The sequence below is a fragment of the Nyctibius grandis genome, chromosome 1 (genome assembly GCF_013368605.1).
Source record: "Nyctibius grandis isolate bNycGra1 chromosome 1, bNycGra1.pri, whole genome shotgun sequence".
NCBI lineage: Eukaryota > Metazoa > Chordata > Aves > Nyctibiiformes > Nyctibiidae > Nyctibius > Nyctibius grandis.
In genome coordinates, this window is record NC_090658.1 from 116,686,272 (window position 1) to 116,757,510 (window position 71,239).

Below are 71,239 nucleotides of genomic sequence, written 5' to 3' on the forward strand. Positions count from 1 at the left end.
TGAGACTGCAGCAGGGATCCAGTGAAAACTGTGCTTGGTTTGAGATGCGAAAGAACTGCCTTATCTAGGTGATGAGGTTTACTATACCTTTCAGACCACCAGTCTGTGGGTAGAAATATATGATGTACATACTCAAACATCAGCAAATTCTGTTTTCATTATTAAAATGAATTTTCTAAATAAACAAAAAAAATATGGAAGATTGGAGAATAATCACTATTTCTATGAATGCCATCACACGCATCTCTATGTTAGGTTTTTTGCATAACTTCTGGAAAGTCCTTTGTTGTGCCCTAGGGGACCCTATGATTGAAAAGAACTAGAGTCATCGCAGTTATGAGCACTGAATTCTTAATTAGCCCAGAAAGGGAAAAGAATAAATCAAAACAAGCAAGCAAAAAAGCCCCTTTGAGTGCTTATTTCAGCTGCAAATCTTCTAGTGTCTTTTTCTGGAGAGCTGTCAGTACAGACTCTCCTCCTCCACACGTGTTGCTTTTTTACGTATCACTAAAAATGTTAAAGAGAAACAAAGGAACATGAATCCTTGGCTAATCTAAGGAGCCTATAAATTTAGAGTCTAAGATGTTGACCCGTACATTAGCTACCTAAAGCATGATTTAGATGGAACAGTCCAAGTCCGAGACTATGATTCAGGATGTCTTCCATCAGCTGCTTCTACCTAGTGCTGGAGATACTTAAACCCATTAGGGGTCTTCATTTAGGGTTCTTGGAGGTGTCAAGAGCTCTGCTTTTGTGCATGAACAGACCTGCCTGGCCCCAGCAACTCAAACCCTCTCAGTTTAGGACAGATCATGTGGAAAACCAAGACAACCTTCTGTTTAATTTCTTTGTGGGGCTTCATTTACATTTGATACACAGAAACATGAGCAAAAAATGCACTGCCTTTTGAAGAAAATAAAACACCAGTAAAAGGAGAGATTGAATCATAGAATCGTTTTGTTTGGAAAGGACCTTTAAGTTCATCAAGTCCAACCATTAACCCAGCACTGCCAAGTCCACCACTAAACCATGTCCCTTAGCACCACATCTACTCATCTTTTAAATACCTCCAGGGATGGTGACTCCACCACTTCCCTGGGCAGCCCGTTCTAATGCTTGATAAGTCTTTCCATGAAGAAATTTTTCCTGATATCTAATCTAAACCTCCCCTGCTGCAACTTGAGGCCATTTCCTCTCATCCTATCACTTGTTATCTGGGAGAAGAGACTGACACCCACCTCACTACAACCTCCTTTCAGGTAGTTGTAGAGAGCAATAAGGTCTCCTCTCAGCCTCCTTGTCTCCAGGCTAAACAATCCCAGCTCCCTCAGCCGCTCCTCATAAGACTTGTTCTCCAGACCCTTCACCAGCTTCATTGCCCTTCTTTGGACTTGCTCCAGCAACTCAGTGTTTTTCTTGTAGTGAGGGGCCCAAAACTGAACACAGTATTCTAGGTGTGGCCTCACCAGTGCTGAGTACAGGGGAATGATCACTTTCCTAGTCCTGCTGGCCACACTATTTCTGATACAAGCCAGGATGCTATTGGCCTTCTTGGCCACCTGGGCACACTGCTGGCTCATGTTCAGCTGGCCATCGATCAACACCCCCAGGAAATTGCCTAAGTGCTGTATGACAGTATAGTAATTAGACTATGAAAATGAGAACTGGGTGCACCATGTACTCTCTCTGAGGGGGTTAAATTCCTGCTCAAAGGCAGGTACTGGAAGTGTTTAGACACTTGTCTCCTTTAGAGCATGTCTGGTTTAGAAGGCTCTGCAGAACCTTCCTCCACACGAGCTATGAAACACTCCCAATATCTTAAGCAAACTTAAGGCGATCTCAAGACTTCCTAAGAACTAAAAGCCACAACTATATTTTGCCAAGAAAGAAGCATCACCAAGGGAGGAAGCATCGCTACCTTGCAGACTCCTGCACCACGTGAGTATTTGTTAAATAGAGCACCCAGGGAAGCCCCAGAAACAGAAGTTTCCTGAAAGTTTCTTTATTCTGAAACCTTCAGACTTGCTAAAGGCAGTCAGTGTTTAATGAAAACAAATGGCCTCTGCATTATTTTTGCGAATTTAAAACTAAAAGACAGCAAAAAGATGAAAAGCTGCAAGAGCTAGAGCTGGTACCGGCTTTCAAGGGCTTGTCTCTCTAAACGCAACAGCCCTCCCCGCTCCGAGAGGGACCCTCTGCCCCTCCGCCCCCGCCGGCCCGCCGCTGCCCCGCTCCGCCCCGAGCATGTCCGCGCCCGCCCCGCCGGGAGCCGCCGCCGCCGGGCTGGCAGCAGCGGGCGGCGCGGGCAGAGGCAGGCGGCTCGCACGGGTAAGGCAGCGGGCAGGGGCCCCGCAGCATCCCCGCCCCCCGCAGCATCCCCCCCCGCAGCATCCCCCCGCCCCCGGCAGCATCCCCCCCGCTCCGCTCCCTGCGGAGCCCTGCGCGTACCGGGGAGCGGAGCAGCCCCCCCACCTCCGCCCGCCCCGGCGGTGCTCTGGCCCCAGGGGGTGGGTGAGAGGCAAGTGTCGAATCGTCCCTGTCCCACGCACCTGGGAGCAGAGGCGTGCCGGGCGGGGGAGGCTGCGGCGGGGAGAGGAGTGGGAGATGGCTGTGTGGTTTCTGCTTCTCGCTGTCCTGCCCTGATCTGGTCGGTTGGTACCAGTGTAGTTGTCCCCCGTGGATTCTCATCTACGTTGTTCTGCTGATACCGTCTGTGTAAGCCGCGACTTGCCTTCTTCCAGCTCCTTCCTATCCAACCTGGGAAGAAAAACGCAGGGGAAAGCAATATTCCATCTCACCAGTGGCATCTTTTGCAGCCCATATGTTCAGCAGAGGTCTTTTTACACCTTGCTTTCACTTTTGGCTACAAGTGTCCAAAAATTTGAGAGATTATATTTATCAAACAGAAATTCTTAATTATGTTTGGATGGGTCAGTGAGGTCCCCAAACTCCCCAATGGAGACTGGACTTACAGTGCAAGGGGAATGGAGCAGGCTGGGAGGGAAAAGGGGAGGAGGAAGCTTCATTTCTTCATTCAGAAACTGGATGGAACAACCCTGAGAAAGGAGGAACGGCCACATTCTTTCCGTGACATTCTGGAGAAGGTCATGTTCCATTTCAGCCTGAGACACAGGACTGACTCACTGTCCTTGTGTTTCTGAAAAAATCATTAATCTTTTCTAACTTGTTTTGTGCGGTGCTGTTTTAGCCACGTACCTGCTTTGTGTTTCTACAGTGACCAGAAGTGAAGGGAAAATATTTCATCATGTCGGAGTTCTGGCTAATTTCTGCCCCAGGAGATAAAACAAATCTGCAGGCATGGGAGAGAATGAACACAGTGACATCTAAATCCAACCTGTCCAGCAACAGCAAATTCCATATTCCAGACTTAAAGGTAAACAAGGGAAGGGTTTGGGTATGGGTGATAGAGCAGCATTAGCCAGGACTAAAGACTTTTGGGATAAATGTGGGATTTATCTTTTGGGATAATATGAGGAGAGCAGAAGAAGATTGCAGTCAGAGAACGAATTGTGTTCAGTCAACTGAAAATTGATCAGAGAGTAAAAAAGTCATTGTGCTTGAAGCTGACCTTCACATTGGAAGGATATACGCAGAAGGAGTGAAGATGACCAGTTAAATAACTAATTTGTTGCATTTGATGTACTGTTTGCTCCTAGTCACGAAAGTCACACAGCATTGTACATCTTGGATCACTAAAGCGAAGGGAGTAGCTAAGTATCTTGAACCGTGCCAGTAAGGCTGCTGACAGAGAAAACAGTGCTATAATGCACATGACTCCTTGGGAAATGGATGTATGTATATATTCAGCTACATTAACCAGCTCCATATCACCATATAAATAGGAAGAGTATTAATCCATGGTTTTTTAAATACCTTTGCATTATTTAATCCTTATTTTATAAGATCTACACCTTATTTTTGTTTCGCTTGTGGCTATGAAAAATCCAAATATTCTGCATTAAAGTCCATGGAGCTACCACAGACGTAGAACTTGGTTCCTTGGGGAGTTGCCATCACTCATCACTTAACAAAGCTACACTTAGTGCATCCAGGATGTGTCTTTAATCCAAAAAGATTGTTAACAGTTATAACTTGAGCTATCCCAGTTACATAAGGATGCAAGTAAAAGGGGAGTGTGGCTTATTCTCAAGTAATAACCTACTGAATTTTCACATGAATGTTTCAGACTGGGAATATTGCTTTTTGCATGTGCACCTGAGATTGCTGGATTTTACCATCTATGGACCTTACCCAGCCGTATTGGTGTGAGTCCATTAATGTCAAAAGAAATAAAGCGTTTGCAGTTCCTGAAGATGCAACCAGTCTATTCGTATTCTGCTAATTGTTCTACATAAAATTTGTTTCTTCTTCTTCAGCTTGACCCTTCATTATGTTGAGCTGGCAACATTACAAGAAAAAGTTCGGCAATACATTGCAATACCATAAACATGAGATTATGACTGTGACAGAGAGTCATACAAAAACAGATGTTGGTCTTGGAGGAAATGACTCTGTGAGAGGCTCAGTCTTTGGTAATAGCAAAGAACTCAGAGAGAGACCCCCTTTTGAATAAGTGCTGCTTCCCTTGGTTCTCTCAATACATCAGATTTGTTTGTATGTATACTGTGTGGAGTTCTAGTCACTGTTTTATCATGTGAAAGACCAGTCTATGCTACTTGATGATACAGGAATGAAAACAGGGAGGAAGACACTGTAATCTTGAGACTACACATACGTTTTTTCCTTTGTTGGAAAAGGCTTTTTGTGCTCTAGATCTTGGGGAAAGGAATTGCTATATTTTCTACTAAGTAAATAAAGTTCTGCCAACAGAAGCCTTAGACAGACTTGTGCCTCTTTCACCTACTTCTCTTCTTTTGCGCAGGTGGGGACACTGGATGCTCTTGTTGGTCTGTCAGATGAGTTGGGAAAACTTGATAGCTTTGCTGAAAGGTAAAATAGATCTTATTTACTACCTACAAATGAGATACACAGACATTGTTTTTATGGGATGGTATGTCCTTGTGTTCACCTCGGTCTGACTCAGTTCAGCCCGGACTACAACTGGACTAAAGTGGACAGGCTTTGTTTAACCCTTGTGTTGATTGTCATGCAGTCATCACAAAGAAAGGACCATTCCTTTAAATTTGGATAAATTAAGTCAGTGATAGTTTTGTCCACACAGCAATCTGTCTGAGTGGCAGTGCTAGGGAAGCTGTTTCTCAAAGGGAAACTGCTAAAATATGTTCCTTTTTTTTTAAAGAACATCATCCTGTCCCATCCAGAAACTTAAATTAATAAAACAGCATTTGGAGAATATGAAGCCTTCCCTGATCTTATTTTCCCAGAATATTTCTCTTGAGCCTTCTGCCCCTTTTCAACCAGATATAGGTGTCCTAAGGAATAAGTTCTTCTGAATGAAATCCAGAGCTCTCACTCTCAGACTTTTAAACTCCTTGAAAATCAGAATATTGACTCACATTGTATCAAACCTACTTCTGCAAAAACTCACATGATCTCCTTGCTGATCATTGCCCAGTTTGTCTTTTGGGCCAAACTGACCTGGGTGTACAAAGTATAACATAATACAGCAAGCTGAGAAAATGCCAGGTTGCAAGATACTTCATGCAGACTTTGTTGTTGAGGCAATGAAAGTACAAGCTGCCAGGGTTGTTTTGTTTGTTGTTTTGTTTCTTTCCTTGGAAGCATACCTCACATATAGTTGTGGTCTTGGTCACAGAGGCACGTGTCAGCTCTGGAGCTTTTTGCTGTTTTTTCCCCAGCCAGGACTGATAAGGATATTCTTGTCTAAATATGCTTGATGCTTTCATGGATTTTGTCTGGTCGCCGCAAATGCATGCGGAAACACTGATATAAGCTGTTTACATCTATGCTAGGCAGGTTGAATAAAAGTCAGTCTGCTAGAATACCTTTCTCCATAGGATTTCTTTTTATTTTTACTTTACTGGTACTACAGCAGGGCTGTATTGGGGTGATTACATTTGATCAACCTGGGTTGCACACAATGTTATCTTTTTAGAACCACTTTTTCAGGATTTTTAGCAAGACAGAGCAATTTAATACTTAATTCATCAAGAAAACCTCCACTGTGACCCTCTCCATCTGGTGGGGAAAACTGCTCTGTGTTCTTTGTAAACATGCTCAGGCCTCTGGTTCATGCTACAGAGATCTTTCATGCTGGAATAAGGTGGGAATGGGGGCAAATTTGGGGAAAGAGAGTGCAAATACCTGCTATCTGTTTTAATGGAAGGTGTCTCTACTCAAGGCAGCAGGTAGCCAAGCAGCTGTGTGATCTGACTTTGAGGGCTGCCAAAAATCATGCAGAACTGATTTTCAGAACAGCTTTACTAATTCCCAGGTTTGTGAAGAACGAGCGCTTCTGAAAAGCCATCTGTAGGATCCATGTGAGATCACGGAGGGTAATTTTAAGTGAAATGCCAGTACAGACTCCCTAGGCTCACTGTCTCCTTCTGTTACCTTTGTCTTCTTTACCTTTGACAACATGGTACAGCTCCTTCTTCAAGCTGAATGCCACTTTACTCCACTAATTGTCCCTTTAATACCAGTAATGACTCTTACCGTATGACATGCTATAGGCACAAGCAAAGGGGTCAGTGAGGCCCTTCCACCGTAACCTGCTGAGGTAAGGACTCTTCCCGTTTGTCTTGTTTGCCTGTCCAGCTAGGTAATCAAGAAGGATCAACGAGATTTAGAAATAAGAAAAATGTGTAAAAAAATCAGAAAAATGCATTAGAGTAGAGTAATAGCAGAGAATAATAAACACAGATCAAGTCCCATGAGGATGTACAAAAGCATTTTACGTTAAATAAATGCCCAGAGTTTTGAGTCTAAATTGTGATTCAAGCGTTAAAATACCAAGCACTCACACTTTGTTGAAGTAAATGGCATTCAGAGGGTTACAAGCCTGTTCAAATGGCCTGAGCATTTAGTTCCTGCTCTTCTGAAACAGCTACCTGCTGAACTGTTGCTAGATAAACACAACTGCCCGTAAAGCCAGGCAGCACAAACCTGTCAGCACTGCCTCCTGCCAGGACAGCAGAGAAGGGACAAGACTGTGCAGGATCTATTGTTTCCACAAACTTTTATTATTTATTTACGCAGGGAGGCAGAGTGTTTTTCCATGTCACCGTGTGGTAACATGGAGCTTTCTCAAGCAGATGATCCCCTCGGTCACTCTTACCCTGGGGTTCTCTGAGTCCTTGGTCAGCAGAGCACTCTGCAGTGGCCTCAGATTGCAGGGCTTCTGCTCCCCGCAGTGTTTTGGAGGCCTAGCTGGTAGCACCCTTTAATAGACAGTATCATTTAAAGAGTGTTAGACTTCTTTTTTTTTTTTTGGAAAGTAATGACAATGCAGCAATTTCAGGAGCTAAATGGAGTTACTGTCTTCATAAGTTTTTATTATTGCTTCTCGAGGCAGTTTAGCTGAAACCCTCTCTTTTTATAACACATCATTTGAGCATATTTGCTCAAGGTGGGATTCACCTCACCTAAAGGCAGAGGTTTAAGGGTTGGATGTGAAAGCTGCTCGCTGTTGGGTGTCACTGTTGTCGATGGGGCTCCTCCGGGGGTCTGATTCCTCTCACTTGCCTCAGACATCAGTGGTACGCAGGGTGCGTGTTCTGGCTTTGCATGGGGAATGGATTGGATGAGTGAATCCCTGTTGCATTTCACAGCATGCAAGGCAAGGCACAGAGATTAATCCAGGGCTGGAGAACATTGCTCTGGCCCAGCATATACATCCTGCCTGCAGGGACCTTGGGGCATGTGGAGTGGAAGGGAGCCAAGGCTCCCCTGGGCAGCTTGGACTGTCGGGTGTACAAGAGCACATACCTATCCCACTGACTATACCTATGGAGAGAGACCAGAGCTAACTGTCTCCCAGCTATCAGGTTAGTCCTCAGCTGCACTCAACAGTAATGAGAGCAGCTCAAGCCCTTTGGAAAAGCTACTGGTTCGTACACGTTCCTGGTGGCTGCTTTCTCCAGCAACGCTCAGCTGGCACCGGGGCCCGAAGTGGCTGCAGCCAGATGGTAGAAAACTGCGCAGCCCTAAGAGGGCTGTGAACTAGAGCGCAATGGTGTAGACTTCTCCTACAGGCACTCTGAACTGCGCCTGTCCAGGGTCATAAGGAGAATGGTCTGGGTTGGAAAGGACCTTTAAAGATTGTCTAAGTTCCAACCCCCCTGCCATGGGCAGGGACACCTTCCACTAGACCAGGTTGCTCAAAGCCCCATCCAACCTGACCTCAAACACTTCCAATGATGGGGCATCCACAGCTTCTCTGGGCAACCTGTTCCAGTGTCTCACCACCCTCATCATAAAGAATTTCTTCCTTATGTCCAATTTAAATCTACCCTCTTTCAGTTTAAAACTATTGTCCCTTGTCCTGTCACTGTAGGCACTGGTAAAAAGTCTCTCTCCATCTTTCTTATAAGTCCTCTTTATATATTGAAAGGCTGCAATAAGGTCTTCTCTTCTCCAGGCTGAATGACCCCCAACAGCAGGAATTCTGACTACTGCATTCTTGGCAGCATCAGCAATCTCACATTTTTTCCTCCCCATCACAGGACTGGAAAACCTTGCCAAAGACTGTGAGTTTCTTCACAGAAATGGAGATAGAGGGAATCTTACCTCTATGAATTACTGGGTTTAAATGGCCCGTATATCTGCTTTGCAGCACATCAAAGAAAATCCTTTTCTGTGAGGCTCTCATGGTGTCTGTGTCTGGCCCGAAGTCCCTTTCCTGAACTCTCGAAAGCCACAGGATGTCACAAGACACGTTGCCCAAACACTGCATGTGCCCTTTCAGTCTCCAGCTCATCTGCAGCCATAGTAGTCTCCACTCAGTAAAGAAAGAAAGGGAGAAGCAGCCTGTCATTATGCTTCTCTCCATGTCACCACGCCAAGGATTAAGTCCACTTCCTGTCTCAGCCAATTCCATGATCAGGCAGTTACTTTTTAGTTGTTGCTTTCTTTTTACAAGCAAGCCTGGAACGGTTAGGGAACTGAAGGCCAAATTCTGTGAATACTTCTGAGTACAGAGAGATACTAGAACAACCAGAAAGGCTCTTGGCCTGTACCAGATAGGTACTTTGACTAGGGCCAGGGGGATCAGCTGCTGGAGGGACTCGATGAATCCATGTTTTAAAATAAGCAATAAATAAGTAACTGTGTGGAGACACCGTTCTCCAGGCGGGGCTCTGTTCACTTCACTGCTCTGAATCAGGCAGGAAGAGGATTTGAATGTAGTTCTCCCACACCTTAAAGGAGTGTCTTGTCCACCATGCTAAAGAAAAGAGAGAAAGAGTCCCCTAAAGAAGAGGAATAAGAAGGAAATTCTCCCTGTCAAACAAGGGAACATTGTCATTTTCCCCTGAGTACCTTCTAAGAACCTTATCTCAGCAAGCCCTAAGGGTTTATTTAGTGTCCTGTAGAACAGATTTTCAGCCAGTGTTAGTCTGTACATAGCCTCTTGTTCCTCCATTACCTTTAGAGTTTTAAACATGGGTTTCTTGCCTTCTGGTTTCTTCAATGAGTACCATGAGTGTACAGAATACTCAATCTTTATGTTCTGGAAGTCTAGAGCACTGGGGAGATGATATGACCTATGTGTTTGTGGAGATCAATGTATTTAGAAATAAGGCATTTAGTTCTGCAATATGCTATAGGTTGTTTGTCATCATTTGAATTGCAAATTAAACTGCCTTGCTTCAGAAATCTTTTGTTTGTGCATCTCCATGTTTGTCAGATAATTATGGCAACTGTTTTATATTGATTTTGTTTCTTCACTAACAAAGCCTTTCTTGTTACACCTAAGCGTAATAAAGAAAATAGCCCAGTACATAGGAGAAGTTATGGAGGACTCAAAAGATAAAGTCCAGGAAAATCTTCTGGCCAATGGAGGTAGGTGCTGTGAATGTGGGTATTGTAATGCATTGATGCTGCCTGTGTTTGCTTCAGAATATGAACATGTAGAATTGAGACACATTAGAAAGGACAACTATGAGCAACATTTTTTAAGAACAGATCTAGCCCGCTCCCATTTTTCTCAAAGTTAGCAGAAGCTTTATCTAGTGCCACCTTTGCTTCCAGGACAGTGTTGGCATCTAGTACTAAACAAGTTTCTAACACCAGAGCTGAGGAGTGAAGAGGAAAGCAGGAGACATCCTTCTTCACTCCTAAAATGACCTTGCAGCTTTCTGTGCCGTGTATGGGCTTGGTCTCTTACAGGCAGCTAAATCTCATTCTGTACGGCTGCATGACATCCGTCAGTGATCTGTTAGTGATTTGCCTTCCTTCCTACAGTGCTGGGATAGATCACGTTGTTAACTGTGGATTTCTGGCATCACAGGGGGATGTGTGAGAAAACATCTCCAAACCACAGCGCTGCACTCACAAGGTCGTGCCAGGGGCCGGCAGGACGTGCATGTGCTACTCGTGTTAGGAGGAAATGCTACTCCTGTTAGGAGAAAATGCCCTCCAGTGACGTTCTGCCCTGGCTGGCAGCAGTTGTGTAGCAGAGAAGAGCAGACAGCGATGGCAGGGGCACTTCTGACATGCCAGAGGGCCTTGGGAGTCCACTACCTTACTATATGCTCCCCTGCAGGATCTCTAAGTAATCAATATGGTGTTTTTATAACCTCCATGAATTTATTTCTCCCCTTTATTATCTAGTATGATACTCAAGGCCCTGAAGGGAGCCTGTGTCAAGGACAAAATTAACATTTACGAAGTTAGATCTCCTAGCTCTCTGCATGTTTTGTTAGACCCTGAGTGTGCTTCAGAGCAAATTTCTCCCTGGCTATTCTGGAAGAGTACAGCGAAGTTGGATGTGTTACACATGCTAGTTACAGGCTTGTAGAGTGACGCTATTAACTGTCATATAAATAAACTAACAGTGCACACTCCATCAGCCTTTGACTGTCTGCAGTGTTGTTCTTCAGATGTGTATGAGTAAAGGATGGGGAAGAAGTTCTTTTAGAAATTAAATGAAAAGACTGATTTTTGATGAGAGCAACTTCTTGACAAGTAAAATAATCCCACTTATGTTTCAGGGCTAAAGGATAAAATGAAATGTCTAAAAAGTACGTTGAGGATTGATGATTGCGGTGTTGTTACATGCATGCGTTTGTGTGTATTAGTGCTAGAGACAAGTCTTGGTCTGGTTGTAGAGATACAGTGATCAGGTTACGATGGATTTCTCAAGTAACCACCTCGTAGCTTGATCACAATATCCCTATGACTTGAGAAACAACAGGTTTCACTTATTTCCTTTGTTTCCTCTTTTTACACCGTTTTCCCTTCCTATCAGCTCTGCATGTGTTGTAACAGAAGGATGTGGAAATTACTTGTATGTGTTACTAATTTCTGTCCTCTGTCTGGATTTGGTCATCCAAAGAAATCATTGCCTTCATCTTAAAAAATCGAGTCAGCTTTAGCTTATGAGGATTCCCCTAATACATTCCAGTGTCATTCTTCATAAGCAGCAGCAACTTCGCTGTACAAATTCTTCCTCCTCCCCTTTCTGATTAGCAAAAGGACCCTAAAGTTGAAGATTTCCTTGAGGTCATGAAATCAGAAACGAAATTATAAGACACGACTTCTTTCTGCACGGTCCTGTTTCAGACTATTAGACTGTCCCAACTCAAATTTCGTTTTAAGTTACACTATACAAGTTTTCTGATTTTATCCCAGTTGTATACATTCCTGACAGCAGTTTGGTCCATGAACTGATGAAGATGGTGGCTGTGTGTATAACAATTGTTTGGTTAGATTTGTGTGAAGAAAAATGCAAAGTACTAGAAAATACAGTGCTTTTAGTTAAGTGAACACACACACTGCTTTCCAGCGGGCAACAGTCAGAGTTAGCCACGTGGAGGTGTCTCTCTTATAGAAGGAAAACATGTGTTTGTGTAAAAAAAGGGAATTTTAGTATATCACAACAGCAGGAAATGCTTTCTTGCTTATGACAGAATAAAAAATGTGAAATGGACGCAAAGCTTTTCTTCAAAGATTTGCACCAAATTCTTTTCCATTTATAGTCATGTTAAACCCAAATGAATTTTAAAATGTGGTAAATGGTGGAATAACTCCATTCTTTATAATGAGCTCAAATCAAAGCAAAATGGGAAGCATAACAATTTTGAAGAACTAAGTGCTTTGAAGGGGAAGTATTTAACATTGCCTCTTAGGGCTGGGTGAGTAAATCAGTTACGAGACATTCAGGCTGTGCAGTTTCTGGGCAGCTGTGAGCGTGCTGGGGTAGGTAGGAAGCATCTCTCCTGGCTGGGCATTGAATTTAGCAAAGTCTAAGCAAGAAAGCTTGGAAGAGAGGCAGCAGGATGAAATCCTTCTGTTGTGTACCCTGTGCTGAAAATGCGCCATGAATTTTATTGCTCGAGTATTTCTGACCTCCCTGCCTTCCCCCCAGAGACCATGAGCAAGCACTGCCGGAGGACTGCTGTGTGATAGCTGTCCCTGCCTTCTGTAGTTTTGTCCTCTTCCTGCCCTCTCCCTGTGCAGGAGAATTTGCTGATTCCTGATCAGACCTTAGCAGGAAGGGTTGGATCTTTGCCTCATGACTCCTGTGCATTGGATGTGTGGGAGGTCTACACAGCTGTGGTTTTAGAAAGAGGGGGAGAACGCTGTCATGCCAGTGCTCTCTGCCTCCGAGGCAGTTTATCCTTTGCTGAGAAGCCTGTTCCTCCTAAGATAAGACTTTCCATGCTTTGGAAATCTAATAGGGTAAACTGACTCTGTTGTGGGGTGAGAGAAGCCCATGGAAAGGATAACGCTCTCCTGCCAAGGGTATTCGGTATCACATGACACAGGGTAGTACCCTCAGCCTGGTAGTATGGCAATTATACAACTTTTCACATCCCTTCTCATGCATCTTGGTTCATAAAGTTTCCCCACACCCTGGGAGTCCAGCCTACAAGAAATTGTGCTCAAACCTCACTGTGGGACTGAATTAACTTTCTGGACAAGGCAGTGAAGAGCACTGAACGGCCCCAGCATGCTCCTCCTTTTACTTGGCACCTTGAGCTTGTTTTGTTCCCCATCTCCCCAGGTAAACTTCCCAGATTCTCTCCCAGTCTGAAAGAAAGCCCATGCTGCAGGTGACACTGCCTCTGGCTTCTTTGTCTCGACATTGAGACCCTGCCTGCTGCCTTTCTCCAGCCTCTGTAACCTGCAGGGAGTCAGTCCCACCTCCTCTGCTTGTTGTGAGTTTACCCCATCCCATAAAGTTGCCCAAGAACACCATGTAGGGGTGTGTTTGGCACCCTAAGGACGCTCAGTACTCAGCTTAGGCAAAGACCTGTTTGATTTCATGAACTGCCAGAGGAGAATTTTTATTTGTTACAATTACATACCAAGTCTTAATGTTTTCTGATGTTAAGGAGCCTTGGTCTTCAAACAAAGTGAAATAGCATGATCCTGTCCTAGGAGCTGGGTGTCACATGTGCCACCTCCCCACTATTCTGGAAAGAAGCCACGGCTCCCTGTGGTCCAAGGGTGCCTTGTTTTGGGGGGCTGCATGCATAGGGCCTTGCTGTGAATTTCTGTTGCTGGGTGCTGTGACTGGATTTATCCATTTAGGGAAACACCATATGGCTTTGTGTGAGATGCAGAGCTCTTGTGTGCAAAGTCAACGACAAACTCCCCATCGCACCTGAAATGGTTTGATTTCTAGTGAGCACTTGACTGAATCACAGAGAAGTAACATCAGCTACGCTCTTAGTATCTTTGATCAAACTCTCAACAACCCTGAGTATTACTGCTGGTCCTGCGCCAGTATTTTTCTGACAACTCTTGCCGGGATTAAATTCAGGCATATTGCAATAATCAAGATTGAGGTCGTGTGAAGCTGTTTCTGCTGTAAAGAAGAACGGCTGCACATTGCTGTGTCCTTCTGATACAGCTAATTTTACAGTAATGCTTGTTCTATACAGTTAGGTGTAATGCAGAAAAGAGTTCTGTTTCAAGTTCTAACTTTGGACATGTTTAGAAAGGTGATTAGATTGGGCATATGATTAGATTGTGCGGATTTGATTTAGATCAAATTTCTATGAGGATTTCTATGAGGTGGGCTTCTGGTTCACTCCCGTCTATAATGTTAATCAAAGTTATTGCCTAGGCTATAGCTGGGGACTACTACCCAAACTTTGACCTGCTATCTGGTAAGCTGTGTGCTTTAATGCATCTCTTTGCATTTGCAGTTGACCTAATTAGCTACCTGACACGGTTTGAGTGGGACATGGCCAAATATCCCATAAAGCAGCCACTGAAGAACATATCAGAAGCATTATCAAAGGTAAATTGTACTCCAAATTTTAAGGAGATGTCAGCATCGGGAAGCACCTCTTTTGGCAGTGTTTGGTCCCTCCTCTCACGGCAGTCGGTGAGAACTTTGCCTTTGCTTTGGGCAGGAACAGGCTCAGAAGCACACACTTTGTACTGAAGCAGTTGATATTATTTTAATTTCTACTGTAATAATAATGATACCTATATTTAAACCTACCCAGTCTGTAAGTATATGGCACTTTGTCGATTTACTAGAGTACATTGACATACTTTCTGCACTTTAGTCCCCTTCATTGTAATATTTTATTGTTTTTATATACAGCCATATTAATCTCCATTTTGGAGTTCTTTTGTGAAATTGTTGGCCTGACATTAAATCAAACCCATTGCAGGATGGATGGATTATTTATGCTCTCAGTCCATTCAGGAAGGCGTGATGTGTTGTTCAATATAGATAACACATGAAACCGTGAACTTGCTCCTTAGGTACAGCTGTAAGACACACAGCAACAGCTAACTGAATCCTGCTTTCTGCAGAAGCCTTTGCCACAGGGGAGCTCTGACATGGGGTCCCTCCTGGCCACAATCAGGTGGTTTTACGAGGGGCTGACAGCTGTGTCCTTCCGTTAAGGTGCAGAGGTAGCAGGAGGGGGGTGAGGACTCCACCTCAAGCACTGAGTTGACTCACTTTTTTCACTTTCTTTTAGCAAGTGACTCAAATAGAAACAGACCTAAAGACCCGATCAGCTGCCTACAACAACATTAAAGGAAATTTGCAAAGCCTGGAGAAAAAAACTGTGTAAGTATAGCCTGTGCCTGTTCACATCTGGAACACTGCATGGCTGAGCTGACGACAGGGCATGCCCACGCCCACTGCTGTTCTGTGGACCATGTGTTCTGGTGGGAACAAATTTTTCTGGTGTTGGGGCATGCTGAGCATCTACAGACCCAGCGAAAGCTGGAGCAGAGGGAGCTGGTGTGATCAGCATGTCTCAAAATCAGCTCGTGGAGACTGCAGTTCCTAATAGGATTTTATTGGCAGCATGAGCAGACAGTCTTGGGAAAGAGTCAAAACCAAATGCACTGTATTGTTCTGATGAGATTTCAGGGAGTCAGAAATTAGATCATCTGGGTCAAATGGTGGATTCCTTTGCAAGACAGAGCTGTTTCCTATGGGAGCTCTGCAAATGCTGTTCAGAAAGTCTGCTTTACAGTATTCCAGGCAAAGGCATCTCTTCTCCTTCCCTGCTGTGCCTACCTCACCAGCATATCCCACTTACATTTTTATTTTCTTTGTTTCATTCTGTTAGTCCAGGTGATGATCTGTCAGGGCTTCCCAAATGTTCTCTCTCCTCTCTTCAACTGCTGATGGTTTTTACCTATGTCAGTGCTGATACCTGGATTTTCTCTGTGGTGTCACTGGGGAGAAGAGTAAATTCCAGTAAGTAGTAAATTTAGAGCAACTTAGATGATGCTGTGCAAGCCCTTGCTCAATGCATGCCCATATGTGCCACTCTTTCCTACTTGCTCTGGGCACAGGACGCACGCAGGTCCTCGCCTTCCTGGCACTGCAGCCAGGCTGGCAGCCTGCCTAGAAACCAGCCTTTACCCAGGGAAGACATTCACAGGGGCCCCAACCAAACCCCAGGGTGGCTGGAATTTTGTTCTGAATGTGGAGCTAAAATGAGCATGCCTGGTACCAACTCCGCTGAACCCAACCAGAAACCACAGGAAAAATACTTTCAGGTGGTGGTTCAGAATGACTTTGTCAAAAAAATTGTATCCCTCATGGACACCTGCTCAACATGGGACTTCAGTGCCCACGGGGGTCAGCAGAGCCGTATGGCAGTTACAGCTCCCCCTCTCTCTGCTGAGTTCCTGTGTCTATGCCTCACCACTGCCAGCCAGCAGCCTGTGCTTCCAGCTTGCTATAGACAATGTTAAGACATATTTGTCTCAGGCCACATGCACATGGATAATTATGGGCGGGAGGGACAAGGGGACATTAGCTCCTATTTCCCTTTTCTTGGCACCGTTCATATTCCCAGACGACTCACTTCTGCAGCTTCCACGTCAGCTTTAAGCACCTCGAGAGAGGCAGAAGCTCTGTGTGGGGAACATGAGCAGTGCCAGGCCTCCAGCAAGGTGATGAGGGAGGAGAACGAAGACCTCATGGTCCGGGCCTATCTTCCTCTCACCATCCCGTCCACCTTTAAAAGCTGGCATTTTTGGTGTCTACCAGTGCCAGCTAGCTTTGGTTGAACAAACATCTATCACAGAATCACAGAATCACAGAATCAATCAGGTTGGAAGAGACCTCTGGGATCATCGAGTCCAACCATTGCCCTGGCACTACCATGTCAACTAGATCATGGCACTAAGTGCCAGGTCCAGTCTTTTCTTAAACACATCCAGAGATGGTGACTCCACCACCTCCCTGGGCAGCCCGTTCCAATGTCTAATAACCCTTTCTGAGAAGAAATTCTTCCTAATGTCCAACCTGAACCTCCCCTGGCAAAGCTTGAGGCTATGTCCTCTTGTCCTATCACTAGTTGCCCGGGAGAAGAGGCCGACTCCCACTTCACTACAACCTCCCTTCAGGTAGTTGTAGACTGCAATAAGGTCGCCTCGGAGCCTCCTCTTCTCCAGGCTAAACAACCCCAGCTCCCTCAGCTGTTCCTCGTAGGTCAGACCCTCCAGATCCTTCACCAGCTTGGTCGCCCTCCTCTGGACTCGCTCCAACACCTCAACATCTTTCTTGAAGTGCGGGGCCCACAACTGGACACAGTATTCAAGGTGCGGCCTCACCAGTGCCGAGTACAGAGGGACGATCACTTCCCTAGACCAGCTGGCTACACTATTCCTAATAGAGGCCAGGATGCCATTGGCCTTCTTGGCCACCTGGGCACACTGCTGGCTCCTGTTTAGCCGGCTGTCGATCAGCACCCCCAGGTCTCTTTCCGCCGGGCCGCCTTCTAACCACTCTTCCCCCAGCCTGTAGCGCTGCAGGGGGTTGTTGTGGCCAAAGTGTGAGAGCCGGCACTAGTAAGATGTTACTGGCCAGTTAATTAATGTTTAGACTCAAACAAAAAGCTACTGGCTTAGGGCCTTCTTCACTCCTGCCCAGTGACAGAGAGGGCAGCTGCTCTCTTCCCGTACACACCTAGTGCCTACCAGCCATGCCCAGCCAGCCCCAGCCATCTACACTTCTTAGGTGTGCAGCACTAGTGGGACTTAATGTGATCAAGTGGGCTTAGGCTGTGAAGAGACCCCCTCCTGCAGATCCCACCTGTGCACAAGACTGGTGGTTCCACTGTCCTTCAGCTGGAGGTATCTCTGTGTGCTTGTCCACTGCAGTCCAGGTATGCCAGGGTTGCTTTGATGGCTTAGGTCCATACTAACATTGCTTACTCTGACTGAAGCATGGTCACACAGGCAGCCCAACAGGCAGCCTGAGAAGGCAGGTGCCTCCTGAAAGATGCGGCGATGACTAGGAGAGGGGTGGTAACTCCAGGTGTGCACTTCCCAAGCATCTACACCCTTACCGTAGAAATAATAGCAGCAGAATGGTGTAATTTCACCTAAAGGGCATAAACTAGCCTAGTGCTAGTCACCAATATTCTACCATTACGTTAGTTGCTTTTTTAGTCTTTTTAGTTGCAGTAAAGATAACTAAATGGCCATTTTAGAAGTGCAGACGGGTCCTTTAGCCACCTCCTTCCTGGCCGCCTTCTACCCCAGTATACACCATTAGCAACTATACCCACAGCACAACACCCCTAGTGTCCTGCTGCTGGGTTCCTGCTAATGTTATTTTTCCTTTGTCTTCTTCACCGTAGGGGAAATCTGCTGACTCGGACCCTAGCAGACATTGTGCGTAAAGAAGACTTTGTTCTGAATTCCGAGTATCTTATCACGCTGCTCGTTGTGGTGCCAAAGTAAGGCAATAGTGTGTGCACACGCGCTCGGTGTGGCATTGAGTTTCAGGTCTAAATGCTGGATCCAGGCAATACTGGGTCAGGTTGGGGCAGCTCATCTGCACCGTGGCTGGGGCTCGGGTGGAGCTGTTAGCAAAGGGAAAAAACAGTTTCTGTGAAGGGTGGTGCTGGCACAAAAGAAAGAGACAAAGACTGCTCTGAACTCGGAGCAGGACAGAAACGGGATGTAGGTTTTTAATTGTTACAGAGTGGGTTCTCAAACAGCCTCCTGGCAGGAATAGTAGGAATTAAAAAAAAAAGAGAAAACCATGTTCTTACTGGAGCTTAGCCAGTTCATAAAAGGAATTAGACCTGTCAAACTCACAAGGCCACTGCTGGCCATGTATTTGTAAGTGCCTGCACGTAGGATGACTGCCATCACTATCAATTGTGAAGTTACGCAATGTCCTCAGAAGCCTACACAAAACTTTTCCTCTCTGTATAGCCCTGTCCCAACACACACACATACAGCACCATCACTGTCCTGTCTGTGAAAACCATGTTACAAAAAGTTATCTGAGAAAAGTTTGTTGAGTTTATTATCGGCAAATTCTTTCAGATTCCCCCTATAAACAGATTTCTTCTCACTTTGCAAACTCTTACCATCCCCTTGACCCCTTTCTCCCAGTGCTGGCGCTTGCCACGTTTGCAGTGTAGTGCCAGATCAGCTCTGGGATTGCACATAGCAGATGTACCACACCTACCCATGGGCCAGGGGCAGCTTGCAGGGGTCCTGGAGCATGGGACACTGTGTGGCAGCCTGGAAGCATGTGCCAAAAGCCATGTTCTTCCCACCGTCAGCTTCCTGCTCTAGGCCCTTCCTCATGCCAAGGCCCAAAGCGAGGACTGACATGCAGCATTGAGGGAAACATCTCCCTAGCTGGTGACTAGATGGGAAAGGACAGGAGAGGCTTAATGTATCTTAATTGCATAACCCAGCACAAAGAGCTCCAACCCTTCTACCTGAAGCCATTAGCTTAATTAACTATATTTATCAACACATTTGCCTTCTAGTATATAGTATTTATTTACTGTGCTTTGTTTTGTGTTGCTCAAAGGTCAAGCTACATACAGTGGCAGAAGACCTATGAATCCCTCTCTGATATGGTAGTGCCTCGCTCCACCAAGTAAGTGAAATTCCAAATTAAGGTCCCTGTTTGTTTCAGAGATCCCTGCCACATTCCAGTCCCTTGAATTGCTGTATCCTGGAAGGAATCACTTGTCTAATGCATGGGCGCCATGTTAACATATAGATTTGCCCAATCTCATTCTCAACTGAAATCAGAAATTACTCTGTTGAAGGGAAGTGCAGATGAAAGAAAAAAAAATATTATCACTGTTTTTTTAACAATTAGCTTACTGTTCCCTTTCCCAGTAATCCAGTTCTTTCTACTTTCAACCAGGGCCTTTGCTTTTTGTGTAAAACAAACAATTTGTTACAGTAATGCAGCAAATGCCCTATTAACTCACCCTTTCACCTGGAGTAAAAAGTCCTTCCTAGGAATTAAATATTCCACTGCTCAGCTCCCGCAGACCATGAGGTCCAATCCAGGGCACAAGAGGTGACAGTGCTATTATCTGAAATGGAAGAAGTGGAAAGCACAAAGAAGAAAGCTACTGTTGGTCTCAAAAACACAAGTGCATGGGAAGTGGGGGAACGTTACCAGCAAACATGAAGGAATCAGGCAGGCAGTGTACTATGATGGGTTCAGGAACTTAACCTTATGGGAGTTTTACACTGGAGATAGTGTGGCTGGTGCTAATAAAGTCTTTGTTCCCTGTTTCAGTCACAGCAGTTCTTGAAAAGCAGGGTGTTGTTCAGTATCCTAAATGAAAAAAAGAACTGTAAAAGAGGAAGGTAGAGTAGGCATGAGGGATATGCCATGTCAAATCACAGTAGTGAATTTCCCTCCCACAGAATGATTGCTGAGGATGCAGAGGGAGGACTCTTCACTGTGACTCTATTCAGAAAAGTGATGGATGACTTCAAGGCTAAAGCCAGGGAGAACAGGTAAGCAGCACAGATTGCTAGGCAGGGCAGGCTAGCAAACAGATGATGAGGATAAGGTGAGGCTAGTTCTGTGTGCAGTACAGCTCAATCCATCACTGGTTTTTAGGACGACTGTTCGGGCTGCTGCTGGCCCTAAAGCCGCTGAAAAGGCAAGGTGGGAAGGAGCTGTGGCAGCAGATACAGGGATCCTATGTAAGCACCAAACTACAAGTCCTGGAGTTGTCCTTCCTGCTGTCATGCTACTGACAGCAAGCAGCTTGCTTTCTGGGTGTGACTTCAACTCCCACACCCTCCACCTACTTTAACTAACTGGTTAAATGGCTAGCAACTTTGAAACATCCCGTATCTGCTTCTCCAGAGGCAAAAGAAATGAGCGTGCATATTGCTTGGACTATGGCTTGTGAGAGCAAATGTCATTCAATTGTAGGTTCATGGTTCGAGAATTTTGTTTTGATGAGAAGGAACTGAAATATGAAAAGGAAGAGCTGATGAAATTAGCTTCTGATAAGAAACAACAATATGTAAGTAGCACATCAAGACGATGGCCCACATAACGATAGCCTTTGTTACCAGTGCGCCTAAGCACCTCTCACTCAGAAATGGCTTTATGGTTCCAACAGACTCCTGTGAGCTCCATTTAGCCCAGAAAACTGAGTCACAGGGTAGATAACACAATTTGCCTGAGGTCACTTGGGTTTCTGATAAACTGGGAGCCACTAACAGGCTGCCTGAGAATGACCTCAGCAGCCCGTGATGGCTTCAGTGGGGGAAGCTATGGAATCGCTTCACACAGCAAGGGGACCACAATACTGTTGTGTCTGTTCTCATAGGGCCCGTTACTGCGCTGGCTGAAAGTGAACTTCAGTGAAGCGTTTGTGGCTTGGATTCACGTGAAAGCCTTGAGAGTTTTTGTTGAATCTGTCCTGAGGTAAGTGGGTAAACATGCAGTGCCAGCAGAGATTCCTGGAGAAGTCAAAATGTACAGCTCTCTTCCTGGGGCAGTTCTTTCATGGGAGGGAACATACCTTACACACCACGCTCCAGAAGATCACAGGAGACAATACAGATGACCACAAAAAAGGTGACATACCAAGCTGATGAAAAACAGTTCTTTGGGGGCACTTATGGGGAAGTGGAAGAGAGAGACGCTGTTAAGTTGACTTTATGCTTCAAAAAGAAAATTCTTTCAGATCAGGAGGCAGCACACCAGCACTGAGATCGTGCACTGCAGTGCACAATCAGCTAGTGTACCAGGAGACTGAAGAGGGAGAAGGGCAGGAGTGAAAAGGTGTGCCCCCTCCCAGGAGATGATTGTGTATGTCAATGTGTTTCAAGGTACGGCCTCCCAGTGAATTTCCAAGCAATGCTGCTGCAGCCAAATAGGAAGTCTGTAAAACGCCTGAGAGACGTGCTAAACGTGGTCTTCAAACACCTGGATGAAGTCGCAGCAGCAAGTATAATGGATGTACGTGTTTGGACTATGACTGCATGGGCTGTAGCTTGTCTGAGTGTAGCCAAATGAACACTTTCACTCTCCAGGGGTGAGAGCAAGCAACTCCTCACACCTTGCAATGTCAGGAGCCCTCGATACAGTGCTAATCCCTGGTGGTTAGAGGTAGGCTCAGATTATGATGGAGATGCAGAGAGATTGCTTACATTTTCTGTTGAAGCATCTGATATTTACAGCTACCAGACTGCTCCATTATGTTGGTTCCTCTAAAGTAAAAAGCTTCAAGTTTTCAATAAACACTCAGATCAACACAAGCAAGAAAAATGAATTCAGAACTAAAGGGTAGGACTGTGACACCTCCACTCCCTGCAAAAGGCTGTCGTTGACTAAATACCTCAACCTAGGACTTCAGCAAGCAGCAGCACTTGCTTTCTCCCTTCCCATATCTTGAGTGCAAAAACTGTTTAAGATAAACTAATTAGGATAAACCAGTAGGCATTAAAACAGCCTGAAACAAGAAAGCATAAGATTACCAGTGCATGAAGGGAGGAGAAAGAAATGAGCTGCCCTAGAGCTCAAGCACACAAAAATACATGTTCAGAAAGTCGCAACCAAGCATGAATTCTCAATACAAACTGCGTTATGCAGCCTGAAAACACCAAGCAAACACCAGATTCTCAGTGGTGAATTCCCCATCTTAAGCACAGCAAATACAAAACTCCATTCCACCTGTGGAAGAGGAGCACAAAAGCAATCCCCTGTAGCCTGGAACTCTGCAACAGTTTGTTTACTGATACTAAAGTCGTATTGTTTCCTTTTGCAGCCTGGCATGGACATCCCTGGTTTACAGCTGAGTAATCAAGAATACTATCCTTATGTCTATTTCAAGATTGACCTCAGTCTTCTTGACTGCAGTTAAAAAAAAAAAAATTGCCCAAGCTTCATCTATTCATTTTCAAGACCCTAATGTTACAGTAAAACAAACTTTATCTGCTGAAAATAAAATTAAAATGCAGATGCTGTAGCAGGATAATTGCATTAAGAACTTCCTACCACTGCCAGTACTTTTTACTGTTACTTCAATATAGTATCTCTTGTTCATAGTTTTACAAAAGCATATTTCAGAGGCAGGAGGTACTATGATAGTATTTATTTTTTTTTGTAAGTTACAAAGATGGAATATCTATTGGACTTGAAATAAAACAATGTAAAAAGTGTGGTGGCTAATGGATCTACTAGGTGTGTACAGTCCTGTTTTTCTAACAAAGCAAACTTAAAAAAAAAAACCAGAAAACAAAACAGAAAAAGTAGAAAGCATCAGAGCAAAACCATTTTTTTAATTAAAAAAAAAAAAGCTTAAGAAGAAAGATCCTCAAAATTGCTGTGGAACTTAGCGTAGTATGACTTCTAGTCCCAAGTACTCATAAGTTTAGTTTTTGCCAAGACATTTCAGTTAGAACAGTTCCATTAGATCTCATCTGCTGGGATGACTTAGAGCTGGAGCACATTTTGTGCCCCAAATCTGCAGTCAGGTTACAGCTGGCTACCAGTGGTTCTTACACTGCCTTTCACAGGAAGGAGATATGGGCAATCTCTTACAGACACTAGCTGACAAATATCCATATTAAGTTATTTCCTTGAAAGGAACCGAAACTTTCAGTTCTTTCATTCCTTACTTATAAACAAGCTGATCACCTGAGGGTCACTGCACTAGACACTGACACACATGACAGAGAGCAACAAAATAGAATAGTCTTTTTATTAAAAAAGCAGCAGTCCTGATTCCCCTTCCAAGGAAATAGCAATTTCAAATCAGAACAATGCCAGAGGGGAAGTGAAGAAATAGTATCCAATTTGCTGGAGACAGCACCATGGTGTTTTTCTGTTAGCACCTGGAAATCCTCATGCCCTAAAACAGGGATTAGCTTCACTGCTAATCCTGGGGAGAAGACCAACAGCTCCCCGTGTCTCCCATTGCAGCAGCAACCCCGCTTCCATTGTATTAATGATCTTACAAAGTCTGGCACAAAGAAAGAGAAAGCCCCTGAGGAGGAACAGGAAAAGGAAGACTAAAGAGCATTTAAACTAAGATTGTCCATCTAACCAGGCTTTAGGCCAAACTGTCATCATTGTTCACAGCAAGGGGGTGGTTTAGGACTCTCCTCTGCACCAGCCTCTCTATCTGCAGTTCACTTTTCAAGAGTCATCCAAAAGGGGATAGCTTTTATCATGTACACCTTTGTTACTCTATACAAGACTAACACTGTGTGTCAAAAATATTTTGTTTTATTGTTTAATTGAAACAGAAGCTGACCAGGTTCCACCTCCATGAAAAAAAAAAAAAAAATCACATTTAAAATTGGTTATACTAACAGCCTCCAGTAACACTCAAACAGCACACTATCCACGAAATAAAAACCAAGATGTTCCAAAGAAATATTCATGTTGTCCTCAAAATATTTGTTACACAGAATACAATCAAGTTCACTGGTTATGACAATTCATAGAATTTCTGCAATGTTTTCTTGAGATGTGCACACTTCACCTGCTTGCTGTGCATCAAATAGCGCAGCATGCCACGTGCTATTTCTCCATAAAAAGGCCACTGGAATATCCATCTGACTGTGAACCAGGTTGCAAACTGCTGTGCAAACTCTCCCAAGAAAAGAAGTTTCCTGAAGATCTCACAGCTCATCTTTATCCCAGTCATCCAGATCCACATCACTGAGATCAATATCATCTTCAACTGGAAGCTGTGAAAAAGGGGAAGTTTTGAGCATGCATTTAGAAGCACTTGACACTGGGACATCACTGACTTGGAAAGATGGCTTACTTTGTCCTGAGAGTAAAGCTCCTGCCTGTCATCTCTTTCACTGATAAAAACTCAAAGCATATTAAGCACAGTATAAGCAATCAGAGTTCAGACTAGAAGGTTGTTTCCTACTAATAAAAATACTCCAGATACATAGTTTATCTGTATTTGCCAGTAACAAAACTACTACGATATTCTGTATCTTAATTCCATCTGAAGTAGATCAAAGGATTGTAGTAACTTTGTTTTCTGCAGCGATGTTGAACCTTAAGAACATACTTAATCACTGTGTCATTACACAGGCTTTACCTTGCAAACTTTCTGACATTAAGACTTTGGTAGTGAGGTCAGCATATTGCAGAACCAAAGTCTCCACAACATTCAGGTCTTGAATGTATACACTATCACCTCCCTCACTCAGCAGGGGTGATAACACATTTCAGCCTCAAGGGATTCAGCTTTCAGATTACATCCTAACTGCTACACAGGAGTGTGTGTCCACAATGTCTGACAAGGAATCTGGCCTGGCATTTGGTCTGGTGGCAGGACTTAGATAATGGGTAACCATCAACACAATTTGCCACAATCTTTGAAGAACAAGAGTTTTCACATTGCCAGTTCTTAGTTACTCTGTCCAGTCATTTCTGAGCCTAGCAAATCACCAGCACGTTTAGAGATGGAGCACCTCTTACCTCACCATCTTTGCCATCCCAAGGTTCAACTGAATGAATTTTAGGGAAAACTCCACCACCCACGGGTGCTGTAGAGCCACGACCAACAGATAATTCCCTGAGAAAAAGCAGAAGTTAAATTTAAGAAATTTTTCCAGTCTCCATCTACCTGGAACAGTGCCTGCTTCAGATAAAAGAAAGTCAACTTTGAGATCTCATCTCTTAAAGCAAATCTAAACTGTGCGGAAGCAAAAGCTTTTCAAATTGAGAAGCAGAAAATGATAGAGCCCTTAAAGCAGCACTGCAAATTTACAATTGGATGCAAAGAGACAAACTATGTGAGCTACACTGTTTCATATTTAAGCAGTGCCCCTTACAACACCCACGAACAAACACAACCCCTTCAATAGTATGTTGCGTATCACTTGAGGCAACTCCAAGAAGTCTATAATTCTAGTTTTGGAAGTCACTTGCAACTGTTACTTGAAATTGCTAGTGATCTTTTTTTTAGTGGACTCTAGGCCTCCATGGGTTTATAATGGGTATGAGGGAACCAGCTTCTGATCTGAGGCACCGCATCTTGCACTTGCTAGTTAGGCTTGCTCAAAAAGCCTCACATTAAAATCCTGAAGAGCTAATCCCTTTGCATTCTTTCAGAGGCAAATAAGACCGAATAAGCATTCCTCCCCAGGTGGAGTCTACAACTTTTATGCTCTTCTCAGTGCTGATTTCCTTACTTCTGGTCAACACTGTTGAAACTGCCTATTAGATTACAAAAGCTGCACGCAGCAAGGTGAGTTAACAGCCAGTTACACCACCCGTGATTGTACTGCTTTCTCCAGGCAGCACAGCTGAGCTGAAGTGTCAAGAAAGATTAATCCAGCAAGTATTGCTCTGTAGTAAGACAATACAAAACCAATTGTCTAATGCAATATAAGCTGTTAAATTGGTTGTTGTGTCCTGGAAGCACCATCCACCCTCATGAGGAGAGGCTTCACTAAGATGGATTTTAGAGACTAAAAGAATTTGCCAAGTCTGAGAACGGCAGACATTTCTCTCACATGCATTAGTACAGATTGTCTGGTATTACTCTTCTTGCATCTGAATCTTAATTTTACTTGATGTTCTTAGAATGTTCCCTTTTTGGCATTAAGAAGAAAGTCTGGTCACTTACACAGGTAAGAGAATATTTCACTGCTCCCATTAATCCAGCAGAAACAAGTTGAATTAATGTGCTGCTTATGGCAAGGTGGGGAGAGCCTTGTATTTCCTTTTGCAATTCTGACTGTCCTCTGTCATTCTCCAAGCAAGGACATGGAAATAACACTGCTAATCTAAGCTCTCAAAGGCTTTCACATACCTTATGGCAGCTGGTGTTTTACCCAGAAGCAGAGTTGCTACTTCACTTTGACCATGCTTAAGTAACAGCTTAAGTTTAGCTGCTCTGTTTCAGTGCTGCTGCCACCTTCTGTCCTCTCCATTTCCTTTCCTCATTCAATTCTTCTCAGCACTGCCTCTTGCCCAACTACACAAGAGGCAGTTTCAGGGAACTTAAGCTGAGCAGAGCACTATTGACTTTTTGTATGGATTGCTTCAGCTCCCCCATTTAGTTGGTCAGATGCCAGGGGAATGGGGAAGGGGAAGGTGGGAGGGGGAAGACAGGACTGGACCAAACCAAAAAGATGAACAGCAACATACAGCACCTCAAGAACCTCAGCAGTACCCATTTAGATTCCCAAACTGGGAACTTCCCAATTACTAATAAGAACGCACCACTTGAATTAAATAGTATTGATTACCAAATCCCATTATTTTCTTGGGTTACCAGTGAAACAGAGTTTTTCAAGATCAAAGATCACTTCTGTTTTCAAACTGTTTTCAAAAGTTGTGCTAAAACTACCGTTCAAGTCTAAATGGCCAACTTCTTAATTCTGTCCACCACAAAAAAGTGGAGGCTGCTTTATTAGTTGCAATAGTCACTGAAATCATTCCCTTAATCCAGTGAATGCTAGTCGTCTGAGTTCTAACTGTGCAAGTCTCATCTGATCCAGGAAAGCCTGATGTTGGTCTAAAGAGTCACAGCCCCAGTTACAGAAAGATTTAAGTTACTTCAAGATTTCATACCTGAGAAATTCATTAATCCCTTGCTCACTGAATGATCCTTTCAGAAGGGCAAATTTCATCTTCCGAGCATTAACAGCTGCCATTGCTGGATACCCAAAGCCTCCAATCCCCAAACTGCTCTCAAGATCTGACTGAGCACCTGCTTCTGTCCACAGCCACCTTGAGGAAAAGATAAAACAGAAAATGAATAATTAGGATAGGCACTACAATCATCTTGAAGTCACACATATCCTGCAACCCTGCAGAGTTCAAGCTGGGTTCTGAACTGCCCTTGACAGTGTTAACTGTTATTGAAGTCAGCAGGAATAGCAGGGTCCCAATCTTGAACCATGTAACAGAAGAAAGCCCTTCCTCAGCAGCACCTCTAGGCCAGCCCCATGCTCACAGCCACTGAAAGCTGGATCAGAACAGCCATGACAGTCTGGGGAAAGAACTATGGTACCAATCTGAACAAAATGCTGCACTTTAGCTTGTATTAAGCGAAGTTTAAAATGGCTCAAGTCACAGAACTAAACCTGACAAAGTAGTGCCCAAATCCCACTGTAGAGGATTTCTAGCCAAAGACTGCGAGACCAGTATTTCACTTGGTATTAGTGCCTCACTGCTCACGTCTCAGTTCCTCTAACGCTTAACAAGTCCCCTGAGGAACCTCTGGAATCAGCCAATCTCAGTATTTCCCCCCAGGCTTTCATGCCATTTTGCCCCCTTTTCACAGCAGTCTGTGTCAGAACAAGCCTCACTTCCGAGAGAAGTCCCAGACATCCTAACCTTCACTTGAGAGGAGGAGAAAAGGCAAAGCCTGCTGGCCTGCTTCTTTGAGAGCACGAAATTTGTTAATGAACTGCAGGGTGTTTTTTGGTTGTGAGTTTTTTGTTTTTGCTTTTTTTTTTTTTGAGAATTCAACAGTCATATTGGCAGACTCACCCACCAGCAAAAGACTCTAAAAGAAACTGGACAAATACTGCCCTAAAATATGTTAGCATGCACGACAAGAGTAAAGATGCTTAATGTGATCTCATTAATGTTTAGATAGCATTTGTAAATGCAGGATTTGAGAGGTGGATGAAAAAAAAATTCATCAGAGCATCCCGTCTTGCAGTACAGTTAGGGAAGTACCAAGATATACTGTCCTGAACAAGGAACAACTCTCATCTGCGGGTAAATCACTATCATACAATTTCTACCCTGTTACCTATAAAAATGGTCACATCTTTTCCAAGACGACCAGCTACAATGACACTTACCCCCACATTTTCTTTTTGTATTTTTCAGCCATTTTTAACATGACATCCAGGTAAGAATTCCTCCCTGAAGCTCCTGTTTGTTAGACAGAATTGGAAAAGTTAAAAACCACAACTACAGGGTTTAAGTGAGAAATTCATACAGAAGCCCACTTGCTTGTATGCCTACCTGTGTCAAGAATATGAGGCAGGACAGAAATGATGCAGAGCTGATGAGCATCACAGGTAGTCTTCAGAACATCTTCATTAATTATCTAGAATAAAACAGCAGAAAGTCAATGAGAGTAAGACTTGGTTACCCAGCTGTGACTGCACTTCCGTCCAACAGCCTATCATTGAAGCAACTTGACACAAAAAGTTTACAAGCCTCTCTTACTTCACTGGTTCTCCAACACAAGACTAATTACAAAGAGTTTACAAAGCCTTCTGTTGAGACTTGCAGCAACAGGAAAGCAAGCAGTACCAAATAAAGCTCAGAGAGAACAGTAAGATGTCACTTCTTGCTCAAAATCACTGTCCTTGGAGCGGGGCTGGACACAGTGCACCCAGACTATGCATATGGTTGTAGGTTTCATTCATGGTGCTGCTAGCATAAGGAGAGCCAGCAGGGCGCAGCATTTGCTGAAGATGAGAACATTTAATTGACGTTAACAGAGCAATAGTTTTGTAATCTGCCTTAAAAAATAATCAAGCCATTTATCTACATCAGTGGTCTCCAAACTTTGATTGTGCACCCCTACCAGTAAAAAAATTTCTAAACACACAGCCCTAATATATGTATATAAATCATATACATGTATTACTAACATTATGTACATTATAAAGCATACAGAAAATAGACATTTTAAAAATCATGACAAAGATAGTATAAACACAATTTTAAAATATTTTTAAAATTTATTAATGGTACAATTTTTTTCTTCCTGCACCCCAACAGATTGTCTTGCATGCACCCTACTTTGGAGACAACTGATCACCATTTCAAATCTACCAACATCAAGCTGAAACTACAAGTCACCATACAGCAGGTGGAGTTTTTTGGACAACAAGCAAGATTAGTCATCATGTAACTCCTAATGGATGGCTTACAAATGACAAAACCCTGCCCTCTTGTAAGAAAAGAAGATGGGGCACAGGACCTGACTTTTTCACTTGTTCCTCAAGACAGGATTCCTATACCCTGGTACCATCCTCCCAGTACCTTCACTGTATTAATTCTGATAATCTTTCAGTCAACAACAAATTCACAGTAAAAATTAAATAATAAAGCTGAATTATCAGACTTGTCGTCCTTGACTCTCTGCTGCAAAACAGTGCACAAGCAGCACACTTAGGCTGTATTATTTACAGTTAACGTACTCCTGTAAAAACTGCTGCAAAGAATATGATGGAAGAGCAATTTGAGAAAATGATGTAGAGGTACCTCCAGAAGCTCAGGTGGTGGTGCATTATCAGAAAACAGATCCAGAGCACGAGCAATGATATCAGATCTAGTTCTCCCACCATCATAATCAACAGGGTCCTCTCCTTTCTGGAAGATTTTAATTGTGGGAAATCCACGAATCTGCAAGACAACTTTAAGCCATCAGCTCAAATAAACCTGAATATGTATGATGGAAGTTATCTGCTACTCTGATGTGTTCTACATTAAGAGAAACGGAAGAGATTTAACATCTACATGAATCAAGCCTCACAGCATGTTACCACTGAACTTGACCAATTTTGTAGCTTCCTACTTGTGCAACAATTCAAAACAAAGTTAACATACACTGAAACATTGTTTCAGGTTTTAGGACTGATGAATCAGCAATGGTTTCATCTCAGTTCAGCAGCACAAAGCACTCCCAGTTCAAGTACCAGAAGGGCTATCTTTAACTCTTCACATTTCTTAGACATTAGTTTCCTGATTTGTCTGTGGAGAGATAGCACTGTGCCTGCCTGGCAACAAATGGTCCTTAAGCTCCCTCTGCTACACTTCCAGTAAAACTTGTTCAGTGTTCCTGCTGACTGCCAGCCATGTGCACTTACAGGGAAACTAAGCATTACACTGCAAGCTCCCTGTACTGTATTAAAAATTAAAGAATATCAGTTTGCTTTGGGCCCACAAAACAGCTGATCTAGGCAGCTAATATTGTCAGAGTGATCCCTGACAACTGGCTCCAAGATGTACAAGTACATGTGTGTGTTCTGGAGACACCCAGCCAGCATACAAACAGTCTGAAAGGAGAGACCTCTCACTTCAGACAATAAAGCTATACAAGACCTTACAAAAATAAACAGCCTTGTTCATCAGCAACTTCCAGATTTATTCCTTTCCTCTCACCCCATTTGTTTATACTGTTACTGACATTCAGGAATGAATTATTTGTGGAAAGCAGTATGTGTCACTTAACATTATTTTTATCACAAAACATTTAAGTGGTACCAGATTAAGAAACAGTTCAGCAAGCATTAAAGGGAAATCTGACTTAGAAGAGATGGAATTGTAACCATAGCAGAGCACACTCACCCCATATCGGCCTGCCAGCATCTGATTGACTGTTGCATCTACTGCAGCCAGCTTTACTTTTCCCTTTGTTTGTTCCTTCACCTCAGTGGCAGCAGCTGCCCATTCTGGCTCCAGACTGAAAAATAAAGATTAGGGTGCTCTAAGCTCACATTTAGCAAAAGTATATCACATTCCAACATTATGTAGCATACTCCACTCAGGAAAAATATAAATCTCTGCAGACAATGACAGCTAGGTCACTATTCCAAGTGAGATTCAAGTCCTACATCTGAAGGAATGAAAAGGTCAATATACCTTCTGGATCTTACTACCAATGGGAGTTTTACCGCTAAGTAGGAGTGCAGCCAGAACAGCACCAAGGTGCCCTGAGCAGGAGAAGCCCACACATTTTTGTTAAAACACCTTACGGAAAATGCCACTTCTGATATATCAGAGATGGAAGGTCCCCTTTAGAGGATTAAAGGTATTGCACAAAAATGACCATGAAAGGGAACTGAATTGACAAAGAAAAGCCTCATTTACTTTTTGCAGTGCCCACACCATGGGGCATAAAACTCCACCATCCACACATCATCACTATTTATGACGTTCTTATCAAAGCTGTCATCAGTCAGCTCAATCACATCCTTCTTATCTCCACCTCCACTCTCTCGGCTCTGTAAGAAACAAACAGACCCTCACATAAGAAGTAACCAAAATTGGTTTCCCACATAAACAATCTGTGTGTCACATTGTACCAACTGGTCTTTATTTGAATGAGAAACAAACCAGCCAGTGTTAGGTCATACAACCTTCCCATTTTAGATCTGACAATACACACAGCCTACTCCCACAGCACTTTCAAGAAACAGCAAACTTTCTCTTGGAAAAAAAAAATCAGGTCAAACTGACTAACAAGATGATGTGGGAACACTTCCCCACTTCTTCATGCTCTGATCTGTCCAAGAACAAAGTGCTCTTCAAGCCCCCCCACCCCACTGTGCACTGGTTTCCAGACAAGACAAACATGTGAGTGCAAAACACACTACAGGGTACAGTCCACCCAGGTCTTCTATCTGGCCAACCTGAGGATGTCAGAGTGTAGTTGCTCCATGATTTATAGACAGCAGTAGGAGCCAGAAGCTTTTCAACTTACCTTCAGGGAGAAATCCAGCAAGCCAACTTCAGAAGAACACTACCAAACTAAAAGAAACTAATCCATCTAGCTTATACTAGGACTAAGCAAATGATACCTCAACCAGTTGCAGAATGGGGCTAACAGGGACCTCAGAGTTTGAAGGGAGAATCAGAGTCTCACACTTGGGGAAGAATAACCCCATGTACCAGTACATGCTGGGGACTGACTAGCTGGAAAGCAGCTTTTCAGAGAGGGACTTGGGGGTCCTGGTGGACAACAAGCTGAACATGAGCCAGCAATGCACCCCTGTGGCAAAGGTGGCCAACAGCCTCCTGAGCTGCTTTAGGCAGAGCTGGCAGCAGGTCAGCAGAGGTGATCCTTCTCTCTGCTCAGGACTGTGTGAAACATCTGGAGTGCTGGGTGTAGTTCTGGGCTCCCCAGTATAAGAGGCATGCACGCACTGGAGGCAAGCCCAGTCACGGGTCAAAGCTGATTCAGGGCTTTGAGCACCTGACATACGATGAGAGGTTGAGAAAGCTGGGATTGCTCAGCTGGAAAGCGAGAAGGCTCAGTGTGGATCCTATCCATGTATATAAATACCTGAGTGGAGAGGAGTAAAGAAAACAAAGGCAGACTCTTCTCTGCTATGCCAAATAACAGGACAAAAAGTAAGGGCATAAGCTAAAATACAAGAATTTTTCTGCTGTGATGGTGGTCAAACACTGGAACAAAGGGTGCAGTCTGTGTGGAGTCTGTGTCCTTGGAGATACTCACAACTTGACAGGACACAGCCCTGAGCAATCTGCTCTAGCTGACCTTGCACTAGGCAGGGGGCTGGACTAGACAACCTCCAGAGGTCCCTTCCGACTTCAACTATTCTGTGAACAGAATGAGGAGCACAAGCTCTGATCTCCCATACAGGACAGTCTCCAGTTGAAAACAAACCCACACATTCCCTCAAATACCTGTTTTCCAGAACTATATCCTCCACTTCTGCCACCAAGACGGTCTTTCACCAGGGACCGAAGAGCACTTAGAGCAGCATCGACAATGGCATCGCTTGTCCTGCCACCTGCAATGCAGCAAAATGAGTGATTAAAGCACCAAAAAGCCAGTTTAAGGCAGGCCACTGACTTAATTACAAATGTAATACTCCCTCACCCTAAGGATTCTTCTGGAAAAGCAAGACTGGGCTGTGAGTGATACGGTGCTACTGGTGGGACATCACTGACATACGCAAGCAGCAGGACTGCCTTCATTCCACTTTTTAACTACCCATCTCATCTGATGGGGAGTGACTGCAGCAAGCTCCCAGTAAACAAGAAAGGAGTAATTATTTTGAACTGCCTATCAATCTCCACTAACTACAAACTGCAGGTGGGACTGTTTGCCCATGCTAAGACATGCACAATTTGGTCAAACAAGTCCCACTCATCTGTCTCAGTTGCTACAAGCACTAGACAGAAAGGAAACATTAAGCAACCTGGACGTCCATAAATCCATGGGCCCTGATGGGATGCACCCGCAGGTGCGGAGGGAGCTGGCGGAAGTCATTGCTAGGCCACTCTCCATCATCTTTGCTAAGTCGTGGGCAATGGGAGAGGTGCCTGAGGACTGGAGGAAAGCGAATGTCACTCCAGTCTTCAAAAAGGGCAAGAAGGAGGACCCAGGTAACTATAGACCGGTCAGCCTCACCTCCATCCCCGGAAAGGTGATGGAACAACTTGTTCTTGGTGCTGTCTCTAGGCACATCAAGGATAGGGGGATCATTAGGGGCACTCAGCATGGCTTCACCAACGGGAAGTCATGCTCAACCAACTTGATAGCCTTTTATGAGGATGTAACCCGGTGGATAGATGATGGTAAAGCTGTGGATGTGGTCTATCTCTATTTCAGTAAAGCGTTTGACACGGTCTCCCACAGCATCCTCGCAGCTAAACTGAGGAAGTGTGGTCTGGATGATCGGGTAGTGAGGTGGATTGTGAACTGGCTGAAGGAAAGAAGCCAGAGAGTGGTGGTCAATGGGACAGAGTCCAGTTGGAGGCCTGTGTCTAGCGGAGTCCCGCAAGGGTCGGTTCTGGGACCAGTTCTATTCAATATATTCATTAATGACTTGGATGAGGGAATAGAGTGCACTGTCAGCAAGTTCGCTGATGACACAAAACTGGGAGGAGTGGCTGACACACCGGAAGGCTGCGCAGCCATTCAGAGGGACCTGGACAGGCTGGAGAGTTGGGCGGGGAGAAATTTAATGAAATATAACAAGGGCAAGTGTAGAGTCCTGCATCTGGGCAAGAACAACCCCATGTACCAGTACAAGTTGGGGGCAGAGCTGTTGGAGACCAGCGTAGGGGAAAGGGACCTGGGGGTCCTAGTGGACAACAGGATGACCATGAGCTAGCAGTGTGCCCTTGTGGCCAAGAAGGCCAATGGCATCCTGGGGTGTATTAGAAGGGGTGTGGTCAGCAGGTCGAGAGAGGTTCTCCTCCCCCTCTACTCTGCCCTGGTGAGGCCGCATCTGGAATATTGTGTCCAGTTCTGGGCACCTCAGTTCAAGAAGGAGAGGGAACTGCTAGAGAGAGTCCAGCGCAGAGCCACGAAGATGATTAAGGGAGTGGAACATCTCCCTTATGAGGAGAGGCTGAGGGAGCTGGGTCTCTTTAGCTTGGAGAAGAGGAGACTGAGGGGTGACCTCATTAATGTTTATAAATACGTAAAGGGCAAGTGTCACGAGGATGGAGCCAGGCTCTTCTCAGTGACATCCCTTGACAGGACAAGGGGCAATGGGTGCAAGCTGGAACACAGGAGGTTCCACTTAAATTTGAGGAAAAACTTCTTTATGGTGAGGGTGACTGAACACTGGAACAGGCTGCCCAGAGAGGTTGTGGAGTCTCCTTCTCTGGAGACATTCAAAACCCGCCTGGACGCGTTCCTGTGTGATATGGTCTAGGCAATCCTGCCCCGGCAGGGGGATTGGACTAGATGATCTTTCGAGGTCCCTTCCAATCCCTAACATTCTGTGATTCTGTGAAAGACCACACAAGACAGCATTAACAGTTACCATAATTATTGTATTCAGGGAAGTTTTTAAGCATGCAACATGTGAAAGAGCATCACATTTACCCTGATAATCCTCTGCTTTGTTTTTGTTGGCTCCAAATATCTTGATAGTTGGAAACCCTCTCACTCCATACTGTCCGCCCAAGGACTGATGTTTATCTGCATCTACTGCACCTACTTTCACTACACCCTGTGGAAATAAAAATAAAAACTAAGACAAGACTTCTACAGCGATTTAACACGTTTTATATTCTGTGCATGTTGGAGAGAGAGCATTATTAGGAGGGTAAGAAAACAGTCACCAGAAGAGAGGCGTTATCCCCCCAAAAGCATTAAACTACAGAATACCATATATGTCCATTTCTTTCTTCATCCTGACAAACTAAGTTTTAAATTGTTTGTGTTTTTTCAGTTGGATTTTTTTGTTTGGTTGGTTTTGGTTTTTTTTTGCTTGGTTTGTTTTTTGTTGTTTGTTTTTAAGAAGGGGAATATATTTTACATAGGCAGGAGTTCAGCAAATCACTACCAACCAAGTTTTCTGTAACTAAAGAAATACTCATCACCAACAGATAACAAAGCCATTTTCAAATACTCAGTTCATGCTGTTCCTGTACTTCAGAGGCAGGTGACAGGACAGCGAGGAAGAAAAAGAGAAACATGCTATTTTGGGGGATGGCTGGATTCTAATGTCTTCTGGTGCTGTTAGAAGCAGCCCTGGAAAACAGTAATGGCAATTCACAGGGACAGAATTTACTTGCTTCCTCTACAATTCAATGGCTTCTCAAAAAGAGGAAAAAAACACAGAAATCCTGACTTTAAGCACCTCTAACTGGCCACTTCTCTGGCTAGTGAAGTATGATTAAAGCGACATGGTTTTAGGGACCAAACCCCACCTCTGTGTTCCCAAGCCAGATGACAAACAGCCAAACTCTCCTCAATCCGCTGCCACAAGCACATTTGAAAGGTTAAACTTACTTTTAATGCTGTTGCTGCTTTCTTCCACTCAGGGGTTAGTCTTTGACAATGACCACACCTTTTAGGTAAGAAAAACAACCACAGTAATTGTCATTCAAATCTGACAACTATTTCACAAAGCACAGAGTGGTCTCCTTGGGTTTGCAATTACAGCAAACTGCAGGAGACTTAAGATCTACTCACGAAGAGTGGAAGAGGCTATGCCACAACATCATATCATCATTCAGGCTTCCGAAGAAAAACGTCCACATGTATAATATAGATGCATACACACACACACCCCCACCCCCCCTCAAAAGCTACCTGGCTTTCCTAACACAGAGGCAAACACGAGCCCCAAAATCCAGACTGGCACACTAGTTTGCTTGTTGCAAGCTAAAATGGACGTGTGACAAGGAATGAAAATTTTATTCTAGAGATGATTTCTCAACTAGAAAGAATTTGTGACACACCATCTCCTGGAGGTGTCTGGGGGAAAAGACCAACAGTTTACTGGCAACTAGTGCATGATCACAGCATCACAAGTCTGTAGGGAAAGATGAGCTGCCAATTTATTTATACCTGTTCTACACTTTATTGCCATTGTTCAATAAAGCCTCCCATTGTCCGTAAAGCTGCAGCACCACTAGAAGAGGCACAGCAAGCTTTCCCCTAAACCTCTCAGTCCAGACGGAGTGACACTGTTGCCATGAAAGGCCCCTTTCTCCAGAATGTGGAGCTTTGGATGGCAATAGCACAGAGGATTTGTGCAAAGATGGAATATCCATCACCAGAACTTACATGGAAGGTGAAGAGATTCCATGCTCTGGACATGAGCAGGATCAGAAATAGAAGTGCTAAATTAAGATGCACAAAGCCAGTATTTTTCAATGGAAATTGGAAATTCTAAGTGTGAATTCAGATCTGTGCTTTCACGAGAATCAGCTTTGGAAAGACAGAAGTGAGGGGCTTTCTCAATTACCTATTGCACTTTGGTCAGTCATTATTTTTAATACTAATCTCGGTAGAAAAACTGAAGCAGTAAAATGGCATATAAGGTTTCGTTGTTATACCCTATTTGCCAGCTTGAAACCAATTCCTGCCTTTTTCCCTTGTGAGGATATTTAAAATAGGAGTCCCAGATACAGCTATTTTGCTAGTCATGAGGCCATCAAACCGATAACTGTACTGCCAATGACTGAATGAAACCCTGCCCTGATCAGCAGCAGATTCCTATGCTGCTCCTCCCTGATAAGAGCAAGCAGGTATGCAGCTGTAATTCTTACCATGGGGCATAGAACTCCACAAGCCACAGGCTCTCACTCTGAATGACTTCCTTGTTGAAGTTAGTTGGTGTTAGCTCTATCACATCATCACTGGCCGAATACAAACCATTAACTGCCAGGAATAACGTGCAGCTCACTGTGCCTAAAACAAAAAGCAAAGTAATCACCACTCTTGCAGAACATTTATGGGTCTCCTGTTGCCATGGCTAAATCATCTCCCTTCCCACCACGAATCAGCAGGGAAAAGAGGGAAAGGGATTCCAGCTTGACTAGAGAAAAAGGAAGTTAAGGCAACATACGTGTATTCCCTCTCCACTTAAATCATGGTTCTACAGGATCATGTAGTATATTCTGTGCCTAAAGCTAGCTGGAGTTATGCCACTCCTGCTACGGCTCTCCAGAGAGCATTTTGTCAAAGCTGTTCACATTACTACTTCTGGTACAAGACCAGCAGAATTTCCACACAGATCCCCACGATCAGCTACATTTTATTTCAGTTCTTTCTCACAGAAACTAAGCCAACTGCCCACACCTCTTGCACAGCAGGCACTCAAACACATCTTTCGAAGGATCACATCATGCAGGACTGTCCCAACCAGTCTTGGTACAGTTACACTGATTTTCGGGCCAGCACTTGATGCACTGGTAGTGTAAGGAGCTCCTTCAGTCTTGCTCATGAGGATCTTAATCTACCATTGATTTGTCTCTCTAGTGATAGACTGGAGAGCAACAGCTAAACTCTCTGGTTAACAACTCAAGGACTCTTAGAATGCTAAAAAAAAAAACCCACAACATTAAAATGTACAAGGAAATTGCTTTCTCTTAAGAAAGACTTCATACTTCTGGTCACTTCTGGATCTTATTATTGCTTGAGACTTTGCACATAAAATCTCGTAATCCTTCCTTCTACCTAGTCCGAGAGATTAAGAGATGACTTGATGAAAGATGACAAGCATCTCTGTAAGAAAATCCACGTAGCAAAAGACTTTTCTTAACCCACCAAAGACTGGGGGCAGTAAGAGCTCAGACATTGAAGTCAGAAGTAGGCAAAAAATAGTTAGCTTTGCTACAATTGGTTAATAACTTGCATAGGAATCTGCACATTCTCTCTCTGAAGACTGAACTTGAGAGGAAGATACAGTTCAGTTATGCAGAAACTCTACAGCACGTGGTACACAGATTGCCCAGCATCACCTACGCTTTATCAGTCCTGCTCAAGAAAAGCCAGTTTCATTACACCTATTCTGCAGGTGAGAGAAAGCTGACAGAAATAACATCTTTCACATTACTCAACCAGAGATCAGGACTCAATTGCCGCACTGCAACCCAGCACCCTATCCATCACACCACTCCCCCTCTTAACAGCTTTTAGCCCTAGGACTCAGCTCCTTTCTTTTGGGGTGATCCTAGTTGGTTTCCACCACCAGATTTACACATTAGATTGGCTCTCTCCTTTCAGTATGCCCACACACAAACAGCACTTCATCAGCACTGATCAACTGACTTCCAAGGCAATCTGTGACTGTCACAGCATGTTACGGTGACCTACAGTAGCAGCTGCTGCTGGGGTAGAGTAAGAAAACAAGGATGGAAAAAGCTACTTGAATGTTACAGTCACTCTCAAGACAGAATCTCTTCTCTAGATGGAATGAGACCATTAAACTGAAATCAGCATATTCTGGCATCACCTACAGAGATCTCTGGCAGAATACACTCAAAAGCTGAACTGAGTTCACTCAGCCATTTCTGTCACTTCAAATAGAGAAGTTCCAGCTCATGCAAAAACACCTGCTAAAGAGAACTCAGAAGAGAAAGCACATGGTGAAATTCACCTAGTCACGTATCACCACATTTTTTTCTCAGCTATGACTCATGAACTGGTGGCATAGTTTTCCTTTCTGTGGTGAAATACTCAAGGTTTAATTCATCTTTAGCAAATAAAAAGATCATTTTCTTACAAGCATCTAAGCCAGGAAAATGCAACTCTGTCCTTGATATTAAGCCAAAAAAACCCTCAGATATTCTGATTTCAAAAGTTTTCTAATGTAAGTGAATTACATAGGCAGGAACATTGTTAAACCAACTAAGGCAGCTCCATACTGTTATTACTACTCCTCACGGAAAAGCCACGTTGTAACTCTGAAGATCTGTGGAAAAAAAGCTTTTGCTATGAGATGATGATGATTCTGTGAACTTCCTACTTAAAACAGCGGCACCTTCTGCAGCGGAGCTCGGTATGCTGAAGTTCACACACCCCTGCACACGTGTGCTCGGTGAGCGAGAGCCTTCCCCTCTCGGCCCTGGGCAGGGGTACCTGCACCTTCGGTTCTCCTATGAAGGGCTCCGAGGGGGACCACTTAACGGCTTCACCGACCCACAGCAGCAGCTGGGGGAAGGGGAAGTGCAGCTCCCCACGGACTCCTCCCTTTGTCTTCTGTCATTACTTTCTTGCTGGCCCTGCAGCGCTAGATCCCAGCTCAGGGCAGCCAGGCAAGGCAAACGCCACCGCTTACTGCACACCAAAGCGGGTTCTCTCATTACGGTGAGAAATAAGCACCGTTTTAATTGCGCCGCCCGCCTGCGCTCCGCTAACCCCCCCGGCGGCACAGCGGCTCGGGCCGCCCATGGCCAAAAAGCGACTGCGGGCGCGGCCCCCCCCGCACTCCCCAAGTCCCCCGCCCCGCCGCCGGCCACCCCGGAAAGCGGCCCGCAGCCCTCGCCCCTCCCCGAGCGAGGAGGAGACAGGCGCACGGCGGCTCCGAGCCCGAGCCCAGCGAGCGACAGACCGCCCGCCCAGCCCGGCGCCCAGCTCCCTCCCGCCGCAGCGGGCCCACAGGGCCGGCGTGGCCCGGGAAGCCGCGGCCCGCCGCCCCCTCAGGCCGCCCGTCCCCTCAGCTCCTACCCCACCACAGCCAGCCCGCGGCGCGCGCCCCCATGGCTGCGCTCCTCTCCCTCGGCCGCCGCTACTGGAGCCGGCCCGCTCCGCCCCCCCGCCCACGCGCTGCGCGTTCCCCGCCGTGGCCGCCGCCCATTGGCGGCGCCAGCGCTCGCGCACTGGCACAGCCAATGGGAGGCGGCCGCGTCAGTCGGTGCGGGGCGCGGGTGGGCGGAGGTGGCTCTGAGGGGTGGAGAAGGAGGAGGGTTGCGGAGCCGTCCATGGCCTGGCCTAGCGGGCCGGGGCCGGGGCGGAGTCCCGGGGTTGGCCGGGGGCTGGCGAGGGAAGGAGGGTGGCGGAGGTGTGCCTGGTGAGCGCTGACAGCAGGCTGCCCCAGGAACACGCGCACCCAGCCTGCTTCTAGCAGCTTCCCAGGGCCCTGCCACAGCTACGGTGCCCTCAGCCGCGCCCCGCCTCAGGGCGCTGGGGGCTGTCTGGGCCTGGGCTGAAACCCGCGCAGGCCTTCAAGGAGAAGGAAGGCAGCCCAGTGTTTTGCCCTGTTGGGTGGCCGAGATGCTTTTGTGCTGCCTTTAAGTGCGAACTAAGTGTCAAGGATTTGACAGTCTAAATGGTGTCGCAGTGAAATGTGGGACTGGTATTCTAGGTTCAAAAAAAGTTTATTTACAAGCCACAAGCTTGCATATAGAAGTAGAAGTTAGCCTAGCTGCATCTGCTGTAGGCCAAGAAAATGAAGGCAGGGTGAGGGGAAGGCTGCTACATGCTCCTATAAGTACTGTTGAAACCTGGATAACCTGCTCACGTCCAACAGAGGCTTGGAAAGTTTGGGTCCAGCAGCACAATATGTATATGGCTATTTTGTAAGAAAAATCAGCATCCCAGTTGAAAAGCTTTAGAAACAGTTTATTCTAAAAGCTGATTGTTCCCCCCAATGATTCCACACTGCAGGAGGGTACTAAAGCTTGGGGCTATGCTGTCGGTGGGCATAGATCCAAAGGCTTTTGCAGAGCTAGGATTCAACGATTAAGTGGGCTGTGAATTTTTTAGTAGTAGCTGGACTTAATGTACCATTGAAATAAAAAGTTTCAGCAGTTGGATCTGAAGTGGTCTAAATTGTACTCCTGTCCACACACCCATTGCTTCATGCTCACAAGTAGCACTTTTCAGTACTATTAAATCCTGCTTTTTAAGAGTATGAAATTGTTAGCATGGCAGTGAGAACAGGCAGCCATTTTCACGTGCAAGTTGTTTCAGAAATGGAGGAATGGAGATACATGCAATAAAAGGTTTAATCAGAAAGGCTACAAAATACTGACATCTTGTCATTTCCATCCATAAAAGGGCAGCCTGCTGAACAGGCACTTAAAAGTTTGTGAGGATTCCTAGTTCTTAAGATGAAATATCTCACCTCTTATTTTACTGACTCCTAAAGCAAACAGGAGCTGCTTTGCAGGCCATCCTTCCCAAGGGAATGAGTATTGCTCTTAAGTTTCTCTTATATTCCACCAGTATGATGAAAAAAGTAAACGTGACATCTTGGGACACTATTGAGCAGAAAGCATGACATTAGCTGCAGGTAAAATCCTCAAAACCAGAAATAATTAAAGGATAATTTTATGGCATGTAAATTGGCAGACAAAATTGATAACTGGCGGGGGGGGGGGAGCTGGCTAATAGAAGGAACTGCATAGAGGTAGTGTATTTTATTTTCATCACTGTCATGCAACAGTAGTTTAAATGTCGTTTAACATTTCTATAGCACCACGAAGCATGTGTTGAAGTACTTATTGCTGAATAAGAAGCTTTTAACACAGATCTTTACTGACTCAATTCCTTTTGAGTTTCTACAGGAAACAATTCTACACCAGGAGCAATTCGACATCTTTATGTGTGTTCTGGAAATACACGTAAGATAGTGCTGATAAAACCTGCAGCAACACAAATATTAGTAGAGTGATAAATAACAATGAAAACAGGGCAGCGATACAGAGTATTTGATAAATGAGCTGTCTTCAGACAAAATGCATTAAGGGTTTTAATGAGCTTGCGTGAGGCTTTACTATCTCAGTGAAGACAGTACTGGAATGGAGTCTCTCAAAGAGATTTAGATGCTGTTTCTCCGTTGCAGCGTGAGCTTCTGTGATACTACTGCCAAAAAAACTAATGTGACTCATGGCTACATAAAAAAAGGAATAATGGAAAGATACTTTGTCTGCAGAGGTTCATGAGACAAGTTATTGAGCCTATATTTAAAAATGTATAGGTGATTGCAGGGACAGGATTAGAAGGGACTTTGCAGAGGTCAGCACACTGATGGAACAGACATTGTTCCATAGATCTGTCTGTGAGACCTCATGGATGTGTGCAGGGGAGCTGGCTACAAAACCTGAAACCAGTTACCAGAGAAAGGAAATACAGTGGTTGAAGAACACTAGTACAGAACAGACAGCGAGAGGATTAATGTTATAAATATGAGGAATATTCTTGTATTCCAGCGATCTTGCCTGGTTCCTGTCCTGGCAGATGAGCAGGAGGAGGGTAACGCCCAGGGATTCTGGCTTTACAAGTTCTGGGTACTTCCTAACTCCAAAACTGAGGCACGGCTGAGGGTTCCTGGAGTTCAGTTCACAGTCAAGCAAGCTTCACCCGAAGGAGCATTTTTCATTTATGTTATTAACGTTCATTTAATCTTAGTGACCTGTAATTAGCAGAAGGCAGTGGCCAGAAGCTTTTACTGGAGACAGAAAAACCAGGGGAAGCCTTAGAGCTGGTAAAAAGAGGTGGGGATGTGAGAAGTGAAAAATGACTCCTGTCAGAATAAAGAGGAAAAAGTAGAGACTTCTTGGCAATGTATAAGTAAGTGACCACAAAATACTAAGCCACTGTGATGAGGAGAAACTAACACTTAAGGGTTAATAACAGGACCATCAGGACCATTGTTTAGCTTAAGCTATATATCTATAGTCTCAGACCCTAGATAGGAACTAACTACTAATCACAGGAAAAACATAAAATAAGACAGAGTAGAATGTATAGGAGGAAGGGACTCGTCAAGGAAGTCACATAACTGCTGTGAAAAGAAAGCTGATCTCAGCAGGTTTTGCAGTTGGGGTAAAAAGTGCACAACGAGGAAGACATACGGCCTTCATCCCTGAGACCCCGCCCCACGACCACCAGGAGAAACTGCACGTGCACAACCAGGAGGAATTAAAGGTGGAGACTATGGAAATGATTTCCCGGGGCTCATTATAATAAAGACCACCTTTTCGGGACAGTCATGAATATGTACAAGCGTCCTTAAAATTATGATGAATATGTAACACTTTACCACATAAATACAAAATGAATTACTGTGAAAGGCGCGCACGATTTTGGTGGGATTACCCCCGTGCTGCCCAGCGCTGTTTTGCCTTTGCTTTGCAATAAACCAAAATTATGATTGGCGTTTCAGACTGAGGCTCGTTTCTCACAGGGATAAGGATTGCTCCCTGGAACAGCTGGGCTTGTTTCTAGCAGAGGGGAGGCAGCTGCTGCACAGCCTCAGAAGGAACGATGGATGGAGCTTAAGACAAGCTATTCTCTGCTTAATGAGGTTTATTATCTGTTTAGGATGAGACTGGGGTGAAGGTTTGGAAGCTGTAAAAAGGCCTTTTGCTGGCTAATTTGATACACATGGCGAGAACTGACCATGTTTGAAGAAGGAGAGGAAGACTTGTAAGCAGCAAAAATTTTGAGGGGCCTTCGCTAACTGGCAGGTGTAGCCCTATAAATATTCCAGGCTCCAGCATCTGCTATTCAGAGATGGAACAGACATCGTCAGCTTTGGAGCCCATTTGCCTTGATCAGGGTGAGGCCATCACAAGGAGTGAACTCGGTTATCAGGCTTCGACGTTACCCTAATACAGATATGATTGGTTTAGCCTTATCCCCACCACAGCTGTCATCAGCCCCCTTTCCTCTTCTGTTACTTAAATGAAGCATTCACCTATTCAGATCTCGTCCTTTCTCTCCCAAGTCTTTACAGAATCACAGTATCACAGAATGTTAGGGATTGGAAGGGACCTCGAAAGATCATCTAGTCCAATCCCCCTGCCGGAGCAAGGGATTTCTGGGGATTACTGTCATGGTCATTCAGGTCCCCAACAGGACCTGTCATTCCCCTTTTCTGTATCATGACTTATTTGGGATTAGCCTGATACACAGCCTACAATCACTTCTGGACTCTTAAAATGACATTGAAAAACCAGTAGTTTTAGGTGCACCTAGTCTGACCTGATCGTGTAGCTTCCTCATGTGTCGTCACATCACGTGATGCACCAATACAAAGTTTATTCTTTGTGCATAATGGCAGAAGGCATCGCGTTTTCCAGTGCCAGACATCTCCTTTCTTAGGTTATACCCTGATAACAAATGAGCTGGACAGCAAATGACACACCTGCCATAGAAAGTCACTGCCATTCAGCTGGCCGTGTGAGAGGCAGTGTGATTGCAATATATTTTGGGAGGATTTCTGGTGGTCTTCTCCAGATTCTTGTTTGCTGCAGTACGCCTGTTAGACATCCCTCCCTTGAGCTGTGAAGCCTCTGTTACCCAGATAGCTGAGAACACACCCACCCTTCAAAACAACAACAAGGATCTATTTTCTTGGTCATTACAACCTTAATAGCTGTGTTACTATTTCCTGTGAAGAAATTTGAGAGGAGTGGCTGGTGCTGATGGAGGCAAAGTTACTAGTCTGGCCCCATTTCACTCTGCTGCCTCTGGAAGCAGTGACAGCAGGAATGTGGGGACACCCAAACTAACAGCTAGTGGCTTATTTCGGCAGTGTTCATTTTCATCTGTCTCAATTCCTGAGCCAGCTGCACAATTGGAAGGTGTAGGTTCAGAGGCAAAGAGTCTGGCAGGACCCCAACAGTCATGACTTTTTAGTAGCTTAAAATGTTCATACACTGAACCCTCAGGTTTCAAAAGCAAAAGGAAAACTGGTAATAAGGATCTCGATTCTCGAGGATGCGTCTGTGCTCATTTTGAAACTTGTGAGTATCAAGGGAGCGGGATGGTGGAAGGAGGAGATCTCTCAGATCAGATACCAGAGATCAGAGAGGGTACAACCCTTCTCAGTCCTACAACTTGCATTCCCACTGTGCCTCTCCTGAGGAAGAACCTGGGGAAATGTTGCAACCAAGGAAAATTCCAACAAGGGAAATTCTGGTTGGATGTCAGGAAAGCATTTTCATTTTGAGAGTGACTGAGCACCGGAGCACAGAGATTTGTGAACTTCCATCCCTGGTGGCATTCAAAACTTGTCTGAATATGTCCCTGAGCTACTAGACCTAACTTTGTCTCTGAAGATCACCTCCAGTGGTCCTGACTAACTCTCAGAAGGCCCATCCCTGCCATCTGCCCTATGCAGTGAACACAGCATTTCTAGCGTAGTTAAAGCATTTTTTTTTGCACGACAAGCTGTATTTCTGTGCAAGGCTTTCTGATGAGGTAAGCTTTTGCCACACAAGGGTTTTTGCTTAATAACTGTGCGTAGTTCTACACATCTAATCACTGTAACTCTGCTTGACAAACACTCCATGCATATGCACAGCATCTCTGTGGCCGCTTAACATCTCTGCTCAATAAAATCAAAGCATCAGCCCATTGAAAAGCTGTCAGCCAGCACCACAGACATGAGTTCAAACTCCTGTCAGATTGTCTTAGAGGGAATGTAAATGAATTTTAAAAAGTCAAGTGATTTCTGGTTGCCCCTGAAGGGCTGAAGCTACATAAATCTTATTACAAACATGTATTTGTGCAGGAATCTGTGTTCTCAGACATCTCACATACAGCTCTCGAGTCTGCCTCAGCTCCCCCTCTTGGTGTCTTGCTTAACAAGTCATTGAATGTAGAAACCTCGTTCCTTTAGCTCTTTGGGCTATACTGGTTCTCTTCTACCCCTGAACAGGAGAGTTTGCCTTAAACCCCAATAAACACATCTCACAAGGCCAGCCTGGCTTTGCCTGTGTTATAGCCAAGCTTTTGGAAATGCTGATTTTCAAGGTTAATTGAGAACAGTAAAGAACTGGATGGAAGAAGACGAGAAAGCAGATATTGAGGGAGCTGAAAATACAGCAGTGTGTGTACACCAAGGGAAACTAAAAAGAAGGGCCAAATATCAAACACGGCAGTGAAGGGGAGCATTTCAGAGGTTTTATAGATGTAGACCTCTACTAGCTTGCTTGTGTTCGGCAGGTGGAAGCCCAGCCTGGCTGGAAAGGGGAGTCTGCACATCCAGCCAGCTCCAGCGGTACCTGCGACCCTGGGGGTGCAGGCTGATGGGGCAGGGTGCTGCAGCCCCGTTCTGCTCCTCTCTTTTCACCTTGGCCAGTCCAGGCTGGCACTACACTCCACCAGAGTATTTCTGCGCAATGGCAGGCTGTATTTTTGGCTGGCCAGCAGGCTGCGTGTTTACTGCGATTGACTGCTCTGCCTTATCTTGTCCTGGAGGCACAGGCTTTTCCACATGGCTCATCTACTGCAGTGGCAGGAACACGTATAGGACAGTATAAAAAATGATAAAAGACAGTGAAGGGAAACTCGGACTCAAAAAAATTGCATCAGGACTGAACTGTGTGAGACATCATTTTAAAAGCATAGCCTGACTTTTGACCATTGGGCTGTAGACAGTATGGGATGGTCACAATAAAATAGAAACATATCTGGTTAGGACCAGGATCAGGAACTCAAGGAAAAAAGTCCATCAATGAGATCCACAGGCAGTGTTAATCTGGAAGTTGCTAAATACAAAGAAGTAGACCAAAGGCTTCAAGGAACCATCAGTGAGATCAGTGAGACTGGGTCTGGGGAACTGCAGGCCAGTCTGCCTGGGAGGCTGGCTTGAACCTCTGGCACTCTGAGCCATCAAAGCCTAGAAGTACCTGGAGGTATAATTCTGACCGCACTACAAACCACGGCAAGTTTCCCCTGGCTTCAACAGAGGAAGGATTTTTATTCAGTTAGTTCTGGTGAGCAGCAAACATAAAGCAAATGTAAAGACACTGTATGGAGTGGAAAAGCTGAGCTATTTTCTGCTCCCACATGATTCCAAGAGAAGGAGACATGACTCAGGTGAAGAATAAGTGATTAAAAATTGTAATTTACTGCCTCACTAGCAACACACTGTTACATTACAGATTAAGGTGGTGGTAAGAAGCTGTTATGTGTAACATTGTGAACTTTTATTTTAACTTACAGTAAAAGTGAAGGAGTTGTTAATTTGTAAGTAAGTGGCATGGAGACAGTGGATAGGGAACAGCTGCTTATTGTGTAATACGAGAACTAGAGTTAGTCATTAAGAAAAGACAAGTAAAAATAATAGGTGTTTGGTTCAAAATCAAAAATGCAGATACTTTTTCCTATCGGTAGTTAAATTATTGAACTCTTTGCTGCCGGGTATTTTGAATGGTAAAAGTTTTTAAAAAGTGACTGGACAAAATCATGGAAAGAAAAGCCACTCATAGCTGGTTAGCCATGAACCCTGTCTTGGAAAGTCCCTTAACCTCAAAATGACGGGGGCTGAGACTGTGCTCAGGAAATATATCTATTTTTTGTTGTTATTAGCTTCTTCCAAGATACAGAGCTGGATGGCTCGTTGGCCTGCTTTCGTGTTGCTGTTTTATGTTGTCAAATAATTATCTATCTTTCATTAACAAGTTAGTTATTTGGGGGATGGGGGTAGAAAAAGCTTGTGTAGGGCAGTTACCACCAAGCTTGTTTGCTCTTCTGTAATTTTTTAGCCTGACGTGCTAATGGGCAACAGAAATTCCCTCATTAGCTGAACAATATATAAGCCTGCATTTATTTGCACCATGACAAAAAAAATTGAAACTGCTTTGCTAAAAAAGCCGCAATAAATTGAAATTGTTTTAGAGAAGGGCATCAAGGTGATGGAGTTTAAAAAGGTGAACTGGAATGGCCTGTTTCCTAAGTAATGTGTAAATGCTGAGTAGGTAGATGAAAAAAGATGACACATATCTGTATAGTACAAATATCCAGGTGATAAAGGAATTTTTTTACTAGAGTATGTGGAAGCAGAAGAAGGAGAAGTGAGAAGAAATTAAAGACAAGTTAATTTAAGCTTTTTTTTGGAAGAGCTACTGAGAACGGCAGAGCCCAGGGGGTGGCCCCCGATGCCAAGGTTTTTCTCTGTATTTGAGATGGAGGCAGAAGGGCAGACCTCTGTATTTCCCTTCCCTGCTACCCTTTTTGTACTCCTCTCTCTCAGCACTGGTGCAGGGTATGGCCCTAATGAATCAAGAATTATTGCCGGTTATCAGCTAAGGCGTTGAATACCCACTAGATGCCACTGTGCTATTTCTCACTCAGTGTAAGACTACACGCCTTTCGCAGACCAGAGCAGAATATGTTCCTTTCAGTGGCAGCTCTGATGCTTTTAGCTGATGGGGATCTTGGCAGAACATATGAAGATATGTGTCAGTGTTTTTGTGTACATATAACCCAACAGAGACTAATGTCAATACTGTCATAGAAAATAACGGGATAGATTATTCATTAGTGAGGTAATGCTAAGGAGGTTAGTTGTTATACAATAGAAAGCAGCAGTGGCCATTACTTTAGAAGAAGTTTATAACATTTCCCTGCAAGCTTTTCTTTGTGCTCAGCCTGAGTTGCCACATGCCAATGTCTGTGAGCTTGGGGATGGCCAGTGAAATCCTCACTCAGGGCTACCAAGTAGGCTTAGAATCACGAGAGCTCTGTAATGCACCTAAGCATTAGTAAATAAAATTATAGATGGCACCTTTTTCTGTGTTGCAACAAATTGTCATCCTTTTAACATTGCTTCACATTGCCTCTGTTGTGAGCTAAGAGCTTCCCCTGGGCTAAATATCCCTTAGAGAAGATTTAGGGCATTAGCCCTTATTTTGCTTTGGAATATACACTCCTGTCCCCCTACAGCTGTAGTTTTGTGCTGACTTTTTCCCTCAGCCTGACTCTAAGCCTAATCCTAGTGTGTCCCTCAGACAGGGCACCCCAAACCTTCTCCCACTTATGCCATGTCCAAGGGAAGATACTTTTTGCAGCCCTCTCTGTCTTCTTCTAGCCCTTGCTCTGCAGCCCTCTCTGTCTTCTTCTAGCCCTGCTCCAACTGTGGTCTTGGTCTTAGACCTAGTCCTGATCCTAACAATAAGCTAAGCCATAGACCAGAGACCCTGCTCAATCCAGGGACTAGTTACTCCTCAGATAAGAGCTCTAGTAAAGCCAATGCTTTACTTCAGTGTTGGGTCAAGAGAAAGAGAAAGCCCAGAGCGGCAGGAGCAGGGCTGACGGCACTCTTCCAAAGCGCCTTCTGGCGTCAGCCCTTGGTTTGCTTAGAAAGACACTATCCAGCTGCTAACAACTGTAGCCTTGGGTTTATCTCCTGAACTGAACTGAACTGAACTGTAATTCTTGGCTGGACCTTAGACAAGGTACCCAAGCCTTTTCTCCAGCTAGACAGTCTCCCCAGCTAGACAGTCTCCATGGGAGAGACCTTTCTGCAGCCATGAGCTTTCTTTGGCAGCCCCTTTCCAGCTCTGCACAGCTGCAGCTCTGGGCTGTCTCTGTCTCTCAACATCCAACACTGGGCTGAGCCATTGACCAAAGATGACTTAGATATGGGGGTGAAATCAGCGCCTCTAATTCACTTTAGCTGGTGAATCTCTTGACAAGAAAACTTTGTAAAAGACTTGTGTGGGTGTGCACATTTGTTGAGTTCCAGAGAATTTGCAAAACGTAGCAAACTTGCAAAAAAAACCCCCTAAAACCAAATAGTACAGGTTATTCATTATCAAGCTAATACTAAGAAGATGAGCCAACTAGGAGAGGAGCGCTGCTGGATCTTATCCTCACTAACAAGGAGGGTCTGGTTGAAGAGGTGAAGGTTGAGGGCAGCCTTGGTTGTAGTGACCATGAGATGGTAGAGTTCAGGATCTCATGTGGCAGGAACAGAATAGCTAGCAGAATCACAACCCTGAACTTCAGGAGGGCCAACTTTGGCCTTTTCAAGCAATTGCTAGGGGAAATCCCATGGGGCAGGATACTAGAAGGTAAGGGGGCCCAAGATAGTTGGTTAGCATTCAAGGACTGCTTCTTCCGAGCTCAAGATCAGAGCATCCCAACAGGTAGGAAGTCAAGGAAGGGTAGCAGGAGACCTGCATGGTTAAACAGGGAACTGCTGGGCAAACTCAATTGGAAGAAGAGGGTGTACAGATCGTGGAAGGAGGGGCTGGCCACTTGGGAGGAATATAAGTCTGTTGTCAGAGGATGTAGGGAGGCAACTAGGAAAGCTAAGGCCTCCTTGGAATTATACCTTGCAAGAGAGGTCAAGGACAACAGAAAGGGCTTCTTCAAATACATTGCAGGTAAAGCCAACACTAGAGGCAATGTAGGCCCACTGATGAATGAGGTGGGGGCCCTGGAGACAGAGGATAAAAAGAAGGCGGAGTTACTGAATGCCTTCTTTGCCTCTGTCTATATTGCTGGAGGCTGTCCTGGGGAGCCCCGGACCCCTGCGGCCCCAGAAGAAGTCAGGATAGAGGAGGAATCTGTCTTGGTAGATGAGGGCTGGGTCAGGGACCAATTAAGCAACCTGGACGTCCATAAATCCATGGGCCCTGGTGGGATGCACCCGCGGGTGCTGAGGGAGCTGGCGGAAGTCATTGCTAGGCCACTCTCCATCATCTTTGCTAAGTCGTGGGCAACGGGAGAGGTGCCTGAGGACTGGAGGAAAGCGAATGTCACTCCAGTCTTCAAAAAGGGCAAGAAGGAGGACCCGGGTAACTATAGACCGGTCAGCCTCACCTCCATCCCCGGAAAGGTGATGGAACAACTTGTTCTTGGTGCTGTCTCTAGGCACATCAAGGATAGGGGGATCATTAGGGGCAGTCAACATGGCTTCACCAAGGGGAAGTCATGCTCAACCAACTTGATAGCCTTTTATGAGGATGTAACCCGGTGGATAGATGATGGTAAAGCTGTGGATGTGGTCTATCTCTATTTCAGTAAGGCGTTTGACACGGTCTCCCACAGCATCCTCGCAGCTAAACTGAGGAAGTGTGGTCTGGATGATCGGGTAGTGAGGTGGATTGTGAACTGGCTGAAGGAAAGAAGCCAGAGAGTGGTGGTCAATGGGACACAGTCCAGTTGGAGGCCTGTGTCTAGCGGAGTCCCTCAAGGGTCGGTTCTGGGACCAGTTCTATTCAATATATTCATTAATGACTTGGATGAGGGATTAGAGTGCGCTGTCAGCAAGTTCGCTGATGACACCAAACTGGGAGGAGTGGCTGACACACCGGAAGGCTGCGCAGCCATTCAGAGGGACCTGGACAGGCTGGAGAGTTGGGCGGGAAGAAATTTAATGAAATATAACGAGGGAAAGTGTAGGGTCCTGCATCTGGGCAAGAACAACCCCATGTACCAGTACAAGTTGGGGGCAGAGCTGTTGGAGACCAGCGTAGGGGAAAGGGACCTGGGGGTCCTAGTGGACAACAGGATGACCATGAGCTAGCAGTGTGCCCTTGTGGCCAAGAAGGCCAATGGCATCCTGGGGTGTATTAGAAGGGGGGTGGTCAGCAGGTCGAGAGAGGTTCTCCTCCCCCTCTACTCTGCCCTGGTGAGGCCACATCTGGAGTATTGTGTCCAGTTCTGGGCCCCTCAGTTCAAGAAGGAGAGGGAACTGCTAGAGAGAGTCCAGCGCAGAGCCACGAAGATGATTAAGGGAGTAGAACATCTCCCTTATGAGGAGAGGCTGAGGGAGCTGGGTCTCTTTAGCTTGGAGAAGAGGAGACTGAGGGGTGACCTCATTAATGTTTAAATATGTAAAGGGCAAGTGTCAAGAGGATGGAGCCAGGCTCTTCTCAGTGACATCCCTTGACAGGACAAGGGGCAATGGGTGCAAGCTGGAACACAGGAGGTTCCACTTAAATATGAGGAAAAACTTCTTTACGGTGAGGGTGACTGAACACTGGAACAGGCTGCCCAGAGAGGTTGTGGAGTCTCCTTCTCTGGAGACATTCAAAACCCGCCTGGACGCGTTCCTGTGTGATATGGTCTAGGCAATCCTGCTGCGGCAGGGGGATTGGACTAGATGATCTTTCGAGGTCCCTTCCAATCCCTAACATTCTGTGTGATTCTGTGAAGATGAGAATATGTAAATCTTGCACAGTGGAAAACAGAAAAAAATGGCTTTTATCTCGTAAAGGGTCTTGTGACTTTCTCCTGTGCACTCCATTTTGCTCTTAGCCTTGTTTGCCACATGCACATCTTTGTGAGCATATGGATAGTGAGGGCTACAGTGCAGGCACATGTCTGTATGAAAGCTCTGTGTGTGTCTGATACTGTGACAAAACCAAGATGTGACAGATACAGAATTCCTCAGGAAAGGTATTAAAATGAAACAGCAGCCAGTTTCACTTGAGTCCTTCCAGTACAAAAACATTTAAATATAGTCAGTTGGGTGTTATTAACATTGCAATGTACAGAAGACCCATGGAAGGAGAGGCTGAGCATGAGCAAGGTGGCCACAGAATGCAGAACCGTCATGAAAGTTGCAGGAGTCCCTTTTGTCCTGCAGCTGGCCGGCCTGGCCAGGCCGGTCGTGTGATGAGCCAGGAGCTGGTCATCCCACACGCATATGTGTGTTTTTTGCTACTCTGTTTTATTTAGTATTCCAATAACTTGACTAGAACCAGCTGGGGTCCTAACTCAGTGCTGCTCCTCTGCCTACAGTTACTGGTTTAACAGGTGGAATGCAGGCTTTCCCTGGAGTGATGCCCTTTATTTTTCAAATATTGGTTCAGTTATCTTGTGAGTTCTGCAGTTTTTCATTTGAGTGACAAATGAGTGACAAGCAAGAAATCAAAGCACCTTATCTCCAGACACCAGCTGGTACTCTGTCTGGACTCAACTGATGGCATTTAGAAATATGTGAAATCTGTATTAAGCATCTGAAAAGGCATGTGTTTTCCTTGTGTTAATGTCTGGATCCTGCTGGATTCTAGTTCTTGCTGTGCCACGTGTTCTGTGCCAGAATTTATAAGTCTGCAGACTAACTTATCTTCTTTTCCTCTCACTCAGTCTGCCATTGTCACTAATTAAAACATATCATCCATGAGAAAGTTAATTATCACTACTGTACAGAGGAGCAGGCTGAGGAGAGGGTATTGCTGGCAGATCAGAGCTGTGACATGTTTATTCTTTGGAAGCTAGAGGTCTTCAGGACTTCTCGTTTTTACCTTTTTTATTTTTCCTTTTCTTTTTTCCTCAGGGAGGGTGATTTGGATCAAGTCCTCCAAGGAGTCCTGGGTGATGTTTTCCTAACTAACCTGTTTGTGTAGTACCAGAAAATGCATTGCTCCCCAAAAGTTTTTTAAAAAAGAATATTTGGAAAGTCTCTAGCCAGCTGTGCCTGTGCAGGGACACATGTTCATTCAGATACTCGCACATCTGGAAGGGAATGTGGCTGGGCAAATGGAGGGAGGGAAGGAATAGAAATGGATGGACTACAGACCCCCTCATGCTCTATTTTAGAGGTTCTCTGGCAGAGAAATTAGAGGCTTGTTCGGGACAAAAGAATATTGATTATCTATGAATGCCTGTGGTCAGGTGGAGGCAGAGTCTCTCTTACCAGATACCCATCTTGGACCTTAGAAAAGTTTCCCCCAAAAGTCTTTAAATTAAACTAGCATATTACTTTGAATACTTTTTTATTGCAACAAATCAAAATGTTCTGAAAAATATTTTGTAGTCTGGTGCATTTCAAAAATTCTTGATTAGTTTGAGTCATGAACTGAATCGATAGCACGTCAACAGATATCTTTGCTATAAGTCATCATAGGGAAGTGGGGAGTGTGTGGGGAATATGATCTTTACTTTTCTCCCTCGCTGCTACCGCAGGATTGCCGAAGTTCAGTCTGAGCCAGCTGCTCCTTGCAGTGCTCTGAAAGAGCTGGCAGAGGGTGCTGCTTACCTTTGATATACAGTGTATTTTATCGTACTGTTTGGACTCTCAAAACAGTTTGTTCATACAGGTGCTGCATGCTGGAGAATGGAGACCAAGGGAGGAGAAGAAAAAAAGGGGTGAACAAAAGTGAGTCTTACAGTCCTTAAGATTCTGATCGAAAATAACAAGATTAGTTGGAGCTACTGCATTAACACAACAAGTTGCATTGTTTGCTAGCATTAAAAATGAAACTCATGTACAAAATTAGACATACTGAGACATATTTTTTAACTGAGTACTCGTAAATTGATGTAGCCATCAATCTTAGGGCAAGAAGGGTACATTCTGGTAGTCTAGGCTGACCTGGGTCAAAACAAAGGTCCTTGGGCTTCCCTGGATTAATTCCTGTCTGAACTAGTTCATATCTTTTAGACATACAGACAACTGCTGTTTAAAAATGAACAAAGGACAAGGGTTAGATTGGTATTAATTTATTCCAGCTGAGGAAATGACACATTACATTTTGTGCACTGAATTTTACAGTGTTTCTGTAGAAGAAAAAGCTCACGTTGCCTCATATTGCATCGCGTCATTGTAGGAAATAATGCTGCACCATTGTAGAAACAATATTATAAAGCTCAAAGCCAGATGTTACATGTAGAAAAAGGTTACTTTATTTACAAAAAAGCCCGTTTCTCCCATTATCATACCTGTGTGATCTCAAGAACCAAGACATGTGTGTCCAAGTAGCCTGTCCAGCATTCAGGCTTCTAGAAGGTGATCTGGTAGATCAGGTGGACAAGGTGGTCTGGTGCAGATTCCTTGTGGTGAGAAAATGTACAAAGGACTGCTGTATATGAAAACAGTAACACCAACAGTGACTGCAAAATACAGAGCCTAGATTTCACAAAGGGGAATAATTTACAGTTAGTTTTATGTTACATTTTTAGCCTTAAACATATAAGGCAAATTTTCTTCTTTTTACCGCCAAATTGATCAAGTTAAGTGTAATTACAGCAGAACTGCTGAGGGGAGAAGATGACTCTCTTGGCTTCATTGCTTTGGGTTGTTGATGTACTGCATTTATACCACTACTGGTAAACTAAGCAAAACCTGGATCCCTTTTTGGCCTTGAGGCCAATTGGCCTGGTCTGGCCATTACCACACTATGGAGCTCTTTAGCTTCTGAAAAATGTTTTCTCCATCTGGATTGATCCCGAGCTTGCATTAACTCCAAAACTGTACCCAAGGATTTTGTAGGAAAGTGCTATTTGGCCTGGGGCAAAATTATAATGTGGATTATTCTAACAATGTAACCACTCTAGAAAATCAAGTATCGTATGCCTCTAGCTTATCTTATTAGTACAAATACAGGATTATAGGTTTCAGCATAGCTTGTTTTTTTCATGGTAGGTACAGTTCCTACATGACTTCTGGAGCCAGGAGACAAGATGCAAAGTAAAACTTCCATGTGACTCTTTTCCTTCCACAAAACCCAATAACTTTTTTACTAAAAGCACATAATCCATTTTTTTAAGACATTTGTTGAAGTGAGTTTCCTTCTGATTAGAGAAGCCCAGAGGACGGATGCAGAAAAATAAGCATCTAGCATGAGAGTCATCTGCGTAACTTCCATGTCTAAGAGTTACATAGATGGTGAAGGGATCTTGGGCTGCCTTTGTAGTTAAAAAAGAGAGATAACTACTAGCTTCATACCAAGACATGTATCTAGATAGGTCAGGTGAGGTGCATATTTCTATCCAGGGACTATACCAAGAACCTGGATGAATGCAATATTAATCTTCGGGTAGGTGAAGCCTGAGCAAGTGGATTCCTGCTCGTTCTGGCTAATAGAACTCCTCCAGATACTTTGCCCACATATGGCAAACTCCTCAGTTGTTTTGGAAACCTTCTGTTGCAGAGAACTCAAATGATTTTGGTGGCTGTGAAATGTGTTCATGGAAAGAAACATCTACCCCTGCTTCCTCAGGGGTGTTACAGGCACCACCAGGGCTGTGTGAGACTGCTGCTTTCCCCTTTGTTTTACATAAGCTGTGCAAAGAGAGACCCTAAACTTGCTTTAATCGTCAGTGATTCATCTCCCCTAGTTTGTGTCAAAAAATAATTAACTTTGGTTTGCTAATCTGCATATCTCATTAATGCAGACTCTAAAGACAATAAAGAGCTGTCATTCAAAACCACTTCATCCTCTTCATGCTGTGAGGACCTGAGGAAGAGAGCTCTCCAGCCAGGACAGATGGGTGAAGGGAGATGGGCATGGAAATCAGCATAGTGGCTTGGCTCCATCCTCCTGCCCTAGTCTTATTTTCCATTCCTTGTTCATACATCCTAAGACAGGTCAGTGCAAGTCTTGTGTGCTGGTACCAGCTGAGGCTGCACCTGGAATAAGCCACAGAAGTGGGAGAACGAGTTGTTTCTAGTGAGGCAGAGGATAAATCCTGACTCTTCTTTCCTAAATCCCCTGAGGCCAAGCAGGAGGGCAGCACAGGAGAACTTCTTGTGGATAGAGAGGTCTCAAAATAACAAAGGCTATGAACTTACTGCTCTGCTCTGTCAGAAAGGGAATGATTCCCCAATCTGAGCTTTTCCTGGCAGAGAAAAAATTGTCTAGGATTCACGTCAGGTAAACATACAGAGGTCACATTCTTGTGAGTGAGTTTTAAGCGGATCTCTCTTTGACGAAGTGGTCTAAAGAAGCACGTGGGCTAGGCTGCAGATGATGAGAAGAAGTCCTTAAAGCTGAGACTAAAATCTAGGATGGAGAAATTAGAATTGTTCCCTAGCAATAGATGGGGGAATATTTTTCTAAAAATATAATACAGCCATTTTAATAGTCCCCTGAAGAGTTACTGCAGGAGTTATGGAGACAAAATTTAATCATAAAAATATGAACTAAAGGGATTTTAGCTCTGCTTTAATTACAAATTTCAGTGAAACATCTACCGTGATACTGCTATCAGCTCCTTCATCCTCAGCCCTGACACCATTTGTTCTTCCAGGGCAAAAGCGCATCTACTAATTTAACAAAGGACTTCAGATAATTTGGAGAGGAATATTACTCTTTCCTAGAAGAGATAGCCTTGAATTGTCATAGTAATAGCAATAAATACCAAGTAAAGCAATAAATAATTTTCAGCTGCTCTTGCCCTAAGATGAGCATACATTTCTATGAGTAACGTACTTTGTTAGGACTGCAGGTCACTGACCAGACGCTGGCCTGAGCTGAGGCTGTCTGAGCGAGACGTGGAAAACTACAGGCTGGGACATGAGAAATCGCTGCGTGTGGCAGCTGGCAGTGTGAGAGACTGCCAAAAGTCACAGACAGCACTGAGGGGAAGGCTGGATTTCACAGGTCATTACAGGGGAGCTACACGATAAATGGCTGAGCTTCACAGGGAAATGGAGGGATGTTTTGGGGAGTGCTTGGGACCTCTTGAATCTTGCAAGTCCAGCAGTGCCTAGAGAAGCATGTCAACACCACTATCTAAGTCCAAGGTGACCTAAGTAATAGTATCAAAATACCAAATTTGTATGCAGATGCAGCAAAACTGGGACAGTGAGAAGAAAGCATTTAGGGATAGGTTTGTTGAGAGAAGACTGAGGTGGAGAAAGGGAGGTACAAGGAAGGTGAAAAGGAGTGTCAGGAAATTGGGAAAGGAATAACAAGGTACACAAATCTTGTGAGCGGAGCTGTCTGGGGGTGCTAGATGGACAGGCCTGTGCCTGATCACCACAGATGGAGCAGGACAATAAAACAGGAATGTTGCTTTGACAACATCACACCAGCCAGTCCTGCCTCTGCGATCAGGGTATTGAGATGGCAGAGTGGAGGGATGCTCTCCTGGCCAGCAAGCAAACACTTGGATAGACGGATTGAGCATCCTGGTATCACCATGTCAGTGCCTGTTCCAGACCTGATGGCTTTGGCAGCTGTCCGCTGCTTCGTAACACATTTACTGCATTATCTGGAAGATACTGTAACTACAATACAGTCCCAACCATACCAGAGTAAAGTTGAGTAACTGTGCGCATTTGAGGTAGGATTTACCCTCTGTGTAAGAGAGGATCGTCTTTTGAAATGTTTAATATAGGTTCATAATTTCCAGACAAAGCACGACAGCAAACCCAAACAGAAGTACAGCTTTTTCCAGCCCTGCTTCGCATCCTGACTGTGACCTGGAGGGTGTGTCTTTCAGGTCTGGTGGTTCTGTTCTTTAACACACAGTGAAGCTGCAGAAACTGTGTGGAAAGACAGTCATGAGTTCAGTGTCTCTGGCACTGTTCCCGTATTTCACTGAACTGACTGAGCATCCTCATTAGGGTAAGAATGCATCTGGATTCATGTCAAGAGTCTACTAATTTTTTGAAAGCATGGGAGATATCTCTTATTTTTTTAGAACTGCAACCCAGATTGTGGTACATGGTTACATGGCTGGGTTTAATGACTATTTTAGTTGCATCAGTGCTGCTCTAGAACAAATATGCAACAGTGGCTTTTCCTTGAGCCCCTGGAGCTCAGGACCTACAGCAGTGAATGAACTTTGCTGACCATCTCTGAACTCGGGATTTCACATCATTTGAGGGGAAGGTAAGTCTGCACATGGCAAATGTCATAAGTAGGAATTTCTTTGTTTCAAAGAAAATAAGAAAGCAAATGTCAAAGAAAATAGGAAAGCATGCTCTATGTTTATTGGCTAGACAATTGTCTACTTGCTCTAACCGATGAGTAAATTGAGAGACATACATGAAAAGGCAAAAAAATCATTGAATGGTTTTGAGTGAAGAGCACTGATTTATGTTTCAACCTTAAAAATATTTCTTTGCACCAAGATATCTGATACGTTCAAATTATCTTGCTTGCAAACATCAAGCTATACAAATTGAAAAATCAGTGTTAAGGCTATTGAAGCATGGGGTTTGTTTTTTTTTTCACCTCTGTCCTCAAGGAATAGCCAAGGAACTGGCTGGCAGGCAGAGTCCCCACAGTTATGAATATATCTTTAAGGATCAGGGTGTCCCTGTGGGCCTTGCACACCACCATGAGCAGAGGGAAATGACGCTTTCTGTGTTGGGCAAACGACTTAGACCCTTGAACATGAAAACAACCTAAAACGTATCTTGGGAACCAAAGACCTAACTCTTCAAAACTCCCATGTGGTTGCTACCAGAGATGCTTGCACTTCACAGGCAGCTCAGTTCTCTACGATAGTATAACCAAGTGCTGGGACTTCTCCTTCCGCACATGCTGCAATAACTGATTTTTACAGGGCTGGACAGTGTTGTTTATCTCATACCCATGTCCTTCCAAGACCCAGTAATTCTGTAGATTTGACAGATGCCCTACAGAGCTCAGTCCAACCGAACTGCAATAAAACAGGATATGGGGAGCTTATTTGTTCTGTTATCTTCTTTGCCTGAGGAGCTTCAAACCTATATCTCATGTAGGGAAACTAAGCATTGAGCTATGTGGTTTTGGATTAAAAAGAGAGAGTGTTGAACCCCTTCTGTCAAGCTGTTCCTCCTTGTACAATAGGCTGGAAGGATTCATTGGTAAGCAGACAGCAGGTTAGTGCACACAGGGAAGCTCTGGTTCCAGTCCTGGAGAACAGGTGGTATCTGCTGTGTATGGGAGCTCTGTAAATTATTTGGTCTTGCATGGAAAGGGCATCACAGAACAATGCCTTTTGCCTCTGTATATGTGTATGTGCACCTCATTCCCTCCAGGCATAAATAAACATTTAATAGCAGATAGAGAGAGACATGTGCAGTCCTTTAAGTTACTGAGTAATGGCATATGATGCCTAACTGTGATTTGTCTAACAGTAGAGGAGTTCAACAAAGCAATCACAGTTCATGAGATGGTGTTGATTCTGGAAATTCCTAGATGTCCTGAGAAAAGAGAGAAATAATCCATTTACCAAAATTTCTTGATCATAAATCTGTTTTAGCACTTAAAGCTGTGGGAGAAACACAATATCAGAATTCTGTTAAAGAGTAGCTATGAAACTCTAGGTATATACATTAAGTAAAGTAAAGAGTGCCAAGACATGGACCAAGGACTGACAACTTCTTTGTTCACATGGTTAATTTGCTAGAAAAGTCCTTGGCATGGTTTTGGTGTCATTCAACTAGCACTCCCCCAAACCATTTGTGAGAAGAACTGAGGAGCAGTCCCAGCCGAGGGACTTTTTCCAGTGACCAGGTCGCACATTGTCACCCTTTCTTGGAGGCTGAGAGAGCATTTATCTGGCCTACGCCTACCAGATGGCCCTGATACTGCTTACAACATTAGTATAGATGTTACCTCTGCAGGGGTTTTGTTTGATTGAGTGTAGATGCCTACAATATACATTTAAATCACTGTCACTCTCAGCTTTGTGGTGAGAAACAGACAGTTTTAAGATGTGATTCATGTCATCTTAATGTAGACATCTAAAATAAATCAGATGAATCACAGCCTAAAACTTCTACATGCCTCTTCATTGACAACAGCAGCACAGGCGACTGATTCAGATGGAGGACCACCTGCATTGGTCCAGACAAATTCCTCCCTTGATGCGCAGAGACCCAGTGGCTGTAGTGTTAAACCTTAAGTAGGGCCACCGAGGCCAAGGAGACAGACAGGACCATGGGGTGAGTATAAGGGGAGCTGGAATCTTGTCCCTACTGGAAAGAGAGGCACTGACAACCATGAAGACACTCCTGCTCACTTCAAAAGGTAAAGGTCCTACTTTTTAATACCCAGATTTGTTTCTATAATCCAACTGTCCAGTCTTCTTACCATTGATGTCTTTTAATAATGTATTTTCCAGATCTAATACATGAATGCAGCTATTTGCAAATGTGGTCAGACTAGAACTGAATACGGTGTTATTCCGAAGTTGTTAGAGCTGAAAAACTGAGGTAACCTTTTCAGGCTAAGTGGAAAACACAATCAAATATCCCATTATGTGTTGGACATTGGAGACAATAAGAAGAGAGGGGCAGTAGCAAGGGAGAATGCTGACAGTTCACAGCAGCTTTCAAAATCTTTCTTGTAGTCAAGTCTGGGAGGGGGATATAAAGGACTAAAGGACCAGCCCTTTGACCAATCTGCAAATCAAAGAAAGGTGAAGGTTTGGATCTGAAGGCTGAGGGCACAGATCTAAATGACAGGTTAAGAGATGAGGAATTAGCAAAAAGAGCAGTGCAGGTTTTAGCAAGCACAGAAAATGGGAAGGTTAATTAACAATCTGTTTTGGAAAAGAGCATCTTCAAGTGCTGCTTTAGTCATTTTTGGATCTGTCTTAAAATGAACCTCTGGAGCAAAGAACAATGATAACCCTTAATTAGCTCCAGGAAGTGTTGAATCATGATGTGCTCAGGACTGCAAAACACAGCAGTGCAGGATAGGGGTTTTTTTTAAAGCTACCTGTTAAAACCCCAAAATATTGTGAAACCCAGATTCAAATGTTGGCGCATTTCAGTGGTGCTGAAAAATAAAGGAGAATGGAGTGAAGTTGGTTCCTGTCAGGTGCTGAGGTCCTGATCAAAGAGGGAGCCTAGAAAATAATTGTGCAGACTTGAAACACAAACCTGTGATTTCTTACGTATTACAAATGATATCAATACGTAATATTATCTTCATGCCATGAATGACAGATGTAAGGTGGCATTCATCGCTGCTTAACTATCTGTCTAAATGGTTGGTAAGTCAAAACTGACTGAGGCACTCTTTGTAGTCCGTGGACACAACCAAGCTTTTTCAGGAGGCAGTTTCTCTCAGGCTAAGAGAGTTGCATACATGGGTCAAATGATGTGCCCTCTGCAATTACCTTTTGTCTGTGAGGTGACCATGGCCGAGCAGTTGACACATAGCCAACTAACTTTCCAACATTTACAATTACATCAGTTAAATCCTAATTTTTACTCTTGCATGGTTTGTCACACTGGGATCCTCTGTAATTTACTTCCTTAACAGTAGGAGACGGGAATGGATTTGAACGGAAGACACTTGTCATTAGCGTATTTTTAGATGCAAGCTCAAATTTGAATATCCTTTCCTAGGGATCCTTTGAGTTAAGATGAGGCAATGGCAGGATTTCATGGACATCACAAAGCAGTGAAAAATAACTTTTCCCGAGTACCCACTTCAGATTTGCAAAGCTAGGTAGAAAAACTGAAAAAGCCACAGAAAAATCCTGATCTATTGGATTCAGCTTCATTCGAGTCTTACAGAAAAGAAAAGTGCCATTATAACCTACATTTTCTTGGAAAGGGTGACAACTGCAAACATTGCCTTCAGCTATTATCCCGAGGTTCACAAAGGCAGAATTTACCTTAACAATTTCATCATTCACAGGGAGAAACCACTGGCCTCAACACAACCGTGACTGATAGGTGATTTTTAAACTACTAGCTCACTACCTAGACAGAGCAATTGGATATCGATCTGCCTTTTGTATTTGGTGAGTATGGCAGATGAGAGTTGCTCAAATTTGCTTTTGAACCCAGCAGAGAGAGTGGTAAATCATGTAACATCTACACAAAGCAGCTCCTTTGGCCATGAGAAAAATCAAACCTGAGTCACATGGGGAGATTTTGTCCTGTGAAGATAATTGTCCCTTATCACATAGAGGAGTACAAAGATAGCAAACGGAGTTACATCCCGCAGCAGTGCTTGTTGTTCAAGTGCCGAGTACTCTTCCGTCCTGATTTGTGACAGTAAGGTATGATGCAGAAATATTCCACGTTATTTTCGAGCAGTGAAGCCCCAGTTAATTAGCAATAGCAAGATAAACCACTGATTGATCTTTTGAGAAAATGACCACATACTTGTTCGATTAGATATAATTAGATTGCAATGTGATTAGTAGATTATATTTCATCCTCTTTCGTTCATGTTGTTCATTAGTGTGACAGACACCTGCTTAATGAAAGACTGTGGTTAAAAATTAGCAGTAGCATCTCTGCTAAATTTAAAGCTTCATTTCTGCTTCCTACTGTTTAATGAATTAGGCAATGAGCAATTTTTGAATTGATGTAATCTTGACGTATATACGTAAGTGTCCTTTCAGCAGGTCCTTTGACAGTGCTTGCTTTGATTAGCAAGATAATGACGGGTCCTGCTGCATGGAGGGGGTTGTAGTTTGTTGGTTTTTTTTTTTCCCAGAGGCCAAGCAACAGGGTGTCAGCACCTAGAGTCTGAATTTATGCAGAAATTCATGGAAATCCAGGAAGGTATGGCTATAGCAAACACCAGAGACAGTTCCCAAACTAAGAGGAAAATGGGTTGTGGAGCTGTGAATGTCCCATGAACCAGTGCCTGTTGAGAATCACAGAATCACAGAATCACAGAATCACAGAATCAACCAGGTTGGAAGAGACCTCAGGGATCATCGAGTCCAACCGTTGCCCTGGCACCACCCTGTCAACTAGATCATGGCACTAAGTGCCATGTCCAGTCTTTTCTTAAACACATCCAGAGATGGTGACTCCACCACCTCCCTGGGCAGCCCGTTCCAATGTCTAATGACCCTTTCTGAGAAGAAATTCTTCCTAATGTCCAACCTGAACCTCCCTTGGTGAAGCTTGAGGCTATGTCCTCTTGTCCTATCGCTAGTTGCCCGGGAGAAGAGGCCAACTCCCACTTCACTACAACCTCCCTTCAGGTAGTTGTAGACTGCAATAAGGTCACCTCGGAGCCTCCTCTTCTCCAGGCTAAACAACCCCAGCTCCCTCAGCCGTTCCTCGTAGGTCAGACCCTCCAGACCCTTCACCAGCTTGGTCACCCTCCTCTGGACTCGCTCCAACACCTCAACATCTTTCTTGAAGTGCGGGGCCCACAACTGGACACAGTAGTCAAGATGCGGCCTCACCAGTGCCGAGTACAGAGGGACGATCACTTCCCTAGACTGGCTGGCTACACTATTCCTAATAGAGGCCAGGATGCCATTGGCCTTCTTGGCCACCTGGGCACACTGCTGGCTCCTGTTTAGCCGGCTGTCGATCAGCACCCCCAGGTCTCTTTCCGCCGGGCCGCTTTCTAACCACTCTTCCCCCAGCCTGTAGAGCTGCATGGGGTTGTTGTGGCCCAAGTGTAAGTCCCAGCCCTTGTTCTTGTTGAACCTCATGCCGTTGGTCTCGGCCCATCTATCTAACCTGTCCAAATCCCTCTGTAGGGCCTTCCTACCCTCCAGCAAATCAACACTCCCACCCAGCTTGGTGTCATCTGCAAATTTGCTGAGGGTGCACTCAATCCCTACGTCTAGATCATCTATAAAGATATTGAACAGCACCGGCCCCAGAACTGAGCCCTGGGGAACACCGCTAGTGACCGGCCACCAGCTGGACTTTGCCCCATTCACCACCACTCTCTGGGCTCGGCCATCCAGCCAGTTTTTAACCCATTGAAGAGTCCACCCATCCAAGCCCCGGGCAGCCAGTCTGTCTAGGAGGATATATCAGTATAGGATTATGTGCAGACTATGTTCCTGCTGGTAAATAAAATATGCTATGGTACAGATCCAAGCGCTGCAACACAGTCATCTATGCAGTTAAACTGTTATCGTGTCTCCTGATCCAGTTTAACACTGGGAAGATTTCAAGGCCATTCCAGCTGGCTGTGGGGCCAGAGGCTGATCTCCAGCATTATTTAATTTATTAAATTAATAAATTTGTGGCAGCCACAGCCACGAAGTCCCTCGTCCTCCATTCTATGTTGCAGATGACAGCTATTTCTCACCAGCTTTTCATCACAGGGTCTGGGCAACAGGAGAGGGAACTGGTCCATGCCAATTACAAGACTGGTCTTGTAAGTCCCATTCTGGACTTTTTGCTTATCCTGAGGGATTCTGCTTTTAAAAACCTCCTCTTAGACATATCTCTGAAGGCTGGTAGCCATTGCATGCCTACCTGCCTACACTCCAGCTGCATCCACTGCTTGCGTTCACAGGCAGAGCCATGGGGGTGACTGCAGCAGTTCCCCCTGTTTGCACCACTCCTCTTGCAGTGGTTGGTATCCCCAGAGAAGGAAAAGCCAAACAGGATGCGTGCCCATCTCCAAAGGCCACAATTCACAGCCTGGCATGCTAGTGCAAACTGCCTCCACTTCCACATCGTGCCGATACATGGGTTGACACACTGTGCTGCACTGCACGAGGGGGAACACGCATGCCATTGTGCTGCTCTGGTTCTGTGGGCAGTAGCCCCTTGGGGAGCAGCAGGGCAATGACTCTTTCATCCATCCTGGCTAAATCCACCTGCAAATATGAGTCAGAGCCTCATGCTTTGCTCATGCTTTACTGCTGAGAGAGCTGTCAGTGCTCTCAGTGGGGCAAAACTCCTACGCAGTGGAAAAAAACCCGAAACATCCTTGGTAAATACTGTCTCCCAGTGCACTTTAGAGGGGAAGAGTCTATTTTAACAGTAGTTAGGAATTCTAGGGTCAGCCCAAGACCAATGGATTTGGGCTATTTCTGGCTGGCATTTGAAGTTATGTTAATGCTACATCATCACTTCCAGTGTTTGGGCTGGCAGCTCATCCCAAGAATGGGTTCTCACCTCTAGCAGTACTTTGGAAGGTGGATCAGCTATTTTTTTCAACACTGGGAAAATAATCGTGTTCAATTGAATGGCTGAGAAACAAGTTCGGGCCAAAGTTGTCCTTAGTAAAGTTGTGGGGCTAGTTTTTAACAAGTATTTAAGTGCCTTACAAGGCAGATGGGTGCTGTGAAGGTTGTGTAGGAGCTGTTGGATACCAGGAATGAACTCCTGACAATTGCAAGCGCTTAGATGCTTTTGGAAGTCCAAATGAATATCTAAATACTTTTGCATGTACACAATCCACACTCTTAAAATATGAAAACTGACTCTCATACTACAGGCTAATTAAAGCCCACAGCCTAAGGTATGGCTGAAACCTCTTTATTCAGAGACTCTTCTCATAGCAACAGGGAGGAGACAGGTAATTAGCAAGGGCTTATTGCTATTGAGCTGATACAACAAGTTCTGGATAAAAATGAGAGGAAGTATCGGTGAATATTATTTATATGATTTTTTAAAAGCATTTGTATACAAGCATCTGGAATAACTACTGCCCAATTACATTCCAGTCATTAAGACTGGGACTCTTTAGTATTGCGTGCTTTGAGTGCCCTGTATAATCTGGTCATTTAAATTGCACCTACAATGTAGAAGTCTAGTGGAGTCACTCCAGAAAATACTTAGTGGAGAGAAGGATGTCTCTGAAGACCTCCAGAGGAAGCCTGTCTGTCTAATTAAATGCAGGGAAACAATTTCCTCAGATCTCTGGTCTTTTAGTTAGTTCAGCAAGTTATTTAGATCTAGTCAAATGAGTACGTACATTAAAAGATTTCATAAAAATAGCTAGAATATGCTGAAACTAGTTTTTTTTAATTAAAGACTCTGAAATGAGTAATACCTAAACAAAAAGGAAAAGTTTGAGGAAAAATGAAAAATTTCAATTTATTTTGCTGGAAAAAAAAAAATTAAATTCCAAACAAAAGCAACCTTTTTGCTTATTCTCACTTTGAGCTTTTCCATATAAATATTTGTATAATGTTATTTAGAATTATAGTAATATAATTAATCCTAATGAGATTTAAAATTTTAGAATGGATAAATTCAGACGAATAGAACAGTACTGTGGAAAAGCAGAAGGAATTGCATTACAGCACTTCACATCTGACCAAAATGAAGCCTACTCCTTTGTTGTCAACCTCAAAAAGTAAAACACAAACTCATACAGTACAGATAAATGCTTCTGCAAATGGAATCCTATATATTAAGTAAATTATAGTTTTAGTCTTTTTATATTTAACTACATGCACAAAATTGCCTTCTAAAGCTGTAACATAGATCAATTACCAAACATTATTCTGAGATCTAACTAATATTCCTAATACTTTTACATACTATATAGAAAAAAACATTTACCAGTGGTCATCAAGATACAAATGTAGTTAAATTTCAGTTCCTGTGGCTCAGACTAAGTACATTTTTCTGTAACAAATGTTTCCTTACATTTAGAAAGTATAAGACTTATTTATGTGGCTGGGTATGGTCCGTGATCTGTTCGCTATTAATTTCCTTGCCCAGAAGTGCCTGTGTGCTGAACAGTAATGATAGGAAAGTACATTGCCAGCACAAGCTATAAAGTGAAATGCTTTCTTTATAGGATATAAATGTACGCTGTTTATAGGCTTGCTAATGTATGTGAGCATAAGTGCACACACACACACACTGACGGTTAAATTTATTTTATTGCGTATGTTTTATGTCCCAGTGCCCATGCACTGTTAAATGCCTGGTTGATCTCTTCATTTTCTTATTACTCCACAGAGAGCTAATAATTAAATAGAACCTGACTTCCACATATAGAGCCTCTACCTTCTAAAGCCATCTTAAAAATTTAGTGCCATTACAGCTGCCAGAGACTGTAGTTCCTGGGATTTATACTTGCTCACAGAAACATTTTCTTTTTTTCTTTCTGGTTCTGCTATGTGTAGCATTGTATCATGCAGTATCGATTTTTTAAAATAATTTCACTGCCATGCAAAACAAAATTAATCTGGCTATTATTCATTCTAGGGTGGCTCAGAAATGCAACTGCTTTTGTATTTGTTTCACTTCTTTGAAAGCACAGGGTCCTGCTCACCTCCTGGCAGGGTGTCACCTCCATGAGCCATTTGCCAGGTCGCAGGTATGGAGATCGCTCACAGCAACCGGGCACTGTTTGTGGTGTCAGCCAGAGCCTCCGTGGAGCTGGTGCCCTCTGTCTTGGATACAAGAGGGTGGTTTTTTTTTTCCAGAAGTCACTAGCTTCTTGAGCAAATATGGACTTGCTGAATGCTCCCTCTCTTGAGATCAGTATAAAATTTAAGCACTACCTAAGCCCCTCTTAAGGCCTATGTTAAGAACCTGAGAAGTATATGAACATTGAGCCTTTGCAAGGTGGAAAATTTCATCTCTGGTAAGAAAAAGGGGCTTGAAAATTGTGCTACCAAGCAGGCAGCTGAACAGCCGCTTCTTCAGAGATGATGTACTGTAGAGCAATGTGCAATCATCCTACCATTTCTCTCATTTTCACCGCTTCAGGTGACAAATTGAGTTTGTCTTCAACTTTAATTTTTGGTTTGGTGTCTAGAGCTCTTCTTGCAGTAAGGACTTCATGATGCTGACTGACCTGGTAAGAAAAAGGCAGGTGAAATTATGTGTCAGTGACTGCAAGTGATGCACAGGGGAGGAAGTGGCCCTAGCTAAACACACACAGCCCTGGACACTCACCTATCTACTTGCACTCAGGAAAGAGCTAATATTCAAGTTCAAAGGCAAAGGGAACATTAGGAATTACTAAGAAATAAACCTGAGAACAAACCAGAGATAATCATTTAGGTGCTGTAGGAATTGGTGATGTCCCCACATCTCAAACACTGGCTGCACCCAGTGTCGCCCAGTGGAGTCAAATGTTCCCTTAATCTCAAAAGGTATAGCAGAAACAGAGAACAGAAAGATATAACTGAAGGGAGGTGAGATGTGTGCTACAAAAATTAGCAGTCATTCCCGTGACTTTGATGAGTGGCTTGCACAGAGGTGTCTTCCTACAGCACCGTCAGAGTTGTGGAACTCATCGCTGCAGGACACATGGGCACAGCAAGTGGAAATCGGTTCAGAAAGGGATTATACATATTAGTGGAGGACAGCTCCATCAGAAACTATTAAACATAGTTGTCTGGATGTAGCCTCTGGCTCAGGAAATCCGTAAAAGTCTGCCTGACAGATTCTGTGAGAATATCAAATGTATACACACCTCAATCCTGTCCACCAGTCATCTGTCTGGAGACAAATTGCTGGATGGCAGGGACATCTGACCCAGGCAGTCCTCTCAGTTTTAAGGATTTAAATGTAGTTGTTTTTCCTCCTTTCTAAATAAGCTCTAGGTCAGGGAATCCCACTTAATTCATTGGCTTTTTTCAGTTGGTAGGTGCAGGGCAATGCCTTGCAAGCTTTGCACAAGCTTTCTGTGTCTGGAGGCAAACGGCTGCTTAAGTGGTTTTAGCTGTCACTAAGCCATCTCTTTTTCCAGACACACAATATCAACATATATTTAAAAATCCATGGGGCAGAAAAGAGTCTTCAGAAGTGGAGCATTAAAAATCAGGTGATGACTGGATGCACTTTATATCCTGAGTTTCTTTGGTGTTTTATTTAGAGATAGAAAGTATTAGAAATACACAACCTCAAAAGGATGCACATACTACACAGGGTTGTTAGATAACTCAAGCTGTCCCACTTCCCGATAGAGTGCCAAGGGCGAGAGAGCTGTGTGTAAAAGGTTTACAGGAAAATAAATGCCTTTTCTTTCTGCAGCATTTTTTTGGGGCGATTAATGGTGCTACCATAGAAGGAAAACTATATATACAGGGACAAGACATAAAAGGAGACAAATGAAGAGATACAAGTGCTGTTCTCTCTGGAGTTTTAAGTTTCTAATACAAGCAAAATCGCACAAAGTCTCGTAGTTATGTCTCAGCTGCAAGGTCAAAGTTTTGAATTTTCCCAGTCACAAGGTGCCCATGGGCAGACCCAAAGGAGGACTCAGGGTACCTAAAGTAAGAAGAATCCAAAAAGCCCTCCTTTCCCCCTCTCGAACACAAAAAGCCCTCCTTTCCCCCTATCATGTATAGACCGTTGGATGTATTGACTGCCGTCATCACTTTTGGTGACTTTCATTGCCTTGACATTGCTATTGGGAAAAAAAATAGCTATAAGGTGGTGGGGAGTGGAAGGGACATGGCAGGAGTTAGGAGGGAAAAGGATGTCAAGTGAAGCTGAAGGACTGATTGGATTATAAATAAAGGGTGAAAGTATATTTGGGGTTTGGAAGGCAGCATATTTTGTAGGGAACGTTGTTTTCTTCCTTGGAAAAACAAGGGAGTTCTTGGAAATGATTAGGGGAGACATTTCTGTCCTTACTGGAACTGCAGTATGTTGGCTGCTCTTAGAAAAACAAAAGAATTTTTGGTAATTCCAGACAGAAATGTCCCAGTTTCATTTAGTTATGTTAGTTATGTTCTCCATACCTTGTGCAAACCTAGTCTCTAGGTAGGTAAGCCTCTCCTCTCTGATGCTCACCAACCAGAGCCTACACGACAACTCTAAAAGACATTTCTAATTTTCGCTCAGCCCCGCTGCTGTGCAGGAGGGCTTTGAGCAGCGTTTGGAGGCGATCCCAACAGCCCCCCTCAGCTGCAGCAACGGCCGAGTTGCATTTCAGCGTGTTGCTTTCACAGAAATGCTGCCTTTCCTTCAGGAGCACGCAGGGAAGCGTAACACTGGCATTTCTCAAATGTCAAATAAGGTAACTCGTTAGCTGGCCCATAATGATATAGTTTAAACATTACTGGAAAAGGAAGAATTGCTGGGGCATAAGAAAGTCCGTCTTTTCTGAACTCACTGCGGAGCTCTGCTCAAGGCAGCAGTACTACATGGCGTAACATGACTTTGTTTAGCTCCCTGACTATTAGACAAACGCTTTAGAGGATAGTGCAATTAGAGATCTGAACAATAAAATCAGAGTAAATAATGAAGGATTAGGAGTGGGGAGAGAGAGAGAAAACAGCATTACATTGGCAGGCACCCGTGACACTGGGTTTGTGCAGTGGTGTTTGTCTCTGTCTCTTCCTTTGCCCTCCCTGTTCACCTGTGGTATCCTACCCAAATGTGGCAGTGTGGGGTGTGGCCATGCTTTATGTTGCAGTTT

At 44.2% G+C, this 71,239-nt stretch overlaps 2 protein-coding genes across 2 annotated transcripts; one reads left to right on the forward strand and one right to left on the reverse strand.

Annotated features, from left to right (window-relative positions):
* The first annotated feature begins 2,286 nt into the window (after window positions 1-2,286).
* Window positions 2,287-22,721, forward strand: ATP6V1C2 (ATPase H+ transporting V1 subunit C2). Its single transcript, XM_068409387.1, has 14 exons — window positions 2,287-2,328; window positions 3,236-3,394; window positions 4,904-4,971; window positions 9,878-9,963; window positions 11,115-11,144; window positions 14,280-14,374; window positions 15,072-15,163; window positions 18,204-18,302; window positions 19,400-19,468; window positions 20,260-20,352; window positions 20,780-20,873; window positions 21,183-21,280; window positions 21,688-21,817; window positions 22,626-22,721. Exons 2-14 carry the CDS (start codon window positions 3,266-3,268, stop codon window positions 22,719-22,721), a joined length of 1,179 nt encoding a protein of 392 aa, XP_068265488.1. The 5' UTR covers window positions 2,287-2,328; window positions 3,236-3,265.
* An 826-nt stretch (window positions 22,722-23,547) lies between these two features.
* On the reverse strand, window positions 23,548-40,559 carry PDIA6 (protein disulfide isomerase family A member 6). The gene is made up of 13 exons (XM_068401243.1): window positions 40,479-40,559; window positions 37,577-37,718; window positions 36,312-36,369; window positions 35,400-35,526; window positions 33,242-33,348; window positions 31,682-31,815; window positions 31,160-31,274; window positions 30,074-30,214; window positions 28,820-28,904; window positions 28,654-28,726; window positions 27,410-27,568; window positions 25,307-25,403; window positions 23,548-24,555 (listed from the first exon to the last, which is right to left on the reverse strand). Exons 1-13 carry the CDS (start codon window positions 40,510-40,512, stop codon window positions 24,487-24,489), a joined length of 1,341 nt encoding a protein of 446 aa, XP_068257344.1. The 5' UTR covers window positions 40,513-40,559; the 3' UTR covers window positions 23,548-24,486.
* Between the last annotated feature and the right edge of the window lie 30,680 nt (window positions 40,560-71,239).

What these genes read in the sequence shown, in the direction of transcription:
- ATP6V1C2 (XM_068409387.1), top strand. Translation starts at nt 3,266, where the DNA reads ATGTCGGAGTTCTGGCTAATTTCTGCCCCAGGAGATAAAACAAATCTG. An exon ending in TCCATATTCCAGACTTAAAG is followed by an intron (nt 3,395 to 4,903) that starts GTAAACAAGGGA and finishes TCTTTTGCGCAG; the next exon opens with GTGGGGACACTGGATGCTCT. An exon ending in GCTAAAGCCAGGGAGAACAG is followed by an intron (nt 20,353 to 20,779) that starts GTAAGCAGCACA and finishes ATTCAATTGTAG; the next exon opens with GTTCATGGTTCGAGAATTTT.
- PDIA6 (XM_068401243.1), bottom strand. Translation starts at nt 40,512, where the DNA reads ATGGGGGCGCGCGCCGCGGGCTGGCTGTGGTGGG. An exon ending in CAAAGCAGAGGATTATCAGG is followed by an intron (nt 33,349 to 35,399) that starts GTAAATGTGATG and finishes GCTGCATTGCAG; the next exon opens with GTGGCAGGACAAGCGATGCC. An exon ending in GGGATGGCAAAGATGGTGAG is followed by an intron (nt 24,556 to 25,306) that starts GTAAGAGGTGCT and finishes CCTTTTTCACAG; the next exon opens with CTTCCAGTTGAAGATGATAT.